Genomic DNA, 60,948 nt, shown 5'->3' with positions numbered 1-60,948 from the left:
GTCGCCTAGTCTTCTGTGTGCCCAGGAGGGAGTTTCTCATCCGGTATCAGCCATGGATTGAGGTTCTGGATTTTAACCTGCCACTTTTGGACTCTTGCTTGCTAATGTTCCTGTGAGTGTCTCTGTAGATCTTAGGAAGCTGTTTCTTGATTTAAGGCTTTGGCTTGCTAGCTGATATCCGAACAGAGGATGGGTTGGAGATGTCAATGCCTTGGTCCTTTCACTGCTGGCTGCTTCTTCCTGGCGGATGTCAGGTGGTGCAATACTGACTAAACAGTATAATTTCTCCAGCGGTGTGGGGCATAGACATCCTGTGATAATGCGGCATGTCTCATTAAGAGCCACATCCACTGTTTTAACATGGTGAGACGTATTCCACACTGGGCATGTGTATCCAGCAGCAAAGTAGAAAAGGTTGGTATGTACCCAGCAGGGGATGATGGAACTATGGGAGCCACATTCCTTAGGACAACGGAGGGCCTGGGCTGCTGTCATACCCTTGAGGCAGAAAAGGCAGCAGATTTGCTGAAGCTATATCCAGCCTGCATGAGAGACAGTCTGGGAAGATCCATATGTGATGCTTTGATTGGAAAAAAAAAAGAATCAAATTGGCACAAGGAAACAAAAACAAAACTGGAGTTATGGATAAGAGTCAACAATCAGTCTACTTGGTTTCTATACATACAATCGATTTCAGAACATTGATTTCACATGGTCTGGACTAAGATTTACGTATGAGGATGTTAGGTGAATGGATTTTAACTTGGATCTGTTTTTAAATTTTGCATTATGTGTTTATTACATTATGTTATTGTTTTTATATGAACTGTTGTTTTAATGTATTGTGTCAGGCATTGAATTCTTGCCTATTATTGTAAGCCACCTTGAGTCCCCTCGGGTGAGAAAGGCGGGGTAGAAATGCTGTAAATAAATAAATAAAGCACAAGGGCATTTATCTTCACTGTATCTGGTTTTGATCTCCAGGTTGTGCCAGTCAGCTTTCGTATATTATTTCTAGCTTCCACTTTTTGCTTGATGTTCAAGCAGTGCTTCTTGTCAGTCAGGGCACGGTCCAGAATAACTCTCAGGTATTTTGGTGTGCTGCAATGCTCCAGTGGGATTCCCTCCCAGGTAATCCTCAGAGCCCAAGATGCTTGTCTGAATAAGAAGATATAGGATACAGATAATAGATTTTTAATTATGAAGGAAACAGCAATAAGAGGGTAGGAAGTGTTAGGCAGAACGATCTCTCTTTTTGTAACTTTTCTCTCTCTTTGTTTTAATTCAGTCTATGCCTGCTTTTCAATTTTAGTTTAGATGAGGGGGAAAAAACACTCATATGAACTTTTTTTGTATTTGATAATTATAATAAAATAGGATGTTAAAAAGGAAAGACTGATTGCAATCATCCTCTATTATTCCTGCAAGTCTCAAGGACAGTAAGAAGCTCACTCATATCTATAACCATCAAGTTTCTGCTGATTAATAATTTCTGAGGAAACCCAACTAAATAGGTATATTAGAGCTCCAATTTTGCCAGATCATGGGTTGGGAGTTCAGCTTCCTAATCTAGTGTGGAATAGAGAAAGTTTATGGTTGTTTCAAGCATCTGTAATGCCTGGTGAAGCAAGTGTGTTCGTGGTTACTCCAAAAAGCCCAGGGCAAAAACCAATCGATGAAAAATCCAAAGAAATAGATTTCAGGAAGAATTTCCTAACAGCTTTCCAGGAGAACTGTATGGCTCTCACAACCTTGGAGGATGCTTGCCATAGATGTGGGCGAAACGTCAGGAGAGAATGCTTCTGGAACATGGTCATACAGCTCGGAAAACTCGCAGCAAACCAGTGTGGCTCTTCTTTACTGAAGCAGAATTTGGCAGCCACATCTCACAAATAACAGGTTGCATGCAGTTGTTTCCCTTTTTATGATAATTAAGATGTTCTTGTGATTTCAGGTTAGCAAGCGACAGATTCACTCCAATGTGTACCTTTTTGTTACCTTTTGTAGTTACAAGGTGTGGCTTCATTAAATGTGGAGAAGGGTGAGGATGCTTGGAATGATAAACTAATTAACTTTTAAAGGTATATTTTCCAAATTGTGCGCTGGAGGCATTTCGTCAAGGATGGAGTGCCATCCTTCAGGAATTCGGAGGATGCATTTCAAAGGGCTTGTCTACACTGATGGAAAAGAAAATCAGTTTGGTCCCACGTTTTCCTGTTTCGCATTGACCTGTTAACACATCACAAACATTGTGGTGAGATCCGTATAATGAGCTACACGTTTCCTTTGTGAATTCACCTTGCGGAATAGGAGCCCCTGGTGGCGCAGTGGGTTAAACCATTGTGCCGGCAGGACTGCTGATTTGCAGATTGGGTTGCTGACCTGAAGGTTGCCAGTTCGAATCCAACTTGGGGAGAGCGCAGATGAGCTCCCTCTATCCGCTCCAGCTTCATGCGGGGACATGAGAGTAGCCTCCTACAAGGATGGTAAAAACATCAAAAAAATATCCGGGCGTTCTCTGGACAACGTCCTTGCAGACAGCCAATTCTCTCACACCAGAAGCGACTTGCAGTTCCTCAAGTCGCTCCTGACATGAAAAAAACCTTGCTGAATTGTTGGAGTTACACTTGAAAAATGTACCTTTTCCAACTTATAAACAAATTCATCTCAAGAACAAATCTATAGAGCTTATCATGTCCGTAACTTGGGTGTTGTTGTTACTGTTGGGATTGCCCCATAAGAAACTTAAAAGAAATTGGGTCCCATCTCCAAGATATCTCACTATGTATATACCAGAGCTTTCCAAACTGTGTGTCTGGACATGTGAGTGTGTCAGCTGCAATGTGTAGGTGTGTTGCACGAATGCAATGAGAAACTTCTATGTGAAATAATCAATAAATCATATATTCTAAAAAAATACAGTGCACATGAAAGGTTTCCATGAGACGTATTGTGTCCCCATACAATTCGTTATTACAAATTATGTATGTGTCTGTATTTCTCATGAGGGGTTGGCTCAACTTCTGGTTTGCTAGTTAAACTGAATTACTGTGTCATAGAATCATAGAATAATAGAGTTGGAAGAGACCTCATGGGCCATTATTCTATTATTATTCTATGATCGCAAAACAATGTGTGTCTAAAAATGGTGTATCACCAGCATGCAATGTTTGGAAAGCTCTGGCATATGCAAATACTCCAAAATCATAGTAAATACAGGAAGTGCCCAAGTTACAAACAAGATAGGTTCTACGTATATATAGTTTTAGATAGCACAGGGAAGGTTTAACACCCCTGCATGATTTATTTTGCTACCTGTGTCTCTGTTCAAAAAAATTCACTTCACTTTCTGTCCCTGTAAGAATTGGATGTTGAAAAATGTACCTTGTTGTGGAAACAAGGACTGGTGATGAGACTTCAGTGGAGCCACCCTTTTCCCATGATAATAACTCTTCCAGGAGTGAATTTCCCTTTCGAGGGGGATATTTCTTTCTGTTGGCTCAACCCCATTCTCAATTGTGAGTCGTATGTAAGTCAGATGTTTGTAACTTGGGGACTGGCTGTATTTTGAAATCCCAAACACTTCTGATCCTAAGCCTTTCTGAGAAGGGGGACTCCCTGTTTTATAATAATAATAATAATAATAATAATAATAATAATGAATAGACATTGACAAAATCACGATCTGCCAACTGCAAAAGGCCACCCTACTGGGATCTGTACACATCATCCGAAACTACATCACACAGTCCTAGACACTTGGGAAGTGTTCGACTTGTGATTTTGTGATATGAAATCCAGCATATCTACCTTGTTTGCTGTGTCATAATACAATAATAATGTTATTTCCTACTCGCCTCTCCTTATGGTTTGAGGTGGGTTACAGAAAAATTAAAACACATAAACATTGCAAAAACACTACGGATACACATATTAAAACATATTCCTATAAAAACCTATTAAAATACACAAAACAGAGATTAAACAAAGGACATACATTTAAAATTCATGCTTAAAGACTGTCTTTACTATAACCCCTTCCTTTGAAAGTGACAAGATTTATGTATTTATTTCATTGCCATGTGAAATCCAGATCATCTGCTTTGAACTGGATTATATGGCAGGGTAGATTTATATAATCCGGTTTGAAGGAGATAATGTGTATTATCTGATTTGGTAATCTGGACTATATGGCAGTGTAGACTCATATAATCCATTTTAAAGCAGATAATATGAACTATCCGATGTGATAATCTGGATTATATGGCAGTGTAAAATCATATAATCGAGCTCAAAGCAGAGAATGTGGATGATCTGATTTTATAATCTGGATTACATGGTAGTGTAGACTCACATAATCCAGCCCAAAACAGATAATATGGACTATCTGATTTGGTAATCTGGATTATATGCAGACTCATATAATTGAGCTCAAAACAGATAATATGGACTGTCTGATTTGATTATCCAACTCAAAGCAGACAATATCGACTATCTACTTTAATAATCTGGATTATATGGGAGTGTAGACTTACATAACGCAGCTAAAAGCAAATAATATTGACTATCCAATTTAATAGTCTGGGTTCTATGGCAGTATAGACTCATATAATCCAGCTAGAAGGAAATAATGTGGATTGTCTGATTAAGAATTTGGATTATATGGCAGTGTAGACTCATATAATCCATTTTAAAGCAGATAATATGGGCTATATGATTTGATAATCTGGGTTATATGATAGTGTAGATCCAGCGTGAGAAGTGATAGGGCCAGCTGGGGCAAATGTGGGCTCTCCAGGTGTTTTGGACTTCAACTTCCACAATTCCTTAGTTAAAAGTTAAAAACCATAACACCTCTTGACATTATTTTTTCTGATTAAATATTTTGCATCCAAAACGGACTCAAAACATCAGTTACGACCTGTATCACCATGCAGTAGGTTTAATCAGTTATTATCGTTGTCATTATTTGTTACCCTGTTGTTTGCTGCTGCCATAGATAGGAAAATGAAAAATACAGGGTAACAAAATACAAAAATCTTCATACATCGGAAAAATTAATATATAAAATCTATACATCACAATTAATATTTTGTAAATAAAAGTACATATACAGTAGAGTCTCACTTATCCAACGTTCTGGATTATCCAACGCATTTTTGTAGTCAATATTTTCAATGCATTGTTATATTTTGGTGCTAAATTCGTAAATACAGTAATTACTACATAGCATTAATGTGTAATGAACTACTTTTTCTGTCAAATTTGTTGTATAACATGATGTTTTGGTGCTTAATTTGTAAAATCATAACTTATTTCGATGTTTAATAGGCTTTTTCTTAATCTCTCCTTATTATCTAACATATTCACTTATCCAACATTCTGCTGGCCCGTTTATGTTGGATAAGTGAGATTCTACTATAACTACAAGTTTCCTATTTTCCTTATATATGGTGTCTTTTGAAATGCCATGTAATAGTAGTAGTAGTAGTAGTAGTAATGATGATGCATAATGATGATATTCCTTAGGAATTGTGGGAGTTGCAGTCCAAAACACCTGGAGGGAGGGCCCAAGTTTGCCCATGCCCGTGATAGGGACTGCTTCCTCCTCTTCCACTCTGCTCTCATCTTTGTTCCTACTGTCACATCTACACTGTGCGGAATTAACGGTTTGGCAGCGCTTTAGCTGCAGAGGGAATCTCCTCACCCCTCCCGCGCGCCTTCTGGCCCAGTAGCGGAGACCCCGCCCCTTCCCGGCCTAAGTCACGCCTTCCATGACCAAAGCCACTCCCACAGGGGGCGTTCCGGGACGGCCATTGGGCCCCGCCGTCGCGAGCCAAGGCGGCTGAGACGCCACTTGTTGGCCCAGGAGCTTCGCGTGCCAGTCTGCGCAGTTGCCCCAGTCGGAGCAGTCTGTCTTTTGGCCTGTGTTTGTCAATCTTTCTGCTTTGGCCATGGCCGAGGCCCCGTCTCCTCCTCCTCCGCTTCTCGCCGTGGAGACGGACCCGGACTTCCAGCCTCTGCCCCGCGCGCGCTCCTGCACTTGGCCGCTGCCCCGCCCGGAGCTCGCGCCCTCCAGCCCCGCGCAGACCCCGGGCAGGGCCGCCTCGCCCTCGCGCTGCTGTGGCGGCGGCGGCGGAGGAGGAGCGGGGGACCTGCTGAGCCTCCTGGAAGGCGCCAGCAGCAGCGGCGAGGGCGGCTGCCTCTGCGGGGACTTCCCTTGCCTCCTGCACCAGCCACAGGCGGCGCCCTCTCCGGCCGGGCCGCCCTTGGCCTCCTCCTCCTCGCCGTCCGCCTCGTCGTCGTCGGGGCCGCGCAAGAGCAGCTCCTCGCGGCGCAACGCCTGGGGGAACCTCTCCTACGCCGACCTCATCACCCGCGCCATCGAGAGCGCGCCCGAGAAGCGCCTCACCCTCGCGCAGATCTACGAGTGGATGGTCAAGAACGTGCCCTACTTCAAGGACAAGGGCGACAGCAACAGCTCCGCCGGATGGAAGGTGAAGCCGCAACAGCAGCATACTATGAATTAACGACCCCCTCAGCTCTGCTTTTACTCCACATCCTTGTCTAGACGAGGCATGGGCAAACTTGGGCCCTCCCTCCAGGTGTTTTGGACTCCAACTCCCACCATTCCTAACAGCCGGTAGGCTTTTAGGAATGGTGGGAGTTGGAGTCCAAAACACCTGGAGGGAGGGCCCAAGTTTGCCCATGCCTGGCCTAGGGCAAATTTTGGGCCCTTTCCACACAGCTGAATAAAATCCCACATTGAACTTGAATATCTCGCAGTGTGGACTCCGATAGCCCAGTTCAAAGCAGATGGGATTCTTTGCCTTGATAATCTGGGATATAGGGCTGTGTGGAAGGGCCCTAATTCAATGGGGGATATAGCAGACGCTTTTTTAAATGTGGCATCCTCAGCCTATAATAAAGTGTCGTGATTTTAATCTTAGGCCTATCTTCTTATATACAGTAGAGTCTCACTTATCCAAGCTAAATGGGCCAGCAGAAGCTTGGATAAGCGAATATCTTGGATAATGAGGGATTAAGGAAAAGCCTATTAAACATCAAATTAGGTTATGATTTTTACAAATTAAGCACAAAACATCATGTTATACAACAAATTTGAGAGAAAAAGTAGTTCAATACGCAGTAATGTTATGTTGTAATTACTGTATTTACGAATTTAGCACCAAAATATCATGATATATTGAAAACATTGACTACAAAAATGGCTTGGATAATCCAGAAGCTTGGATAAGTGAGACTCTACTGTATGTGGTTTAACTACAGTAGAGTCTCGCTTATCCAACGCTCTGTATTATCCAGCACAGTCGGCCTAGTGTTTCTGTAGTAAATGTTTTCGATATATTTCGATGTTTTGGTGTTAAATTTGTAAATACAGTAATTACCACATAATGTTACCGTGCATCGAACTGCATTTTCTGTCGATTTGTTGTAAAATATGATGCTTTGGTGCTTTATTTGTAAAATCATAATGTAATTTGACATTTAATATGATTTCCCATAATCCCTCCTTATTATCCAACATTTCCGCTTATCCAATGTTATGCCGGCCCTTTTCTATTGGATAAGCGAGATTCTACTGTATGTTGAACCCGTCTCAAACTGTGAGGAGAGTCTGATAAATAATAATAATAATAATTGGGCTGCTGTGATTTTCCGGGCTGTCCGGCCATGTTCTAGAAGCATTCTTTCCTGACGTTTCGCCTGCATCTATGGCAGGCATCCTCAGAGGTAGTGAGGTCTGCTGGAAACTCGGCAAGTAGGATTTATATATCTGTGGAATGTTCAGGGTGGGAGAAAGCAGCCAAACCTTGAAGCTACAAGGCTATTCAATGCTAATCAGGGTGGCCAATTGAAACATTCACACCTTCCTCTAACAGACAAGAGTTCTTTTTCCCACCTTGGACATTCCATAGATATATAAACCCCACTTGACTAGTTTCCAACAGACCTCACAGAATGCCTACCATAGATGTGGGCAAAATGTCAGGAGAGAATATTTCTGGAATATGACCATACAGCCGGGAAAACCAACAGCAACCCGGTGATTCTGGCCATGAAAGCCTTCGACAGCACATTATTGTTATTTTGCATGCAAAATATTGAATAAGTTAATTTATGCAAAATAATGTTACATGCAAAAATAATAACAATAATACGAAATCCAGCATATATATCTTGTTTGCTGTTTTATACTAGGTCTTTGTGTCAGTAATAATAATAATATTTATGTATTTATACCCCGCTTTATCTCTGCTGCAGGAGATTCAGGACCCTTCCAGACAGGCCCTGTATCCCAGGACCTGATCCCAGGTTTTCTGCTTTAAACTGGATTCTATGTGTCTGCACTGCCAAACAATCTGGGATAAACAGAAAACCTGGGATCAGATCCTGGGAGATAGGGTCTGTCTGGAAAGGCCCTCGAAGCAGCTTATCATAAAAGCATCAACATACAATTTAAAATAGACAAAGATGCAAACATTAAAACAGGATTAAATATAAACATCCTAGTTAAAAACCATTAAAACATATTCTAAGTTGAAAACCATAGCACCCCTTGACATTATTTTTTCTGATTAAATATTTTGCATGCAAAATGGACTCATAACAACAGTTACGACCTGTATCACCATGCAGTAGGTTTAATCAGTTATTATCGTTGTCATTATTTGTTACCCTGTTGTTTGCTGCTGCCATAGATAGGAAGATGAAAAATACAGGGTTAAAAAAAACAAAAATCTTCATACATCGGAAAAATTAATATATAAAATCTATACATCGCTATTAATATTTTGTAAATAAAAGTACATATAACTACAGTTTCCTATTTTCCCTATATATGGTGTCTTTTGAAGTGCCATGTAATAATAGTAGTAGTAGTAGTAGTAGTAGTAGTAATAGTAATGATGATGCATAATGATGATATTGCACTCAGCAACAGCAATCGTGACACTTTATGCTTACAGGCTGAGCATCCCTTATCCGAAATGACAAAATCCTCTTAAATTGTCCACCTTCGCTTTCAGGTGATTCACAGACTTGGTTTCATGCACAACATTGTTACAGATATTGTATATATTATTACCATTGGAGAATGTGTGTCAGGTGTATGTGAGACATAAGGAACTTTGTGCTTCGATTTTGGCTACCATCTCCAAGATATCTCAGTGCGTGTGTGCAGGTATTCCAAAATCCCCCTCCAAAATTGGAAATACAGAACCCTTCTGGTCCTGAGCACAGATAAGGAATAGCCAACCATGATGGTGATGATGACAATAATTGATTTCCTCATCCCTTTGGTTTTTATAAATCAGGAGTCTCTCCTCCAGCTGGCTTATGGCCTGCCTGCCTTGTGCTATGTTTTGTGATCCATCTGTCTTGTTCCTCTATTTGTGATCTACCTACCTTTTCTCTCTCACTTTCCTTTTCTGTGCCACTGGTCTCCTCTTACTACGGGGTATGCCTTTGGAGGAGGAGAAAGCAATGCCTTTCTGTATTGTCTTCCTGCTCAACCACTTTTCAGCACCGGACATTGGAATGGGAAAGAGGCCACTGAGCACTTTTGAGATCAGAGTGGGGGACAGGTCCTGAGATGGAACTTGTGTGTGTGTGTGTGTGTGTGTGCGCCTTCCTGTCTTTGTCAAAAGTTGCTAGAGCTGGAAGTGTAACTCGGTAGACAGCTGGCTTGCGAGTACAGCTGTGTCATTTCCTCTGGCAGATTTGAGAGGCCCCTTGAAAGCGGAGGCAAATCTGGCCTGCATAGTGGAGACATGATGGTGGGGAATCTCTCAGCAGTCCAAGAGAAAGATGTCTTGAGTGATAAATAAAATACATTGTAGTGCCAGGTGTACACAAGAATATATCCAAGATTGCTGTCTTGCTTTAGTACCATTTGGTGCCTCTACCCCAAAATCTGACATTTTCTGGCTAAAGCTTCTCAAACACTCAGCAAGCTTGGAGAGATTGTACAACTTAAAGGTGTTTTTTTTAATCCTCCAAATTTCTCAAAAATCGTAAACTTTCTTTTCGAATGGAAATAATTGCTATAACTGTTTATTTTTACAATATATCTTTGTGCAGATATTTCTTGGTACGTCATAGAACATGTTTGATATTTAGGTCTTCCTCTCAAAGTTAAAAAGCACACCCGTTTGATAAGTGAATGCAGGTAGTTATTTTTTCCATGGCTCTTATCAGTAAAAAGAAGTCATGCGACGTGATTAATATATTATGCAAAGTAATTATAGATGAGCCATAGATCTCCAGTGATACGGTTGAATTGAGTGTAAATAAATCAGAAACAGATACTCCAATTGCTAGAGATAACTAGCTGGGCAACCTGGGGTCAAAGTCAAAAAAAGAAGAAGGTGGCAGAGATGGCAACAGGATTTGGCAAGAGACTGTTTTTGAGGAGGAAATGGAGTGTTGCCTTTTACTTTCCCCACTCCTGTCTGAAAGCAAAAAGTGTGGCTAATTAACAAACTGTCTAGGTATTGAATTATTTGTGTGAGTTAATGTTGGGATACTTTAACTGTGTATTAGCTAAATAAACAAGGGAAATTTTGATTTCCAGAAACTAAGCTTCTGACATATCATAATTGTGTGTTTATTACTATTCCTTGAGTCATTGATTGAACTCATGTCCAGCAATTAGACCACGTCAAATTTTGCCTTTGGGCACAAGGAAACAAGTAAGACCAATGTAGCCAGTGCAAGGTCACTTTGAAAAAGTCTGTATCTATCAAGGATGACACATCTGTGACCCTCCAGATTTTAGGCATCTTTGGACCTTGGTTAGGTTAGCTGTGGCTGATGCTAATTTCTTGGAGGGCTTCGGGTAGCCCATTCCTTTTGTGCATATTGCACCAATAAATACTGCATAAATTCTGTAACTGTTCAGTACATAGTTTAATTGTTTATGTGTTTAGCTCTGAATGAATGTATGAAACTTGTTTATTTGTACAAGCCCAGTATCCCTATGTAAGTAATCTAGTTGCGTAGTGTACAGTAGACTACAACCATAATCTGCAATACTGTTACCAAACAGAAAATATTCAAGCTTTTGATAGATGCATCTGAGTTTAATGTAGAGAAAATTTGCTCTTTACTGAGATGGAGAAAAACGGGTTTTTACTCTGATAAATCTGCACAGGTGGATACAGCTGATGTGGAGAAAGTATGCAAGGTGTGAGTGGCTGCTGGCTATATAGGTAATGGTTCATGTGCTAGCGGGCGCTATTGAATTAGGCACAAATAATTATAATTGTTACGTACTTGCTGTTGTGTGCCTTGAGGTTGTTCCGGACTTATGATAATCTTAAGGTCAGCCAAACATAGGGATTTTGTTTTGATATTTGCTGGAGCGGGGTTCCAGGTGCCTTTCTTTGAGTTGCTCAAGGTCATCCAGTGGGGATTGAAAATCTGGTTGAGTGAGGGTTCAAACTCTGGTCTCTAGAGTCATAATCCAATGTTCAAATCACTACACAACACTGGATCTCTTACATATTTGACTCTTGCTAAATTGAAGCTGGAGTCATTCTATAAAATGTGTGGTTAATGGTTTCCATTCTTCATGTGTGATCTTTAGATAATTATTGCAATATTCTTTTTGGAATAAAGGTAGATGATAAATAACTGGCATGCTTTCTTGTAACATAGCTGCAACTGTGAGGGCTATAGAATACGCTCTTGAAGACCATTATCTGAAGTTCTTAAGAGGCAGTGAAGATCACAAGGAGACAAGGCCTATGCAGAAATAATTTCAGGTCTCTACTTTATCCACTTTTGTTACAAGTACCGTAGTTGGAACTTTCTGTCATTTGCATAGTAGGGAGTTTGAGTGAAGTAGTAGATACTCATGATCTCTGCTGGATGCAAATATGTAAAAGTAGTGGCTTGTGTGTGCAGATGTTCATAGTATCCCATGCAGAGCTGATTTCTTCATTACATGGAATATTGTAATAATAAGTAAAAAGAATTATAATGATATAATTACTCAGATTATATCCTCCACCCCCCCCCCTTTTTTTTTTTTTTAAATTCCTATTATGCAGCTTTCCCAAGCTCACTTTCATGGTGTAGTTCTTTATACTTTTAGGTCAGAAATAATGTCATTGTGAAATGAATTAGTTTATTTGTGTTGTGGCACCTTATGAATGGCAGATAAGCCATTGTGGCATAAGCTTTTCTGGGCCAAACCCCATTTTACTAACTGTCTCTGTTAAACTGGAATCTGGTCTGGCAAATCTTAGGCCGCAGTATGTTTCTTGGCCTTTAAGGTGTCACAAGGCTTAGTCTGTTGCAGCCAAATCAACAAACAGGACCTCTGCTCTGCAATTTGTCCCAACGAGAACTGCTTGTACTGCCTTCTCATAAAGTGTGGTGTTCATTGGGGGAATATTGAAATGCTATGGAAAGTACAGTGTTTGGTGTGTTTAGGAGAAATGAAAAAGAACTGTGACATCTGCGTGTGGGTTGGAAGCAATTGGTTGTCGCTCTGCTGACGGAAGACTTTAGTCTGGTGGAGGCTTCCATTAAACAGCGAGGAGGGAAGTGATTTCCAGCAAATTCCCTTTCACCCTGCCCTTCCCAAATTTGCTCTTTTGGAACAGTGTGGGAGGAGACTTAAAGGGCTGCAAAAGGAAGGGAAATTATTGCTATATCATTCCCTACTTTGTTCTGCTTGCTGAAGCTTTGGGTGAGCCAAAGAGCTATCTGTAAGCAGAGGGACATCGACTAGGTACAATCCTGTGTCTTTAAAATTCTGTACTACCTTGTTACTTTATTCTAATACAGCATTTTGGTAATTTAATTTATTAGAATAAATTATTCAGAAATTGTTCCTGTGAATTCAGGAAAGACATGGAAAAACATGTTTTACCTTTGGAACTTTTGCATACAACTGTTTTTATATTTTGAACTGTGCTCCAGTTTTTCTAAGACCTCTAATTTTAATTTTTCTGATTTGTTCAGACTATACTCTTGTAGCATTTTTCTCCATCCACTGAGCCTTCACTGACTTGGACAAACTTTTTTTGGCAATGGTAGGACAACATGAAGCACCCCAGGAGGACAGGGATTGGGCCTGGTTCTATGTTTTGGCTGAATAGCCATGATACAGGAAATACAAATGCTAGTGCAGATTTTAAAATCGCTGTATATTTTAGAATTTATTGAAAACTAGTCTTTTTTCATAATGACATATATATGAGTTCTGGTTAATAAATTCTAATCATGTAGTTTTGTATTGGAAAAATAAGTGAAGGCGATAACTGGTTTACAAAACAGTGGCATTAATACATGAGTGCGAGTTATATATTGCAAATTGATTGATTGATCTATTGTTTCTTATTTTTATTTACCTCCCACTGTTTTCTCAAATGTGGTCTAAGGCAGCCCACCCAATAATTAGAAAAAGATGCATCCATGAAATTAAAAAAATTAAAACAATATAGAATTATTTAAAAATCATTATTTATCTTCCCTTTTGTTTATGGAAGGGGGGTTTACAGCAAAAACACAGCCCTCTTAATATTTGATTGATCCTGTTATAATTCCAAAACGAAACACTTCTGCAAAATGTAGAGAACTTCAGAGGAAGATAAAGAAGTTGTCAGTCGTGCCTGAAGGTGGTAGAATTCAGTGACAGAGCCATGTTAGTCTCGATCAATATACAAAGGCATCCTGCAGCACCTTTGAGACCAAGAGAAAAAAATTGCCAGAGTAAACATTCATAGATTAAAGTTGTATCTTCACTCTCCACTCACTTGCTTAAATAAAGCTTTGTAGTGATCTCAAAGTGCCAGTTGGATTGGGCTGGATCTACCTAGATCTACTTCTATATCTCCAGCGGACCTACCATTGCGTCACCACCAACAAGCAACTCTCTTGCTGGTAATGTCGTATCTGGTGTTGTCCATCAGGGTGTCCAGCCATGTGACGTCACCAGCAAGCCTCTGCAAGGGAGCTGCTTGTGGGCAGTGATGCTGTGGTGGCCGTGGCCTCAGCATGGCCGTGGCCTGGCTGGTTGTGTGGACAGCCAGTGGGCTCTGGGGACAGTCCCAGGCCATGTTGTGGCAGCTCTGGAGTGCTTTAACCCAGATTAATTGGGCAAATGTTGACATTAGACATAGCCTAAATCTACTAGACTTTATTTACAAAAGCTCATGCTCATTTAGTCTCAAAATTGCTACAGGATCCCACTCAAAGCTTTAAAGGCACCCTGAATCAGTGGTTCTCAACCTGTGGGTCCCCAGATATTTTGGCCTTCAACACGCAGAAATCCTAACAGCTGGTAAACTGGCTGGGATTTCTGGGAGTTATAGGCCAAAACACCTGGGGATTCACAGGTTGAGAACCATTTCCCTGAATCATTGAGGATTGTTTATGAGTTCCAAATGACTTTAATGCAGAGCATGAACCGAGACATGAATCCTTCCCTTGCCCTATGTTCTCTGTATCTGCCAGTGACATAAGAAAGTACTTCATTGACAGTCCTTTGTCTAGAGAAAGAATTTCCTGGTTACATTTGACACAATGGCTATCTCTTCCTAGAGTGAAAAAAATGATAGCTGCCCTTAAGAAACACGTAGAAGCCCAAGACTTTTGACATTCTAATCTTTACATTTTGATCATGTTTAGGAAAATACAATTTCCTTAAATAGCCTAGGAAATATTTCAGTGCTAGCCATGGAGAAAAACCATATACAATTTGGCAGCAATATGCAATGTCCAGGGGGTGGTAAATGGCTCAATGGAGCATGCTTCTACAGGTGGAACTGCTAGATTACACTGATCCAAACATGTTGCAGCCCCCTTGTGTCATGACACTTATTCTTCAGATGGCACAGAGATTGATAGTCACTTACAATTAGTCTCTAATGATTGCAGCTTTTTTTTTAGTGTTCTTAATCTGTACTGGTGAAAAATATTGCAATACCAGACAGAACACACATTGTCTAGATGTGACTAGAAAGAGTGATCATGTTACAGAATATGCATGTCAAGTGGGCTCATTTTGCTAATACCTACCGTGTTTCCCTGAAAATAAGACAGTGTCTTATATTAATTTTTGCTCCCAAAGATGCTCTAGGTCTTATTTTCAGGGGACGTTTTCATGGAAAACATGAAGAAGAATTCACATTTATTGTTGAACAAAAAAATGAACATTTATTATATACTGTACAGTAGTTGTCATCACAAACCAGCATAACCAGACAAACTATGAATCCTATCAAGAATTTCTTGTTACTACCAATATTTCCATGTACAACACTTTCTGGTACATACATTTACTGATCCTGCATGCTCTGGTGTTCTGTTCAGCGGGCATGCTTCCAAACAAAAACTTTGCTAGGTCTTACTTTCGGGGGAGGCCTTATATTTAGCAATTCAGCAAAATCTCTACTAGGTCTTATTTTCTGGGGATGTCTTATTTTAGGGGAAACAGGGTATATAGCACCTAAGTTTTTTTTCCCCAGATGCAAAAGTATAGAGACTTATTGAGAAATCAGTGTGCTCAGCCTGAGAAAGGGTCCTTACCTAACTTGGATCTCAAGGACAGTTATTTTTCCTATTGTTAAAGGAGTTTTAACATTATTGCCTACATTTTATGACACCAGTGTCATATGACCAAAGAGAAGAATGACATTTGCTTTAATTTATGTTCCTCTAGATCAGCTTTACAAAGCACGAAAACAAAATGTAGGCCCTTGACGCTAACATTGTTATTTTTCCCTGTATTGTTTTAAACACTTTTGCCAGTTGGACTTCAGAAACTTGCATGATACATTTTTTCCATTTTTGGTTGCTCATTAAAGGTATCAGTCTTAGCCAGGAGATGCAGAAGTTAAATTGCCATGCTCATTGCCCCTTAAACTTAAAGCCAGAGCTGAATTAATGCAGATGTGTTGATTGTGCTCCATTAATTTTTATTGGAGAGGTGATTTGCTTTTGGCACTTTAGCAATCTCTGACAGAGATTGATGGTGATGCCCAAATCATATCAGAAGGCAGAAGTTAAATGTTATTCCTGTCTTTATAGCTAGAAAAATCTGGAGCAGGATAGTGATGACAACAAGTAATTTCTAGTGATGAAGTGCAAACAAAATCAGGGACCCCTGGTCAGCACAGTTACTTTGGGGATGGGATGTTGCAGCATTGGGGCTCACACAGTAGAGCCAAGGGGGTAAAGCTAGGTATCCAAGAGTTTTAGGCCCCAATGAGCAGAAGCTTGGTCAAACTGAAGTTTAATAGTTCCTTGAAAATATTAATGGTGGATTGTTCATTTCAAATAAGAAAATGTGATATTAAATTCAGATGTATTTAAGAAGCTGCTCTTTATCTGGAAGCCATGCCTGTGAGTGTTAATTAGTGTGAGGACATGAATGTACTTTTGACACTTATTCACTGCTACACAGCTTGAAGAGCTGTAGTACTAATAGATTGTAGTATCTTTCATTGTATGTCATAATGGATAGAACTGGAAGTCAGCAAAGGGAACAAAAAGGCTCTCAGTGGAGATCTTTCGGTAAAAGAAAGTTCAGGTGGCCTGTCATGGAAATTATTTTATTTCTTACTCTCAAACTCTTTATACTAGTGTTCATTTGTGTGTTTTTTCTCTTTAGTTGCACAAACTGCTTACCAGTTAAGACTTTTTTTCTTTTGAAAATGTAGGAAACTTACTGAAAGGGACTTTCTGCTCTGTGGTCCTCCATGTTCCTGCATCTCCAGTCATTCACTGTTGTGCATTCACAAGTGTTGTAGCAGTCCCTGTAATGGCTTCAGCCTTTGCAACACAGTGTCTCTCATCAGGGTTTGGGGCTGGAAGAAAAAGAAGTTTTGGCAGATATGAACTGGAAAATGGGGAGCCAGGCATTTCTTAACTATAGTTGATTAAAATACGAGGTACAGTGAGTTGCTTTTTGGAAATCTAGAAAAAGTATTGATGTACTGGATTTGAAACAGCAGACTTAGGGTGCGGTGCATCTACACTGTAGAATTAATGCCGTTTAACACCACTTTAGCCATCATGGCTCAATGCTATGGGATCTGTAGTTTTGCAAGCTCTTTAGCCTTCTCTTCAAAAGAGTAGTGGTGCCTTCACTAAATGACAACTCGCATGCATTGAGCCTTGGCAGTTGAAGTGGTGTCAAATTGCATTAATTCTACCTTGTAGATGCACTCATAGTGTCCACTTTAAAGGCACTCAGGTTCTAACAAAGTGTTACATGAGATTAGGGAAAGAAATCAAGTTGCTTCCAATTTGCTTTGTAAATTAATAGATATTACAAGATGCCATAGGTGTGACTCATCCAAGTGAAGCTAATGTAAATCAAGCCCTATTTCCAGGATATCCTTTAAAAGAAAGGGGATTCTTAACAATAGTCAGTGAAATTTCTCAGACAAATAACAAAACAGTTGTTATGTATCAGACCTTTTCTATCAAGATGTCATCTTTCATGAAGCAGCTACAAGCAGTCATGGTTGACCAATTCCATTGAGGTGTTTTTAGAATAATAGTTTTGCATACGCTGATATTAACCCCCAGGCAGGAAGGAGCCAGGCTTTGAAGCTGAAAGGCCATTCAGTGCTAACAAGATGATTAATTGCAGCATTCACACTTGCCTCAAACAGACAAGAGTTCTTTTTTCCACCCTGGACATTCCACAGATACATAAACCCCACTTACCTAGTTTCTAACAGACCTCACAACCTCTGAGGATGCCTGCCAGAAATGTGGGTGAAACATCAGGAGAGAATGCTTCTGGAACATGGTCATACAACCTGGAAACCTCACAGCAACCCAACATTAACACTGTCACCTCTAAATAAGATGCTATGTCTGCTATTTGGCTTTGTGTTTTGTGTTTCTTCCTGTTAGGCTGCATTGGGGAAGGAAAGGAGAGGATTACTAATGAATGGCCTCTGATTTGACTGTTGAATGGCTTTTCTAAATTGCAGGTGTCAATTTTTCTTCCTGTTTGAGTGAATAGATTTCCTCTCATTTTTTAAGAGGATGTAATAACAGTGCCATTCTACAATAAAAATGAAGGGAAAATGGTAATGTAGAGACTTGAAGGCAGAGATGATAAAGACAATTTCTCTTCCCCTCTCTCCTGACTCATTGGGACAGTTCTGAGTAAAATCAGGAGCTCTTGGGCTAACCCTGATTAACTGGAAGATGTAATACAGGTTAATGTGCATATGAAAAGTCTAAAAAAGGATTTTTGTTGAATGGAACCTCATTATGAATAGATATTACAGAAGGATGGGACATAGAGAAAAGAATTGGTTAACCATACAGCACAGAGATTCTTGACCTTTAATCCACGAACCCTTAATGTCCATGGATGAACTTCAGAGAGATCTATGAACTCTGATAACAATAGGTTACAATACAATTTAAAACAAAAAAGCTGAAACGGTATGTGGCACAAATGTTGAAAAAGAATTCAACAACCATTCCAACAATCAGTACTTAAAAATACTTAAAGCAAATATTAATTAACAACAACCCCACTGCATTAGCTTCTACCCCAACCAGTTAACGTCTGTAGTCTGTTTGGAGTAAGACAAGCTTTGCCTACCCACAAAAAGAAACCAGTGAGAACTTCTCCCATTTTGGAGTTTTATACGCCAAGAGCTATGAAAGATGAGCCTGGAAAAGTGATGGGATGAAGAGAAAACTCTTTTCTGAAGATAGTAAAACTCAGGCATGTTCTTATGGGCAAATGTGAGCACAGGGTTATAGGCAGGTGAGCACATGGAGTCCTGGAACACATCCACATTGACCACTTAATGCAGTTTGATGTGTGATGTTTAGATGATGCATGTGGCAAACACAGACAGCAGTGTGCATTAAGGGCTTTAAAGTGGGGCAAGCAAAGAAATACTATGAAATACATCCCTTAATGTACATCAGCACACCTAAGCGAAAACGTCATCACATGGTAAAACTGGTTAAGGGGCAAATGCTTCAGCGATCCACACATGCACGTTGCAGCAAGGGAAAGTGTAGTATCCATGACTTTCTCCATGGCCATGAAGCCATGGATATTGCAGTTCCTGGAAGCAGTTTGAGGCTAGTCTCTGCAGTGAGTATAGGCACTATCCAGTTCTCAAACCAATTCCAGAACTATACATGTAATCATCCAAACATGAAATTGCTTCCTTCTCTGCTGGTTTCACACTGACCTAGTATTTAAATACACTAGTCATTGTATTTTGTTATTTATTACTGTATTAATCCCCCGCTTTTTCTCTCCCACAGGAGACTCAAAGTGGCTAATGCTAAAAATAGTAACAATGAGTAAATTGAAACCTAAAGCATAAAAACCATAAAATAGAATTAAATATATGATTATTAAAAATACATAGTTAAAGCCAATACAACCATTAAAAATCTATTAAAATACATAAAAAATTGTCGATGTACCCCTGAAATCAGGAAGCCTAGCATGGTTAAATTGGAGCCTCCTTTCGTAGTTGAGGACTGACAAAGAAATTAAAACCAGGATCACATAAATATAACAAGAGATGGTAACTGTCAAGTCACGATTCTAGCAGACCAGTCCATTGTGAAAAAGCTAGCACAGACATTCAGCAAGGTAAGCAAGGAAGATGGAAGTCAGGTAGGAAAAAAGTCAGTAAAACATAGGTAGAAGGCAACAGACACACGCAGAGGAACAGAGAATCTGGCTGTTACTCACTGAAGTTCCAGCTGCAGTCGGTCAGAGAGGGCAAATAGATTGCCTGTGGAATGAGGCCTGGAAGGACACAACGTGCTTCTTTGCCCTCTGCTCTGCAAGCTCAGGTGCCTTATCAGATGGTGCATCTGTTTACAAACCACAAGTTTCAGAGTTTGAGTGAAGTGACAACAAGAGACAAGGGAGAGATTTTTTAAAATAAAATACAGTCAAATCTTTTCAGGATGTTTATTTTAAAGATTTCTTTCAAAATATAATGTTTTTTTTCTAAGTAGCATATAAATATAACAGAATACAGTGGACAATATTACAATATAATTTGAATTAAAAAATCAGTGTTAAAATTGGAAAGACAATGAGAAGAGAGAGTGACAATTCATTCCAGGCAGCTTATAATAGCTATAAAGAAAACACAAGAACAGCACATAAACCTAAGATGTCCTCTCATTTAAAAGCAGTCTGAAATTAAAAAAAAAAAAAAACTTGGAACGGTCTTACTAAAAGGAAACAGGAAAGGGAAGACAATTGTATGTCCCAGAGGAACTGTTCCATAAGTATAGTGATCATGAGCATTTCTCACCTGTTCACAGAAATATCTTCCCTTCCAGGTGGGACTATGTGCAGGACCCCATATGTAATTTGGCCCCAAACTATTACGTGGGTTGTTGTTCATTTTCCAGGCTGTATGATCATGTTCCAGAAGCATTCTTTCCTGATGTATATCTCACAATCTCTGAAGATGCCTGCCATAGATGTGGGTGAAACGTCAGGAGAGAATGCTTCTGGAACATGCCATACAGCCTGGAAACTGCACAACACCCCAGTGATTCTGGCCATGAAAGCCTTCGACAAAACTTGAGTTGGGAATAGAAGTGACTATATTAGCCAGTGTGGAACCGATTCAATACAGTCTGGAGTCTTAAGTTTGTTTTAGTATCTGGAACACTGGGTAGTGGGATTGGTTCAGAATTTAATAATAATAATAATAATAATAATTATTATTATTATTATTATTATTATTTTATTATTATATCCCACAACCATCTCCCCGAAGGAACTCGGGGCAGTTTACATATGGGACAAAATGCCTACAAGACATAAATACAATACATCAATTAAAGCAAAACATGATTAAAATAAGAACATAATAAAATATAAACTATTCAGATAAAAACACAATTAAAATAAAACATCTATATATATAAAAATGTACTGTCCACTTGTAGGACCAAATTAACAACAAAACCACTGGAGCAAATAACACAAAATTTGATAACAAAATGCCTCACTACCCAGTGACTGACCACCACAAAGAAAAAAACATACACACACAGAAAGAAAAGGATTTAAACCCCCCCCCCAAAATAAAAAAACAATATACAGCTCATGCGCAAGACATACTGCCCCAAGCCCCGAACTCCTCCAGTGCGCGGGGAAAAAAACCCACTGAGGACAACTGGAGAATGGAGGCTAACCGGCTCTGCAGATGCCCTCCCCCAAACTTGGAGCCACACTGTCCCCGTAAGCAACCCCCACCCAACCTGGAGCCACACAGGCTAGAAGACCTCCCCCCACCCTGGAGAGCAGCTGACAGGAAGGGGGAGTGGAGCCCCAACGGATCCACTCAACCAGGGGCCATGCGGCTCGAAATGGCCTCCAACCCCCCACCCAGACCAGGGCCCAAATGGGGGGGGGGGAAGCAGAGGATGCCCCGCGAAGGAACCCCATGCGGGCTCGCCTCGCGGCCTCCACCACCCCAAGGCTAAGAAAAACCTCTTCCCCCTGTGCCTGCCGCCTCAGGGTGACGGTAACAGAGAAAGAAACCTCCTACGAGGGAGGGCGTGCAGACCAGTGACCCTACTGAGTCCGCCCCCCCCCCCCACTTACAGAACGGTGATCGATGACCCACACAGGACTAAAATCTACACAGAAGTGGGTTTAAATGCGTTTCCTTTCCTATCATTTCACATATTTATACATGGCTCTCATGTATGCTTTCAACCTTCTCTTCTGCAGGTAAACAGACCCAGCTCTTTGAGATACTCCTCATAGGGATTATTCATCCTTTTAGTTGCCCTCTTCCTCTGGGTACCTTTAATCTCAGAGTTGTTGTTGTTATTATTATTATTATTATTATTATTAGGTTGCTGTGAACCATGAAAATGAACAAAAACTGGCTCCCCAGCATTGAAAAATTCCCAAATCAGGATAGTAAATAAAGAACAACACTCTGAAAATAGGGGAATTCCAGACAGGAAACAACCAGAGCCAGCTAACACCTCCCAACAAAGGATTCCCCCAGGGAGGAAGCAGCCAGGCTTTGAAGCTGCAAGGCCATTAAATGCTAATCAAGGTGGCTATTTGGAGCATTCATACTTGCCTCCAACTGACAAGAATTCTTTCTCCCACCCTGGACATAATTCCACAGGTATATAAACCCTGCCACAGCAACGCGTGCCCGGGCACGGCTACTATCAATATAAAACAGCAACATTGGGACTCAATCAAAACCATGCTCAGTAAAGCCAATAACCAGTAGTACAATGGGCGTGACACGGCTATAAAAGGGCTGGGCGTGGGATAGTGCAAGCAGCGTACCATAGGGCTGGGATATTGGATGAAGTGCAGAGAACAAAATATTATCATGGAACCTAGGGACTGGCCACTTGTAACAAGGGACTAGGCGTTCTCAAATGCTGACACATCCAGGTTTTCAAATCCCTACGAAAGGACAGTGTGGGGGCTTGCCTAATCTACATTGGAAGGGTGTTCCAAAATTGGGGGGCCACCACTGAGAAGGCCCTCTCCTTTGTCCTCACCAACTATAGGGACAATTTGAACTGGTCCAGCTTTTCACACCAATCCTAAAGTGTGAGGCTGCTCTGGAGTTTTGCAGACGTTCTGGACTATTTCCCAACTCCTGCTCATGCAGGATAAAATTGTGTTAACCCCATATTAGGGGCTGAAAGTTTCTAAATGTTGACTGGATGCTCAAGACCAACTTCTGGCTTGATGTAGACAGCTTGTGTATTATACATCAACTGAGTGTCTGAACTGCCTTTGAAGATAGACCTATGTAGAAGCAGAGTAGTCTAGTTTGGATATAATTAGGGCATGCGTAACTGTGACAAGATCTATTGTAACCGGACAGGATAGTGGCTGGTAATGATGAAACGACACTTCTAGCCAGCTGTGTTTCCACAAAGTGTGAGTCCAGGAAGGAACCCGCAAGCTTAGGAAGGTAGCCTTTGGAGAGAGTTTAATCCAATCCAGAACTGGTTGGATGCCTCTTTGTAGAACAACCTGTTTTCCTACGCACTGTGCTGCTGTGTTGTTTGGAATACGTTTTAATTTATTTGCTGTCACCTTTTCAAAAAAGCCTACAGAGGCCTGTTGCAAGATTTCTACAGCTTCATCCATGAGATGAATGTTTGTAAAATGAAGGTAGTGGTACTCATACAAACAGACACACATTAAAAACAGGTCAGAACTATATACACAGATAATTTTACTTCCTGTTCACATGGATTATTATTATTATTATAGTGTTGCTGCTATTTACCTGAAGTGGAGCAGTGAAATGGTTAGTATATTTCTCCTGAGAAACTGATGCAGGTTTTTGGCATCATTATGACTTGTTTTTATTGTTATTTGATCTGTTTTATCGCCTTGTTTTATTGTTGTTGATTAGACTTGGCCCATGTAAGCCACCCTGAGTCCCATCGGGGAGATGGGGCGGGGTATAAAAATAAAATTATATTATTATTATTATTATTATTATTATTATTATTATTATTATTATTATTATTATTATCATCATGACCAAAAAGGCCCTCTTTCTGATGCCCTTTCTTCCAACATACCAAATAAGGCATGCCAGGGGAACCTGGAGAAACTCTTGAGATGATGAATAAAATTGTCATCTAGATAAATGTGTCTCTTGAGATATTGGTGCCTGTGCATTTGAAACTTTATATGCTCAGGCAGAGTAGCAGCAAGTGTAGACTTGCCTCAGGTTATCATCCCTGATAAGTACATGGGTTTTTATTCTTCCAAGTTTTCCCAAATATTTTTTAGTCTTTGAAAATCAACTTACACATACTTAAAAAAAAAAAAAAACAGTTCCTCATTTACTGATTGGTTATTCCATCTGCTATATTTGCTACTCAGAGGCTGTCATACTTTGGGCGTATTGTCGGAGGATATGTGAGTCACTGCAAAAGAGAACAATACTTGGTAAAGTAGAAAGCAACACGAAAAGGGAGGCCACTGTACAGTGGATTGATTTAGCCAACAAAAATACTCTGATTGGCAAGGCCCAAGCAGGACAGGTGATGACTGGGAGTCTTCTAGGTTTCACATGCATAAGTTATCCATAAGTTGATGGAAAACAAGAACAAGACTACTTTTGCTATTTTATTTCTTTTATTTGATGATTTGTGTCATTTAACCTTTTTTAGTTGCTATGAAATAATTCCTGACAAAGTTTATAGAATATAAATGGAATAAAATGTTCAAAATCTGTGCTTTCATTCTTATTCTCATGTTTTTTTCTACTCAAATTGGTTATTTCATGATTTTCATTATTAATGTTTGCGCTTGTCCTACAAACTATATTTCTGTCCAGTATAAAATTCTGGTGTTTAGGACAAATGAAAACTATTATTTGTTCATTTGGATGCAAGTAAAAGGTACACCAAAGAAAAGAATGCATGTGACTACAATGTCCTTTCTTACAGTGCCAAAACCTGATTGAACAATATGGATGAATCAACCCATCTGAAAATGTATCTGTCCTTAATGCCATCCCTGTCTTTCTTCCCACCATAAGGTTTCTTCTTGCTATCAATTAAACCAAGGAAATAACACATTTTGTGGGATTGTCTTGGTATGATTTACCTGGAGCCTCCTTTGTGGAGAGAAATGTGTGGTATAAATAAACATTAATAATGATAAAAATAATATTCATATACATTTTAAAGTTGTTTTTACAGGATAGAAAGTGGATTGGTTTTTTGGAGGCAGGGAGGTGGAGTAATCCTTTAAAAAAAGTAATGTAATTATATTATGGAATTCTAACACCTAACAATTTCATGTATATTCATGTCCCCAGTATATTTGGTAACATATGAAAATGATGATTTACTCCCCTTTTTAACCAGCTAAAGCTTGTAGTTTTCTCTGTCTCATTCATCTCTATGCTGGGAAAATTTGTATAGCTGGTGCATAGTTCGCCCACTCTTTTACTTTAAAGGGGGAGTTCTTTCGAAATGTTTTGTCCCCTGCATCAGTAGCAGTATCCCTCGCATGGTTACTTTGGTGGTTGTTCTTTTTTTCAGTTGTGGCTGACTCATTATCTCCTTCCCACTTTGTTCCTACAGCTCAGAAGTAATTGTGGTTGAAAAAATTGAGTTCAGACAACTGCAGCTGCCAAGAGCGAGAATATTATAAGGATAGAAGCTCATTAAGGGTCAAGGGTCTCAATGGGGCAAGAGAGGGAAAAAAATGCTGGGTTCCTACACATGCTCATCATAAAAGAGTTCCTTCAAAAGAGTCTGCGAATATCAGTGCTGAATTAATTTCCATTCATCTTTGTGGTTGCTTCCACACTAGCTCTTTTCTCTGGAGCTACTACTTTGTTCATCCGCTCTTTGCAGATAGCTCAGGTGATACTGGTACAAGTCATTGTATTTAATGTATTCTGCATTTTTTTCCTCCTCACTTTTCCTTAAAATCAATGTGTTGCGCACCAGAACAGACATTCTAGAGTCCTTGAACAATCACTATTTTCTAATTAAGTTGTGGTCTGTAGGTTCTACCAGTTTTATTGCTTCCTGATTAGTCCATGTGCTTTTGTCTTCGATTCATATATATGCAGGCTGATGGGGTAGTGAGCTGTGAATTACTAGATTCCTTGTGTTAGTTTCTTTCTTTCTTTCTATCAGAGTATAGTAGACTCTCAGGCTCCTTCCACACAGTTGAATAAAATCCTACATTTTCTGCTTTGAACTTGAATATATGGCAGTGTGGACTCAGATAATCCAGTTCAAAGCAGATGTTGTGGGATTTTCTGCCTTGATAGTCTGGTTATATGGCTGTGTGGAAGAGTGCCCTTAGTTAACCAGAACTCAAGTAATCAGAACTCTTAAGCAATGGGCAAGCAAACTGAAGAAATGCTTCTTTAAATAAAAAGCTGTTTTTGTACAACAGTTAAATTAAGTAAAGTTTGTTTTTGTTTTAATTTGTTTTTAATTATTGTATTTCAATATTAATACAGAGTTTATGGAATAGTATAGTATAATGCGTAGTATTAATTAGTCTTATTTTAATAGTAACTTTTAAGCAAGCAGAAACAACATTTATCTGGCATCTACTATTTCCCATGGGCGCCAGTTAATTGGGAGTCTACAGTAGTATTACTTCACTATAAAAGAAAACATGCAAATATGTAATCATCCTCACAAGGAAAAGAAGCTTGCTGATTGAAGGACTATTAATTTCTAATCAGTTATCACAGTGGAATGAAGTAAACCTGACAAATCCTGCATGGAAGAAACGTTGATTAAATATTGCAGGGTAACTTCGTTGAATGTAAGTTATTTATAAAAACAGCGAAATGATATTTGTCATGGGAAAGACCACTGATTGGTTTGATCAGTGGTTCCCAACTGTTGGGCCTCCAGGTGCTTTGGACTTCCCACAGTTCCTAACACAGTGGTTCTCAACCTGGGGTCCCCAAATGTTTTTGGCCTACAACTCCCAGAAATCCCAGCCAGTTTACCAGCTGTTAGATTTCTGGGAGTTGAAGGCCAAAAAAATCTGGGGACCCCCAGGTTGAGAACCACTGTCCTAACAGCTGGTAAACTGGCTGGGATTTGTGGGAGTTAAGTCCAAAATACCTGGAGACCCAAAGATTGGGAACCACTGGATTAGGTATACAGTGTCATGCATTGCATGAAACTCCTGCCTTACAAGGCAGTTCCATTCATTCATCAATCAATTTCAGGCCTGGACAAACTTCAGCCCTCCAAGTGTTTTGGACTCCAACTCCCACAATTCCTAACAGTCTACCGGTTGTTAGGAATTGTGGGAGTTGGAAGTCCAGAACACCTGGAGGGCTGAAGTTTGCCTATGCCTGATCTATCCGTCTATGATGCAAACACAGATGTGCACACACATAGAAAATTATCTAACAATAGGCATTGAAAATCCAAAAGCCTGGTAGTGGGCAGAAAAGCAACAATGAAGCTGTTGGTGAGAATGACTCAGAGTCTTTAATGTCTCTATACTTACGCACTGAGCATGGGAAATGAACAAGATTAACTTGGAGCCCTTCCACACTGCCATATAACCCAGAATATCAAATCAGATATCAGCTTTGAACTTGGTTATCTGAATCTATACTGACATATAACCCAGTTCAAAGCAGATAATGTGGGATTTTATACTCCTGTGTGGAAGGAACCTTAGACTGTTACTATAAGAAGGCAAACGTAGTACCCCCAAGCCAGATTGAAGGTTTTGATGATAAATTCCTAGAACTAATGACCAAGCATTCAAAGGAGAGAGACAGCAGCGCTGGCTGATCCTGATATTGGTTATCAAATACTGCTAAGAATGGAAAGTCCAACAAATTATTCACTTACCTGGCAGTCAAGATAATCGTTTAGAAAATGGAGGAGCAACAAGGAAATCAGTTATTTTCTATTGATCCTAAGCAGCAGAGTTGAACTGGTCAACGGTGTAGAAGTTATGGAATCCTTTGATATGAGTAATCATGTACTCTTGGGATTTGTTATTTAGAGGAAACTAGCTTTGCCCGGCCATGCATTGCTGTTGCTTATGGGAATCATTTGTTGGCCAGGTGAAATAGCAGTGAATAGCCTTGCAGCCTCAAAGCCTGGCCATTTTCTGGAGTAGCTGGAGTAGCACCCTCAATCAAAGAGCCGCTTTGAAGCCTGGCTACTTCCTTAGTAAGAGAATCCTTGTTTGGCCAGCTTGAACTGCACTGAATAGTCTTGCAGCTTAAAAGCCTGGCCGCTTTCTACATAGGTTATCCTTTCTAGACCTGGTTGTATGGGACAGAGTAGCCTCGTGGCTTCAGAGCTTGGGGCTTTTCTGTCTAGGAGAAATCTTGGTTGGCCAGGTTGAATAGCACTGAATAACCTTGCTGCTTGCAAGCCTGGCCGCTTTCTACCTTGCGGAATCCTTGGTTGGCCAGGTTGAATAGCAATTAGTAGTCTCAGTGTGGCAGGTATGAATGCTGCAATTAGCCACCTTGATTAGCATTTAATGGCCTTGCAGCTTCAAAGCCTGTTTGCTTCCTGCCTGGGAGAATCTTTTGTTGGGAAGCGTTAGTTGGCCCCAATTGTTTCCTTTCTGGAATTCCCAATTTCCCTGCTTTCAGAGTGTTGCTCTTTATTTACTGTCCTGGTTTTAGAGATTATATTGTTCTGTATTATTATACCACAGTAAATATTTCATATTACAGTAGAGTCTCACTTATCCAACATTCACTTATCCAATGTTCTGGATTATCCAATGCAGTCAGCCTTTTAGTAGTCAATGTTTTTGTAGTCAATGGTTTCAATACATTGTGATGTTTTGGTGCTAAATTCGTAAATACAGTAATTACTACTTAGCATTACCGTGCATTGAACTATTTTTTCTGTCAAATTTGTTGTATAACATGATGTTTTGGTGCTTAGTTTGTAAAATCATAACATAATTTGACATTCAATAGACTTTTCCTGAATCCCTTCTTATTATCCAACATATTCGCTTATCCAACGTTCTGCCTGGGTGTTTATGTTGGATAAGTGAGACTCTACTGTGTATTTATAATCTTATATTATCTGCTTAGAACTGGATTATATGAGGGTCCTTCTACACAGCTGTATAAATTGCACACTGAAGTGGATTATATGGCAGTGTGGACTCAAGATAATCCAGTTCAAAGCAGATAATATAAGATTATAAATGGGTAATATAGCTGTGTGGAAGGGCCTTGAGTCTACACTGCCATATAATCCAGTTCAAATCAGATAATCTGTATTTTATAGGCAGTGTGGAAGAGGCCTGATTGAAGTGGCCCTGGGCGCCATTAAATGGCTGTGTGGGTTGCTTGGAGACAAAGTGGGCGGGGCTTAGCCTTCTAACTGGCAACAATGGGAAAGAAACAGTTATTCCTCTCCTCTAATGAGGACTTTATTTTTCTTGGTTTTTTATGTCTAAACACAGCGGGGATGACCATGTCTTTTGTGGCCTAATTTGGTGTGTTTTGGTTGTGTACTTTTGTTGTTTAATTTAAGGGAAAAACTATCAGAACATTTTTATATATACAGTAGAGGCTCACTTATTCAACCTAAACGGGCCGGCATAATGTTGGATAAGCGAATATGTTGGATAATAAGGAGAGATTAAGAAAAAACCTATTAAACATCAAAATAGATTACGATTTTACAAATTAAGCACCAAAACATCATGTTATACAACAAATTTGACAGAAAAAGTAGTTCATTACACATTAATGCTATGTAGTAATTACTGTATTTACGAATTTAGCACCAAAATATCACAATGCATTGAAAACATTGACTACAAAAATGCGTTGGATAATCCAGAACGTTGGATAAGTGAGGCTCTACTGTATAGATGGGAAGCCAAATATAATCATGCATGTTTTCCGGACTTCAAAAAGGCTGATTTAAATAAGCTTAGGGAAATTATAGGTGAGATCCCAGGGTCAGAAATGCTTAAATGGAAATGAATTAATGATGCATGGGAGTTTTCTAAAAAGTGGGATAATGAAAGCACAGTTTCAGTGAAGAAGAAAAGTAGGAAGTGTGTAAAGAAACCAGGTGGATGTACAAACAGTTTTCAGATGAGCTGAGATTTAGAGGACTTACCCAGGACTTACAGGGAGAGCGTCAGGAAAGTTGAAGCTCAGAATGAGCTCAGGCTTTGTCAAGAGTTTGCAAATAATAAGGGGGACAGGCGTTATTATGCAGGTTTGGCTAAGAACAAGGAAATGGTAGGGCTACTGCCTAGAGATTATGATGAAAGAACTTCTTGACTTGAGCTGTTTCAAGGTGGACTAGACTGCCTCAGAGGATGATAGACTCTTCTTCTTTGGAGATTTTTTTTTTAACATACATTGGATGTTCACTTCTCAGAAGTGCTTTAGTTGTGTTTATCTGCATTGCAGGGAGTTATTGCAAGGATTTATTTATTTCATGTCAAAAGCACTGCATAACAAACAAGCTTAAAAGCGATAAAATAAAGGAATCACAAACAGCTAAATAGTTTTAGACCAAAAGTGAGCAACAGCAATTGCATTGTCCGTAGCTTTGAACAACTCCTCCTCTGTGCATGAGGCAGAGCATTGTGGGCAAGCATACATATGAGGAGTTGTTTGTTCTCCTCCACAGTCACATAAGGTGGAGGATTTCTCTAGGTAGTGCCATCTTGCCAGGTTGTCCTTTGATCTGCCCAGTCCACTTCTGAGTCTATTTAGGGACTTCCAAGTTGCCCATTCTTGGTTTGCCCCTGGAGGCAGACCCTCATGGGGGGGGCATCCAGTTGGGATTGCCTGGTTTAGCTGCCCAGAGGGACACCCTTGCTGTTGCTGGGGGAACATCAAGAGGAGTGGTGGTCCTCATGAAACTCCTCCTTGACTTGAACATCAAGAGGAGTGGTGGTCCTCATGAAACTCCTCCCTCTACTGGGAGGAGGCTGATAGTCATGCAGTGGGTGGCTTTCACAATGTTCAACCTTATTTCTCTCATTTTTAGCAGCAACTTCCTGTCGCACATCAGGGGGGGCAATGCCAGCTAGCTTATAGTTTATCAACAGGTGTAGGTTTAAGGCATCCTGTGATTATTTTACATGCAGGGATGACCCTTGCAGTATCTTCCAACCCTATTGTTCTAAGTAATTGACTTGAATATATCCTATTTCTGGGTAAATAAGTATAAGATTGTAGCCTTAGTCCAAGGTCATGTGTAAACTTGGTGAAGTGTGAAGTCCAGGTTGCTGAGAAAAGAGTACAGAGGTAGCCGGCCTAGCAGAAATACAAGAGAGTTTTGTAGCTGAACCACTCAGTCAAAATTTAGCAATTGTGGGGTTTTTTATCATGTCAGAAGCGACTTGGGAACATACTGCAAGTCGCTTCTGATGTGAGAGAATTGGCCATCTGCACTAATGTTGCCCGGGGATGCCCGGATGTGTTACCATCCTGCTGGGAGATTTCTCTCATGTCCTCGCAAGCTAGAGCTGACAGATGGGAGCTCACCCCATCTCATGAATTCAAACCAGCAACCTTCAGGTTAGCAACCCAACCTTCAGGTCAACAGTTCTGCTGGCACAAGGGTTTAACCCATTGCGCTACTGCTGCTCTTTAGCAATTGTGGTGCTTCCCAGAAACCTTTAGCATAGGAAGACCTCCTTAAAGTGTTTTTTTAAATAAAAAAGATCCATTGGCATAAACCCCCAATAGTACTCTAGCCTTAATTATGATTTGTAGAAAAAGTACTACCTCAGCTGCACTAAGGTAAGAGCATCCTGCATCTGAGATTTTTCTTAGACTTAAGTGGCAGTAGTTTATGGCAACGGGTTCGTTCAGCTTTGGCAAATTATATTTTTGGCAAAATTCCTCCTACTTTTTAAGTCAGTATGTACTATTTTCTCTCTTCAGCTACTTCTTCCTTCTAAGTTTACTGTATGTATTTTGAAAGTATGCCTTTTCTTTTTCCAGTGTCAATTGTAGTAAGGGGCTTTGTTTGAATTTGAGTAGCAAAGAAAGCCGAAGCAGTTATTTTTACACTTTCCTGTAAAAACAGCATCTGTGAGTGCACCACAATGGGTTGTGATGTATTTCCTCTACCAGGATGGAAAATAAGCCATTTATTATTTCAGCTCTGACATACTGAAAACCTTCTGACCCTCAGGCCCTTTAAATCAACATAATAAGGGGACACTAGAGCAGCAATGTGGGTGCCAAGCCCAGGGTTACCTTCTCATTATAGTTAGCTACAAACAGGATGCTTCTCATTTCTAAAAGACCATGTTTGAGCATCATATAGGCCATGCTCTTGTATCCAGTATCTAGAGGTAAAGCAGAGTAAGCTGTGATGGCCCACAATAAAATAAAATAAAAAAATAACCAACCCATGGTCAGATTGATCTTTTTAGGTGTGACCAAATACCTCAAATTCGTAAATAAGCTTTTAAGCAGATCTCTTAATTAGGAAATGATGTTATGAAATGTAAGTGTAGTGAGAAGAAGATGCTGATGTGCAGACAGCACATTGTCTATTGTAGAAAAGGTTCCTGCTATAGTTTACTGAGATCAAAAAGCAGAAAGGAATCTGACAAAAGTTTGTGTGTGAGCAAAATGATGGAGAAGCACCTTAGGGTGGGAATAAAAAGTCTACAATAGTAGCTTGACAGGTGTAAGCAGGTCATGGGTTGAATCATAATTATCCTTGATTTGCAGTATAATTATAACTTATGATTTGCATAAAGCCTTTATAACCTTTAAAGTATTACTATGGTCATCTCCTTAACATGAGAATTTTATGGATTTGATTATTCATGTATTTAATTTAAGATGTTATATCTAGGAATATCTAGGTCAGTGATTCCCAACCTTTTTTTTGACCAGGGACCACTTGACCAGTGACCACTCTCCAACATTAGTACCAAAAGGGTTACAAATCAATTTTTGGTCAACTTTAGATTTGGTTTGGTTATTTGAGGTGCTGATTCAGAAAACTGCATTGGATAGACCACATCACCTCTAGTTTCTGATACAGACTATATGCCATCCAGTAGTCACCCTCTGCTTACCCACAGAAAACCATATTTAATAATCTAGAGGTGATGTGGTCTATCCAATGCAATTTTATTGCTATAGGCATTAGCTATAAATGACTGCAAGCTTTGCTTTTTAACTAATCAGATTTCTCAATCTTAGTTTGAGGAAATGGAACAGGATGCCTAATTAATTCAGCAGGAGGTAGTCCTGATGGCCCTTGCAGTATCCCTTGGAAAATTCTGCAAGTATTGCATGACTGTCCCCAGTGTTCTGGCCAAATTTTAGTTCAGTAATTATTGAGTGCCTTCTAAAATTAACTTAAAGTTCTAGCCAAAGAAAGCCCAGCCTTGTTTTCTTAATCATAGTGTATTAATACAGATCTTTTTAACATCCATTGCTAGCTTCCACTCTGGAGGCTTCAGGTGCTTAAGCAGCAAACTCCAGACAGGTTTTCAGCAAAAAACATCTTTGCTTAGAATGTATATGTGCACACATACAGCATGACTCCACATAATACACAGTTTTATTTTTTCTGCTGCAGCATGATAAAATTGTGAGAGCATTACTTTTACAAATAAATTCAGGATTCAGAAAACATGATACAGTAAAATGTCTGCTATTAAAATAATCATAACACCGGCAGTCACCGAGTTACAAACATCTGATTTACAAATGAGTTACAGTTACAAACAGGGGTGAGGTAACAGGAAGTGAGAGAAATCTACCCCTCAGAAGGGAAATTCAGTACTGGAAGAGTTATCATGGGGGACTCTCCACTGAAGCTTTCTCACCAATCCTTGTTTCCAGAACAAGCCAAATTTTTCAACATCCAATTGTCACAGGGTCAGAAAGTGAGGTGAAATCTTTGGAGCAGGGGCACAGACAGCAAAACAAACACCACAGGGGTGTTTAACCCCACTTGAAAAATGTTCCTCTTCCAACTTACATACACATTCAACTTAAGAACAAACCTACAGAATCTATCTTGTTTGTAACTTGGGGACTTTTTGTACACATTTACAGTGACTATACCTTTACCCAGAAAAATTGAGACTCTGGAATCAGTGATCATATACACAGCCTTTAATTCTCTGAGAACTGCACAGCTTCAGTGTCTTCCTAAATCACCTTATCATTCGTCAGTTCTCCGAGATAAGCTGTATACAATAGGGATCATTGGTATGCATTGGAGGAACCTCATAATTTGCAGAAGTGCAAAAATGATTTTTAAAATGCAAAGGGGATTCTAAAAATAGCTTTATGAAGATTGGGTATGTTTCGTGACTAGAGAATGCTGACTGATGCTGCATGCATGTGAAAGAAAAAATGGAACATGGGCATTTCGTGCTGTAGTGGTTTGTTGCAGATTCTATTTGTAATGTTTTCTGGATAGACCTCAAATCTTTCTCTTAAAAACCTAAACCTTTCAACTTTATCTATCTCAGCATTTTAAATTTGGAAGACATGACATAGATTTTATATTGCGACTCATTAAAAGTTCATAATCTGATCCATTTTTCGCCATCCTGCTTGTGATACATTTCACGATGGATCTGTGGAGGGAGAATAAATTGGATGGCTTGGTTTCTTATTGATTTATTATGAGTCTGTGATTATTGTTGATCAACCATGTAGATTGCAAAAGCCCTTTCCCTTTGTTTTGGCAAACATGGTGCTTAAAAACTCATCCCATACTGCATTGTTGACAAAAGGCTCAGGGTATTGAGTCAGTAGGCTGACTTTCTACTTGTATATTAAATGAAGCCATGTGATTGATTTCGTTATGCAGAGCAGCACATTCAAATGCACTGTGTCTCTTAATAACTTCATGGATATTTGTGGGCATATCAAGTCTTGGACAGGTTCTTGGACAGGTTCCATGATTAGGTGATCCAGTCTTTCTCTTCCTACAATCTTCCATGTTGCCTGGCATGATTTTCTTATTAGTCTGTCAGATCTTCATATTGTAACTATAGTTACACATATACCACAAGTTATTCTTCATTGTGTTATAGTTGGAATATGACTTTGTCTTTGATTGTTACAGTAAACTTTGTCATTTATAACTAGTCACTTCAAAGTACTGGCTGGACCTCACCTTGGTCCACTGATGCCCAGCTAATGAACTGGCCCACCCAAAATAGGGGCTGACTATTGTTTGACAGTATTTGACTGAATGAACAAAACCAGATCTTGCACTACTTTTTTCCTATTTATACTTCTTGCTGTTTAACTCTCAGGTCTGTTTCACACTTTGCAATTACAATTCCACTTAATTGCCATAGGATCCTATGACTTCATTTACAGTTCTTAGCCAGAGCTCTGTAGCGTATCACTAAACTATAATGCAAACTTCAGAAATTCATTGGATGCAGTGATGGCAGATAAAATTGGAATCATAGTGCTTATAACCGTGTAGTGTGAAAGGGCCCTCAAGTCAGCATCAGAAAAAAAAAATATTTGCAGTTGTTCGACATCTATTGTTCTAGATCTTTCTGGTCTCCCATGAAATCAGCCATTAGTGGCTTGAAAAGACGTATTTTTAAAATCCCTAAAAACGAACTTTGATTTTGCCATTTTATTATGGAATGCTCTTTTCCTATGCCATCGTATATAATGGGACTGGAGCATCCAAGGATTTTGATATCAATAAAAGTCCTGAAATCAACCCCAATGGATACCGAAGGCCCATTGTAATCAATAGCAAAATATAATGTTGAAAATAAAGTAGATCCCAAAGTACCTGATGTAACTTGAAAATCTGTTATTTTCTTTCATGTAAGAATAGTACGTATGGTTGACTGAGTGAGATGAACGTTTTTCTTTTTTAACATGTAACAGGAAGCAGATGGATGCTCATTGATGGCCCAGTTTAAAGGGTGAATGCACATGAGACACCTGCTTTCCTAATTTTAAATCTATTTTGTGTAGTCGTTGGTACATTTGTCACAGATTTCGTTGTCGACTGAATGTTACTTGAGGTGTCTTAGTGGGAGTAAGAAGTGGTGGTTTGCTGTGGAAGATTATCAGGTGCTTTCTACTGCTGGAGGCCTCAGATAAAAGAACTCAAATAGTTCTTCTTGGTGCTTGAAATAATGGGAGGCAGGCTTCTCTTGAAACATAGAGAACTTTCCTGTGTAGACTTGTTATCTGCTTTGTTGGCTATTATAATCTCAGTTGCATCACCTCCTTAAGCACAGGTGGTAGTCAGAAAAGCTCAGCTCATACTTGGAAAGGAGATGGGATAAGGTGATAAATTTGTCATGCGTTTATCTCTTATGCAGGTTGGTTTACTGTGTTGCAGACCAGTGGAAGGAACTATTTATTTAACTGATGATGGTTTGGCGATTTGGCGATGATGGTTTGCTTATCCTATATACCCATGTATAACTCTAGAAATTTTATTAAAAATAAGCCCAATAATCCTGGATCATCTTATCTATGGGTCAGTGTGGTTACTGTACCTTGACTCATATTTTTAAAAGGGACCATCTCCTTGTCTGAGTAGAGTTAGAGCTTAGTCCATCTCATGAATATACTTACTTACTTAGGCAATCCCTCGTAGTTCGAGGATGATGGTCCTCCGTCTTCGCTATCTTGAGATGGATCCGTAGATGCCTGAAGAGACCTATTCTTGATCTGCATGTTCTCCTGCAGTGAGGACATCGGTTTCCAGGTGGAAGGCGGTCTCGGTCAGGGTTGGCTTGACAGGCCTTCCTCCCTTAAGCTCTCCATTTGTGCCTCTTCGAACTCCGCAGCACTGCTGGTCACAGCTAACCTCCAATTAGAGCGCTCAAGGGCCAGGGCTTCCCAGATTTCAGTGTCTATGCCACAGTTTTTAAGGTTGGCTTTAAGCCCATCTTTAAATCTCTTTTCCTGCCCACCAGCATTCCGTTTCCTGTTCTTGAGTTCGGAGTAGAGTAGCTGCTTTGGGAGACGGTGATCGGGCATTCGGACAACGTGGCCAGTCCAGCGAAGTTGATGGCGTAGGAGCATCACTTCAATGCTGGTGGTCTTTGCTTCCTCAAGCTGACATTTGTCCGCCTGTCTTCCCAAGAGATTTGCAGGATTTTTCTGAGGCAACGCTGATGGAAACACTCCAGGAGTTGGGTGTGATATCTGTAGACCGTCCACGTTTCGCAGGCGTAGAGCAGGGTTGGGAAGACAATGGCTTTATAAACAAGCGCCTTGGTATCTCTACGGATGTCCCGGTCATCAAGCACTCTCTACTTTATACGGAAAAATGCTGCACTCGCAGAGCTCAGGCGGTGTTGTATTTCAGTGTTGATGTCGACTTTTGTGGAGAGGTGGCTGCCAAGGTAGCGGAAATGGTCAACATTTTCTAATGTTACACCATTAAGCTGTATTCTCCTGGCATTGCAGAGGGATTAGCTGGTGCCTATTGGAAGAGCACTTTGGTTTTCTCGATGTTCAGTGAGAGACCGAGCTTCTCGTTTGCTTCTGCGAAGGTGTTTAGAGTGGCTTGTAGGTCTTCTTCTGAATGTGCACAGACTACGTTGTTATTGGCATATTGGAGTTCTATAACAGATGTTGTAGTGACCTTGGTTTTGGCTTTCAGTCTGCTGAGGTTAAATAGCTTGGCATCTGTCCGATAGGTGGAAATATATACTGTACATCAATATATACTGTAATCTATTGTTTACTGGACGCTGCAGTAGTTTCATCTTCTTGTGTATCTTTACATCACTCATCTGTGGATAAAAGCACCTTTTGGCTCACTAGGATTCCTTTCACACTATATAATTATAGTGCAATGATTCTTCTTCATTTGCCCTGGCTCCATCCTATGGAATCAGAGGATTTGTTGTTGATAGAAGGGCACCTGACCACATTTCCAGTCTCAGGAGTCCATGGGTTGCAACCGTGGCAGTTTAAATGGAATTATAATGCCACAATTACAAAGTGGGGAAGGACCCCAGATGCCTTGTGTCTGTCCTATGTGTGTAGTGAAATATCCCAAAATCTCAGACTTGATTTAAGAAGACATCTGTTGACAGAGGTTTTAGAACCTCTTTTCCTAACTGAAAAAAACTCAGTACAGTTAAATTCTATATATATTAAAATGTTCTGACCGTTTCTGCCTTAAAGTAAACAGTGAAACTAAACACCCAAAACCCACGAAACTTGGCCACAAAAGACATGGCCATCCCCACTGTGTTTAGACATCAAAACCAAAAAGAAATTCAAACTGAAAGTCACTCAAACCCCCCCAAAAACTAAAACTGCACTGTGCGCATGTGCGGAGTAGCCTCCACCCTTGGAAGACATACGTGCATGAAAGGCAGCTGTGCGCGAGCATCCCAACCACCAGGGCCGGTGGATGGTGTAACGCGAGGGAGGAGGACAATAGGCCTAAACAACCACATCCGGCAAGTGAACGAGGCAGAGGAAAAAAGGGTGAAGGAAAGCTTTCCCCTTTTCAAGCTTTTAAAAACTTGTTTTCTTGGAATTCAGTCAGGGACTTTGCAAAAATGACATAGCGCGAACGCAGGCAGGAGAAGGGAGAGAAAGCGAACAACAACTCCCACAATCCCATACCAGCTATTTGGGACTATGGCAGTGGTAGTCCAAATGGGGGCCCATTTCGTCAGAAAACTGCTTGATTGTGCTTAAAGAAACGGTCTCGCAGCCTTTCCATGGGCGTCTGGTAAGCAAAAAGAGGCGTTTATGAAGTAATGGTGGCGTGGCTTTTCCCCAACTGGCTCTCCCGTCCTCCCTCCCCCCTCCCCCCTCCCCCCAGCGTTCGCGCTAAGGCCTTTTCGCAAAGTCCCTGACTGCATTTTAAGAAAATACATTTTTAAAAGCTGGAAAAGGAGAAAGCAATGCAGGCAGGAGAAGGGACGGAGGGCAAAACAGCCAGGAGGGAAAAAGCCACGCTGCCATTACTTCAGAAACGCCTCAGTTTGCTTACCAGACGCCAACGGAAGGGCTGCGAGGCCTTTTCTTTAAGCACAATCAAGCAGTTCTCTGACAGAATGGGCCCCCATTTGCACATCAACGTCCACAATCCCAAACCGGCTATTTGGGAATATGGGAGTTGCAGTACAAAACACCAGGACAGTAGAAGACTGCTCCAGCCCCTACCATCTTAAAAACAACAAGGACAATAAATACTAAACAGGCAAACTACTTCCAACATTCTTAAAAGAGGGAAATTCAAAACCAGAGACACACAGGGCCAGCTAACACCTTCAAACACAAAAAACACCCACCCAAGAACCAGCCAGCCTATCATGCTAAAAGCCCATTAAATACTAATCAAGGTGACACATTGCAGCATGCATGTCTGGTTCCTACCAAGGGAAATCCTATGAAAAACAACAACACCTCGCTGCAAATATTGCAACAATCTACAACCAGGACAGTGAAAACAAACCAATACTATGAACACAGGGAAAACAGGGCCAGCTTATACCATCCAACAAACGACGGCAAATGAAATAAAAAAAGGACCCAGTATTTTAAAAAAAACAACCCTGGACATTAAATAAACAACAACACTTTGCACACAGGGAAATTCTACAGAGGAAACAATCAGGAAAAAAATAACAAAACAATAACATGTATACCATCAGGACAACAAATAAAAGGGGAACCATATGAAAACAAGGGAATTCAAGACAGGAAACAATCAGGGCCAGCTAACACCTCCAAACAAAGGATTCCCCCAGGGAGGAAGCAGCCGGGCTTTCAGGCTGCAAGGAGACTAATAACAGCATGCATACCTGCCACACCGAGACAATTCAGTGTATTCCAGCTCACCAAACTAGGATACCCTTACGAAGTAAACAGCCAGGCTTTGCGGCTGCAGGGCTATTCACTGCTATTCCACCTGGCGAACAAACGAATCCAAAAAGGCACAGTAACCCGTGGCCGGGCACAGCTAGTGTAAAATAAAACAATATCTAGTTTCTGTGGCTTGCATTTCTGATTGATCATCTCCTTTAAGTATAATGCCAAGTTGCTGCTGTTGTTGTGTTTTTTTAAAGTTTATGTTTTTAAATACATTACAACTTATTAAGTTGTATGCTTCTGACACGATAAATAAATAAATCTCCTTTAAGAGGCTCAAACAAATGGAGGCATGAACATGAGCACACTATTGTGGGTGAAAGGTAATGCTGTTGCCATCATCTGCTTGGAATATACTGGGGCTGGAGCACAATTCCCTGCCATCACTTTTTACTTCTTTGGGACAAAGCTGATCAGCATTCCAGGGGTGGAGAAATTTCCTTTTACTTTCTTCTCTCATCTTTAAGGAATGTGATAGTCTTTGTCTGGGTTACTTCTGCAGACTCCTCTACTCATTCTGTTGCTGATAATTTAAAGTCTGCAGGGTTTCCTCCTTTTTCTTGTGACATACTGTCTAGTCCAAGAGGACCAAAGAGGAGTGGGTATAGCCATGACCAAGAAGGATTTGAGGGATATCTAGTCATGTTGGCTACAGTAAAGACAGCAGGACAGAACCACCTTCCTTTTCAAGCCATTGTTCTAATGATGAACGAATTGGGAGTTGTTATAGCAATTCATTCCTTTTTACAGTATAAGATCCTAATGTTTACAGAATGGCTGAAATAACACTCACTAGTTAAACCCCGAATTTGGATTTCAATTCATGTCTTCACATTTATCTTGGGTTTCAAATCACTGGATAATTTGTTTATCTTTTGGAAACTATTTGTTTCATAATTTTAATTTATGTATTAGGTATATTTCTGTCCTGCCTTCTCCCGAGTAAACTCAAGGAGTTGTAAATGGCTCTCTATCATCGCCTCATTTTATCTCCACAAACCCACTGTAAAGGAAGCCAACCTGAGAGAGACCAGGTTGACCCAAAGTTACCCAATGAATTCGTTGCGAGCCCTTCCACACAGTCATATAACCCAGTGTATCAAGGCCGATAATCCACAATATCTGCATTGAACAGGGTTATCTGAGTCCACACTGCCCTATAATTCAGTTCAATGTGGATTTTATACAGCTGTGTGGAAAGGGCCTCAGTTAACTAGTGGGCCTTCCAGACAGGCCCTATATCCTAGGATCTGATCCCAGGTTTTCTGCTTTAAACTGAATTATATGAATCTGCATTGCCAGATAATCTGGGATAAACAGAAAACCTGGGATCAAATCCTGGGATATAGGGCCTGTCTTGAAGGGCCCTAAGTCCGCACTTTCATAATCCAGATCAATGTGGATTTTATGCAGATGTGTGGAAGGGGCCTGAGTTGATCCCAATCCAACAATGTACATAGTTAACATAAAATCTTTTTCATGCTATGAGACAATGACTATTCCTATCTCCTATAACTCTCCTATAACAGCTGTCTTTAATTTTTTTTAACTATTTTTATTGCAAATTTTATAAGTCCAATAAAACTTACACAAATTAAAAAGGAAAAGGAAATACAAAACAGAAAGAAGAAGTTACAGGTGCATGCAGCTATTCATAGCTTCTCTATCTATAAATATAACAGTTCACTTCTTCCATGAACCTTTTCTCATTATTTATCAATGACAAATCACTGATTATTTTTTCCACACAAACAATTTGTAATGGGTTTGTAAAATAATATTTCAAAAAAGTCATGGAATCATAGAATAGTAGAGTACAGTAATTTGAATATTATGCCTGTTTAGCTTAAAGAGTTGTCGAAGAGGTTAACATAGGTAGGGATGGAAATTGGATTTGATAAATTTGTCAGATATGGTTGGATTTATTTGATTGGATAAAGATTTGTCAGGATAGCTTCCAGGAGTGGCCACAGGGGAGGATCCAGACCAAGAACAATCCGAAGACCCTAAGACCTCAACGGCAGAGCAGGCAAAGGATAACATGGTACATGTTACAACGGCTGTGAAGGCGGAAGAAGGCTGCAACAGACTGAGAAGCCACTCTCGTTGTGTAATCACACCACGGCTGGAACCTCACTTTGTGAAGACTGTGTGTTGACCGGCTGTGCACTGACCTCCACACATTTAAAAAAATCACGCAGAGGCGTCTTCCAAGAAAGATGGAAGACTATTGTCCTCGAACTACGAGGGATCGCCTAAGCCTAAAAAAAAAAGTAACACACACATATGGCTGGAGTTGCAATTGAAAAATATACCTGTTCCAACTTACATACAAATTTAACTTACATAAACATTCAAAAAGAACAAACCTACAGAACCTATCTTGTTTGTAATGTGGGGGCTGCCTATATATACCTCACAACCTCTGAGGATGCCTGCCATAGATGTGGGCGAAACGTCAGGAGAGAATACTTCTGGAACATGGCCACACAGCCCGAAAGACGTACAACAACCCTGTGATCCCGGCCCTGAAAACCTTCGACAACACGCTTAATAGTCTGTTAACCAAAAGGTGAAACGCGGTTCAGTTTAGGTTCCCCTTCAGTTGATGCCAGAGTTCACCTTGCTTTTCTTGGAAAACAGGTAAAGATCCTTCCTTTTCCATCCAATGCCCATGAAGATAAGTTACAACAGAAAATTATTTTCTCTTGTCTCCATTTTGACAGCTGTCAGAATGGCTTCAGAAACTAGAGCTAAGACAAATCAACAAAAGGCAAGAGTGTTTCTGTAGACCAACCCACTACAATGAGAAGGTCTTAGAAGAAATAAAGCAAATGAGAAAAAATGAATCAAATAAGAGCTAACTTGAAAAGAGACTTGAAAAGTGAATTAAAACAAGATGTAAAGGAAAAGCTTAAAGATGTAAAAGTTTGTTGGCCAAGCTAACTTTAGAGATGAAACAGATCATTGAAAAATTACAATTTTTGGAAGATAAAACAAAGACATTAGAAGTGGTCACTGAGAATTAATTATAGAATCAATACCAAGATGTGGGTGCAGCTTTACTGGAGTTTAAAGAAAGGAACACATATCAGATTGAGAGTAATTGGAAAGGGGCAAAAGACTAAAAGGAAAAACAGTTTGAGACAGGTAAGAAGTCGTTACAACTTCTGTCAGGAAAGTAATGGTGGATTACATTAAAAGGAACCAAAAAAGTAACAAATAGCTATAGGCAATGCAGCAAAATAGTATATCCTTTTTGAGACCACTAAAAATAATAAAATGACATATTCTTTGGGCAAAGAACACTATAATATGTCAAATAACATTTTTAAAATACTTTTCAAGTTTCAAAATCAACCCACCTGAATATTAGGCAACACTCTTCACATGAAAATCAATCTTTCTATTCAAATATTAGATTAGGAACATTTCCATCAAATGCATTCTCAAGAAGAATGTATTTTAGTAACGGGGTCACAAACTTCCTCAGTAATACTTGCTTAAACTAATGATCAATCTCCAAACCCTAGCAAATAGTCACCAAATGTGAAGAATGAGAATAAGAGACCTCGAAGATCCCTAGTCATGTTTCATTTTGGATTGATCTCAAAGTAGAAGAATTTGTAAAATACCAAGTAAAAGCCCCTGTTCTCCCTGAGAGATCCTCCTCCAGAGTCACTCCCAATACTACCACTGCTACCCACTAGCTGTTTGGCAGATTTAGTCTACCTCCTCAGCAAAGTCATTTCCCACATGGGAGACCTAACCGGCAGCGGTGTCACCAGCAGCATACTCTCTTGCCTTTCAGCAGCACAAATTCTCACCAGCAGAGAAGATCAGTGACACAAGTTTGAATTGTAATGGAGAACAATTAACCCATTAGCAAAAAGGAAAGTGTTAACTGTGTGCCTTCAAACCATTTTTAATCATGGCAACCCTAAACAGAACTGATCATGGCATTTTCATTGCAAATGAGACTTGCCAACCATCACTCAATGGGTTTCCACAGCCAATCAGGGGATCAAACCTGTCTCCAGTCAAAGATCAATGCACAAAGCACTGCACCAGGCTGGCTCGCTAAAGAAAACTGTTGTAGCAATTTCCGGATGGAAAACATGGCAGACTAACATATTTTGTCTCACACTCCAAAGCAGCAAAAGCTAAGCAGCAGAATAGCTGGCTAATTAGCCGCTAATTAGCTGACAGAAGTCTAAGAGAACCTGAGATGGCCCACAATGTGAAGATATGCAGTGAGACTGAGAAAGATATGTTTGGATGGGAGAGATTGAATCTGTTGTGGAAGGAGAGACATTCCAGGATGGAAAAGAATGTTCTGTTTAAGGTGAGGTCTGCATCCAGAATTGATGTACCATTTAATCAATGACATGGGAAACTTCCCAGATGTGTAAAGCAATGCGGGGACACAAAAAATAAATATAAATATATTTTTTGAATTCAATCTTCAATTTAAATGTGAACTGAAGATTACATTAAAAAGTAAGGACTCAAAAGAGACATGCACAAGAAGTGGAAAAGTTAATCTAATTGCTAGGGTTTGATTGTTGTCACTACCTCTTTTTGCCACATTTTGTTATTGACACCTACAGAAAGGTTCTTTTAAAAATAATAAAAGATGCCTTTTTCTGTTCTTTCCAGATATATAGGCAGCCCTCACATTACGAACAAGATAGGTTCTGTAGGTTTGTTCTTTTTGAATGTTTATGTAAGTTAAATTTGTATGAAAGTTGGAACAGGTATATTTTTCAATTGCAACTCCAGCCATATGTGTGTGTTACTTTTTTTTTTTTTTAGGCTTAGGCGATCCCTCGTAGTTTGAGGACGATTGTCTTCCATCTTTCTTGGAAGACGCCTGTGCGTGATTTTTTTAAATGTGTGGAGGTCGGTGCACAGCCGGTCAACACACAGTCTTCACAGAGTGAGGTTCCAGCAGTGGTGTGATTACCTGTTCAGAATATTTCACCTCACTTTCTGTCCCTGTGAGAACTAGATTTTGAAAAATTTGGTGTGCTATGGAAACAAGGATTGGTGAGAAAACTTCAGTGGAGACACCTTTTCCCCAGGATAACTCTTTCAGGAATGATTTCCCTTCTGATGGCTAGATTTCTCTGTTGTCTCACCCCTGTTCGTAACTATGAGTCATTTGTAAGTCAGATGTTTGTAACTCAGAAACTGCCTGTATTGCACTAAAATCCTACAATTTGCTTGATAGTTTAGGATGGTGGCATTTGTAGAACGATACATCAGATTGGGTAAAGCAATCTAAGCATGGGATTTAACACCAAATTGAGTCGGTTTTGTATTCCTTCCCAACCCTACAGCTGGTTTGCTATTGGGGAAAAGAGAAGATGAATTCAGAAATAACTTCTTGTTGTTATATTTATAAGTATCCTGCCATTCTTCTAGTCATGGCTCAGGGTACCCTACAACACTTAAAAGATAATAATACATTTATACTAAATACAAAACTTGAAAATTTAATTTAACCTACCATAAAATAAACCAGTTAAACATAGCTAGTTACATGTAACTTTATTATTTCCTCCTCTTTTGACAGTGATTTTTGTGAGGCAATGTATCAATTCCTTAAACATCATTGCAGCAGTGGGGTACCTATTATGCTACCGATCTATCGAATTCAAGTAGTTATTTCCAAACTTGGTAATGGAGTTCAATCTACCTTTTCCCACCACAGTAGAAAAACATTGATATTGCTAATTTCCTTTTGCCTTTTCAACAAAGCCTGGAAAGAAGATATGACTAGGTGGACAATAACGTGAAGGAACAAAAACAAACATTTCAAAACAGAAAACAATGTTGCCTGCCAAATAATTTTTACAAATTATAAACAAGTAAAGGGTTAGAAAAGTGAAGGAGTAGAATTGTCCTTTGAAATACTAAAAAAACAGCAATGGGCCAAACAAAAGAACTGATAACACCATGTAACACAATTTGGTATATTTTCTATTCCTGGTTTGAAAGTGTTATTTCAGTTTAATTGTGCGGTACATTGAAAGTAGTTGTTATATTCCAGAAACTTCATTTTTGTGGCTGCCGCAAACTACGTTGAGTTGGTTGGATATTCATTGTAAAACTATAGCGAAATCTGCTGCAGTTTTTGCAGTTTCATAAACTTTTCCCATGTTTTTATGATAGAACTAATTAGGAAATGACATTTATAACCCAAGAACAAAAAACGTATAACGTAGTGTAACAGTTGATTCTCTGTATCCGTGGGATTCTGCATCAACCATCCATGGCTTGAAAATATTCAAAAATCAAAAGCAAACCTTGATTTGGTCTTTTTATATAAAGGGTACCATTTTATTATGTCATTGTATATAATGGGACTTGAGCATCCATGGATTTTGGTATCTTGGAGGTGGGGGTGTTCGAGAAATAAATCTGAGCAGATACTAAGGGTCTACTGTACTGTCCTCTTCTTAGGTAAGGTAAAGGTTTTCCCCTGACGTTAAGTCCAGTCACGTCTGACTCTGGGGGTTGGTGCTCATCTCCATTTCTAAGCCGAAGAGCCGGTGTTGTCCGTAGACACCTCCAAGGTCATGTGGCCGGCATGACTGCATGGAGCGTCCTCTTCTTATAGCTTCTCAAATAAAACCCTTTACTCAATTAGTGCCACATCTCCTAATTCTGTGTTACATTTTTGTGTATGTTATACAGTCTGTGTGCCTGTTAAATTTAGTTGCTGCCCGTTCCATTTTTATAATTTCAGCTAGTTTTTAGTGGTACTGCAGGAAGCCTGTAAAAGCTGCTCTGAGCATCTTAGCAGCTCAGTGGGTGACAAAGGTAATCGGCGTGTGTCTTTCTTGTTACAACAGCATGTTTCCTCCTTGGTGCTTGTAATACAATACTGGAATTTTTGAGAAAACTCATCCTGCAAGGGGAAGGAGGGGAAGGTGGGAGGGAGAGTGTGAATGGATGCCTGACCAATTCCACTTCCAGTGTCATTTCCAGTTTGTCATGCCAATTTTCAGTTGGCTCCATTGAAAACAATGGGACTTCTTGGCCCACGGCCCATCGCAAAGAACCATTGCATTCCTGTTTTATGCATCTGGGATTTCAGGAAATACTAAATAGGAACAAAGCCTGAGCCAAGGGAGTTTAAGATGTTTTCTTTGTTGACCTTAAAAGGAATAGGGCTTTTTAAACGTGATCTTTTCAAAGTGTTTACATGGCCTGGGATGACAATTAAATGGCAGCTTTCATAGCTCTGTGTAACTACTGCTCCCTTGATCTTTAATATCTGCAGCCCAGTCTGGGTATACATGGTAGGAAAATGTAGACTAGACCCATATATTCAGCTTATAAAGTCATGAAAGGGTTAATTGTATATAGGATGTTTGTTATCATGGAGTCCGCGACATGCGAGTGTGGAGAAGAGCAAACCACAGGCCACTTACTACAATGCGTTCTGAACCCTGCCACATGCACAATGGAGGACCTTGCAGCGACACCAGAGGCACTCTGGTCAGATTCTGGTCAAAAGACATTTAGTATAATGCCAAGTTTTTAACGTTGTTTGTGTTTCTAAATACATTACAACTGTACCCTTGGTTTCACTTCTGATACGATAAATAAAAATAAAATAAATCATGCCTAATTCACTAGTTTCTCATTATTTTTCTGGATATGTTTGGAGGTATTGTGTTTGATCTGTAATGTAGGAACATAAGAAACTAATATGGAATCAGACTAGTGGTTCATATTGCCTAGTGTCAGTTCTCTTTCGCTATGATTTTCCAAGGTTTCAAGCAGATTTGTTTGCCTTTCTTTCAACATGAGACCCAGTTCTTTTCTTTCCCAATGTAGGGTGCATCCACTTTGTAGAATTAATGCAGGTTGACTCCACTTTAACTGTAATGCCATCAATTGAATTTTTGCCTATAATTGTAAGCCGCCTTGAGTCCCCTCGGGTGAGAAAGGCGGGATAGAAATGATGTAAATAAATAAATAAATTTGAAAAGGACAGCTCTCCCTAAAATTTTGGAAAGAAATGAAAGAGAAAGCACAAGATGACAATTAGCACAATGGGAAAGCTCCATAGAAGTTTTCTTTGATAGAGGATGCAAGACAGCATGCTTAATACACAGAAATACTCCTTATCCTAGAAAAATACTGTAAAAAGAGCAATTAATTAAATGGGTTATATAACAGAAAGCAAAGACAAAAGGACTGAATAAATAAGAGAAAAGGTTAGTTGGGCAGGAAGTGACTCTAACAGGGCGCAAAAGAAACTGCCCCATGATGGCAAGACAGTATGGGTCAAAGGCTGTGGTAAATCAGCTGATGCCTGTGGAGATGGAAATCCATCCACCAAAAATGAAATTAACAATTTAGATCACTTTCTGATCAAAGAAGGAGGCTAAGTATTTTACAGAGAGATCTTAAACTAAAGGATCTTCATCACAGACAGCCATTGGGCTCAATAAAGTGTTAAATGTGGCACATAACTGGTGGTTTGAGCTTGAATTCTCTCCTGCAAATAGATTCACCCCTCAGAGTCTTGTTTTCACCAAGCTGAACATGTCCATCTCTTCTTCCAGGGTTACATCATGTACAGTTCAGTGCCAAGATCAATTTGCTTGAATCCCATGAGAACTATTCACCATGTTTCACTGTAACCAAGTATTCTGTACATAAAAAAATGATTTTTTTAGAACATTAAGTCAAAGCATCAGGAACAGTGGAGACATTGAGAATGCTTAGCTTTGACTCAATTGGTCAGCCTATAGGTTGCATACGGTCTCCTTAGCTTTTCCCTAAAGACCTCTCCAATTTTGGAATTTTCTGCCCTCAAGTTATCACCTGTCTCTACTAGAAGCCACCAAGAGTGGCAAATTGTGTTTTTAAGCCTAAACCCCTGCAAAGTGAAATCTGGTTGCAAATTTTGCTTGAAAATAGCAGGAAAATTATGGAGTCCAGAGTGGAGGAAAACAGTCCAATTACATGCCCTTGATTTAGGTATATCATAATTGAAAGTTATGTAACTAAATATGGGGGGTGGGATCTTCTTCAACTTTTCAATGATTGCAACAGATAGTTGTTAGCTTTATTTTTCAAAGGCTTTGTACATACCATGAATTGAGCAAATAATATAGAAGAACTTTATTGTCATTGTACATCGTACAATGAAATTAAATGTCATCCCCAACCATATTATATATGTACAAATTACAAAACAAAGCACCCATCCTTCCACATTCTAATTGCTGTTGCACAACCGCTAATGTCACAGTTTGAAACCACAGAGGTTCACATATTTTGATATGACTGAAATAAAACTGAAATTCAAATATGAAGGAAGCCATTAGCAGCAGCATAGGTAATGGCCTTTTGTCTTTTAATTAGGTTTCATGTTTGCAGATTAATTATGTGAATAGAATTACCTGATTGGCAGGTAGTTTGCATACAAAGCTTTGAACCTGGATATGTGGATGCTAGGAGTTCTTTGGGCAGCTGGAAAATAATTGGCTAAGATGTGTTTTTGGGTTGGAACCGTTTTGTTGCTGGTCCTGCTTTGAAACAAAACATCTAATTTTTAGAATGAACATTAAAATAATGACCAATTCTCAGTATTGTTGAATGCACTTTCCAGTTATATAGTTGCTTCCAGTGACAGCCTTTCAATCTTGCAACTGCCCTTGCTTGCCCAGTTGCCAAGTTCCAGCGCTTGAAGCTGTACTATTATCAGGTCATGTCTACATTTGGCAAAGCTTTGTAGACACAACATCATTAACTGTTCTCCATATTTTTGCAATATTTACTCCCTTTCCACACTTTTTTCCAAGATAGTAAATCATCATTTCTTTAATCTCCTCCCGACTGCATGAAAAACAGGAATTTATGTAACAGGCACTTGCTGCAAACCTTTTCCTGTTTGGAACTTTTGTTGTTGTTGGCAGAATTAGGGGATGGCTTCGCTACTCCAAGAGTGACCTTGAATGTCCTTAGTGAGAGAATACTAGATTGTAACTTTCTGATGACTAAGGACGTCTGTAGCTTCTGTAAAATACTAAACACTTCCATGTGTGGATGGATTGAAAGTTCTGGATGAGCGCGTGTGGGCAGGAGATAACGATTGTTTTCATCCTAAACACTAAACCGTATAGCTGCACTAAGGTTTGGCTATATGATGTATACAAAACAATATTTTGAAACAGGGCTATTTGCTTTTTTTTAATCACCATATTTTACAGAGCAGCTTTCTTGTGCTTACACATTTGCTCATAAAGCAGGAGTCAGTTCTCTGCCTCACACAAGAAGGAGAACACGGAGAAAGCAATATCTGATCCCTCTCCTCTTCCTGATTTTACTGTAACCTGATGTCCTAAGCAATTTTCTCAAATTATTTCCAATATCAGGACTGAGACATGTAGGAAGAAGCAGTGGTGTGTGTGTGTGTGTGTCAACGGAATTACCTTTTGCCCCATGGGCTCAGCTTTATGTGAGAAGTAGAAACCCAGCCCTTTCCTTGCTTATTAAAACAGTGCTTAAGATGGGCATCCTCATCTAATTCAGCTCTTAAACTGAATATTTGGTGGTTGCAACATAATAGATTATTGGACTTCATAGCAGAAAGTACCATCTGCATAGGTGGTAGAAAGGAGTAGGCAGGGTTCTAAGTGACCAAATGATACCTTTATTTGGAACAGTGGATCGCCAGGCTCTCAGGTTATATAGAACTTTGCTTATGCTTATTTTTTAAAGTAAGTGCAAAAGATATTACCAAATGAGGGTTTTGTATCAAGGCCTTGTTTATAGCCTGTTGCTATTTTAAGATGGGTATGAAGAACTGCTGATGACTTCATTATTTCAGTATCCCAGAATTGAGCTGAAACAATGGAAGAGTTCCTTTAGTAGATTTAGATGTTAGTGATTGGATGTGTGCGATTTATTGGCACTCTCAGGTTGCTTGTAAGATACAAGTAAAGGAAATTATTTTCTTTATATGACTTGCAAAGCTGGGTTTATAGAGATCTCCAATCACTCAATGGATTTATGTGAGGAGGCATATCCAGGATTTTCCTCCTGTGAGTCTGCAACCAACTTGACTTGTTATCCAGTATGCTATCTAAGAGTAGCTTTGCTCATCCACCCTGGCTTTTAACATTTCATCTAGCTGCCACATGTGGCTTGGAGTTTCATTAAGAGTGAATGGACTGCCAGAAGACCTTCCCTGTCTCCTTCCTTCTCCAGCCCACTGAGTTTTTGTCTTGGATGCATGAGAGATGCTTTGCCTCCTCCATCCTACGAATAGAAGCTAAACATGCTGCAGGAGAGAACTTGTTCCTTCTTCCAGCAGCCACTGTTTTTGTGCTGATCAGGGAAGAGAAGCTTTGGACTTTATCACACGATAGGTTTGTTTCCATTTTATGTTTGAACTTTCCATTTCACATAACCTTGTGGCTGTCCTGTTGTTGCACTGCATTTCCATCATTATTAGATCATATCTTTCAATTGATAGGAGAAACCTGTCAATAGTTCAATTATTGCTTTTCAAATGCACACTTCTCACGTGATTGGTTAATTCCACTATAGTTTCAATTTTCCAACAGTCATGCGGTATGAAGAGTTGAGTTTATTCTCTCCCACCCCAAAATGTGGAATCATGTTGTTTTACTCTATTCCCTGTTTTAAAAAAGGTTTGCATTAATTTTGTTGTCATTGGGGGAGGGTTACTAGTATGCCACAATCATACAATTATAGCAGTGCCCTCAATTTGTGGGAAGTGTTTAAACTGTGCAGTTGCTCAGTTGTGGCATATAAAGAAGAAGAAGAAATTAAACGTGTGTGCTGTGTAGGGCAGGCATGAACAGGAAGGTGAGGGTGTGCAGATGACTGATTGTGAAAATATACATCACCCAAGCGGCGCCATTAGTGCTATTGGAGAGAGTGTATGAAAGTGATTATAGCCATACCTGTATATTTCTGTTTCTTTAAACAACATGATAGTTGCATGACAACAGGCTAGTGTGATAAAGTGCTTTCTGTGTGCACTGCTATTATGAGGACATGTTTGTGACAGTCAAAGGTTATTGAAAAATTCAGGTGGTTGAGTTAGTAAATTGTAATATAGGATCATTTTCTCATAAACTGCTGTTCCTCTTAAGAAATCTACTTCACCTTTGAGAAGCTTGCTAGGGAGCAGTATCAACAGAGTCCACCAGCTTTCATTTAAATAAAGTTGTTCCTGTGGCTTAAAACCCATAGGTATTTAAGTTCTAGAGATCTTAAGAAGCATTCATGATGGTAATCCAGTCTGCTTTTTATACCTATTAATTGGTTTTTATACCTATTAATTTGGAACTGTCTGCAGTTGTCTTTTTTCATTTTGCTCAAAACATTAACACCTTGAGTTTTATATGGGGATAACTCAATAGTGGGGCAGCGGTGGCGCAGCAGGTTAAATTGCTAAGCTGCGGAACTTGCTGATCAGAAGGTCGGTAGTTCGAATCTGCAGAACGGGGTGCGCTTCTGTTGCTAGCCCCAGCTTCTGCCAACCTAGCAGTTGGGAAACATACAAATGTGAGTAGATCAATAACAGCACTCCATGCAGTCATGCCGGCCACATGACCTAGGAGATGTCTATGGATAATGCCAGCTCTTCGGCTTAGAAACAGAGATGAGCACCAACCCCCAGAGTCAGACTCGACTAGACTTAATGTCAAGGGGAAATGTTTACCTTTACTAACTCAAGATTGCATTGGAAAATAAGATACAGTAGAGTCTCACTTATCCAACATTCTGGATTATCCAACACATTTTTGTAGTCAATGTTTTCAATAAATCGTCATATTTTGGTGCTAAATTCGTAAATACAGTAATTACTACATAGCATTACTGCATATTGAACTACATTTTCTGTCAAATTTGTTGTATAACATGATGTTTTGGTGCTTAATTTGTAAAAGCATAACCTAATTTGATGTTTAATAGGCTTTTCCTTAAGCCCTCCTTATTATCCAACATATTCGCTTATCCAACATTCTGCCGGCCCGTTTATGTTGGATAAGTGAGACTCTACTGTACTCCCATTGTGCATTTAGCTGAATAATTTATCTACTAAAGATAAATGGCAGGATGTGAACTTGTAAGTATTTTTCTTACACCTTGTTTCTTTTTTTTTCTTAGAATTCTATCCGTCACAACCTCTCATTACACAGCAAATTTATTCGAGTTCAGAATGAAGGAACAGGGAAAAGCTCTTGGTGGATGCTGAACCCAGAAGGAGGCAAGAGTGGGAAGTCTCCCAGGAGAAGGGCTGCTTCCATGGACAACAGCAGCAAGTTTGCAAAAAGCAGGGGAAGGGCTGCGAAGAAAAAAGCAGCTCTTCAGGCAAATCAAGATGGAAATGGTGACAGTTCAGGCACCCCGTTTTCAAAATGGCCTGCAAGTCCAAACTCTCACAGCAATGATGATTTTGATAACTGGGGTACATTCAGGCCTAGAGCCAGTTCTAATGCAAGTACAATTAGTGGGAGGCTTTCTCCAATCCTGCCAGAACAAGATGACCTCGGAGAAGATGATGTACACTCCATGGTGTACCCTCCATCAACAACCAAAATGGCGTCAACTCTGCCCAGCCTTTCTGAAATGAGCAGCTCAGAAAACATGGAGAACCTCTTGGATAACCTCAATCTTTTATCCCCCAACACATCTTTGACTGGATCAACTCAGTCTCCACCAACTACCATGATGCAACAATCTCCCGGTTATTCATATGCTTCATCAAGCACGAGTATAAATTCACCAAATCCAGACTACAGGAAATACACATATGCCCAGCCCAGCATGAATTCTTTACCACAGATAGCTATGCAAACAATTCAAGACAGCAAATCAAGCTATGGGCCCATTAGTCAATATGGTCCCTGTCCTGTAGGACTTTTGAAGGAACTGCTGACTTCTGATTCACCTCCTCACAATGATATCTTGACATCTGTAGATACTCGTGTTTCCCAGCCAAGTAGCCAAGTCCTTGGACAAAATGTTTTAATGGCCACTAACTCCACAATTTCGCCGTATAGCAACCAGCAGCCCCATAACAAAATTATTGCCTCCACCAATGCTCATCCCCACCAAGGACTTGTCCAGTCAACCTCAGCAGTCAACAGCCACACCTTGTCGCTCACATTGAGCACTGTGTCACATGCTTCAAGTTTAAACCGAGTGCCCCCAGCAAAATCCTCAGCACAAGTGCCTATGAGCCACCCAATGCAGATGCACAGCCTCAACCCTTACACCACTGTGAACAGCTGCAACGGTTATGGGAGAGTAGGGATTGTCTCTTTCCATCAGGAGAGACTCCCTAGTGACTTGGATGATATGTTGATTGAACGATTGGACTGTGATATGGAGTCAATTATTCGTAATGAGCTCATGGTCGAGGAAACATTGGATTTTAACTTTGACAGTGTGTTGCCTAACCAGAGTTTGTCACATGGGGTCAAAACAACAACACACAGCTGGGTGTCGGGATAAGGGTGAAAGGTGAGTTTTCCATGTTTTATTGTCCATATGTTTTAATTAGTGGGGAAGCTGTGGTCCTCCAGATAGTGTTGCATTACTCTTCCCATCATTCTTCATGATTGGCCAGATGTGCTAGGACTGATGGGAAATGAAATCCAAATATGCCCAAAAGAAGGCCGCAGGAGAAGGCCGCAGGCCTTATCTGGCATCTTAGATGTTGCATGATAGAGCAAAATTCTGTAGATGGCATTTCTTCCACACTAATTGGGTTGCTGTGGGTTTTCCGGGCCATGTTCCAGAAGCTTTATCTCCTGACGTTTCGTGCATATCTGTGACATGCATCCCCAGAGGTTATGAAGTCTGTTGGAAACTAAGCAAGTGAGTTTTATATATTTGTGGAAAGTCCAGGGTAGAAGAAAGAACTCTTGTCTGTTTGAGGCAAGTGTGATGAACCAGCCTAGACATGGCATATTATTTGAGAACATAGAAATACTGGATCACTCCAACAACCACCATGTTAGACTACACAGAGAAGCCATTAAAATCCATAAGCATGTGGACAATTTAAACAGAAAGGACAAAACCATGAAAATGAACAAAATCTGGCTACCAGTATTAAAAAAATTAAAATAATGGGAATTCCAGACAGGAAACAGTCAGGGTCAGCTAACACCTCCCAACAAAGGATTCTCCCAGGCAGGAAGCAGCCAGGCTTTGAAGCTGCAAGGTCATTTAATGCTAATCAAGGTAGCCAACTGCAACATTCACACTTGCTTCAAACAGACAAGAGTCCTTTCTCCCACCCTGGACATTGCACAGATATATAAACCTCACTTGCCTAGTTTCCAACAGACCTCACAATCTCTGAGGATCCCTGCCATAGATGTGGGCGAAACATCAGGAGGAAATGCGTATGGAATATGGCTATACAGCCTGGAAAAATCACAGCAACCTAGTGATTCTGGCCATGAAAGAATTCGACAACACATTCCACTATAATGTTTGGACTACAGGAAGAAGCTGTCCATTGATAAAACATTGATATCCTTTCTTTAAAAAAAAATAAAGAAAAAAGAGCGCCTTTCATTGTTGATTTTCTTAGGCATTTACTTATCGCTATATGCATAACATTCTGTCTTACATTCACAATGTTTGAGTTTGCTTTGTGTCATTTTATAGTTTCTGTTTTCCTAGGATACACTTGAAAATACTTCAGACATCTCTGACCGCAAGAACTGAGCAAGGGAGTCCAAAGATGTCCTTCAGCTTTTTTTTGCCATTTCTTTTGTAATTTTTTCTTCTTCTTGTCGGACTTGGTGCCAGATGCTTTTCCTGCACAGGAAGTTTGCCAGTTACTTGCAGGTTGTTTTTGCTGTAAGGAATGTGCCGTTGGAAGTGTCTTTATTTGAAAGTGCCAAACTCACTACAATGCCATAGAAAAGCAGACCGTACTTGCACTTCATGTTTTGCATTGACTGTGTACAGTATAAATTGCAAAAGTAAAATGGATTCTTTAGGAATATGTCATATCAAAAAAATATTGAAACTTAAAATACTATGGCAGTCTTTTATACCTTCAGTTGCTTTTGATCCAGGCTTACTTTTGATCTACTCATCTCACACACAGCTGTGTACAGCTCTGTTAGTTGCCCTAAGTGTATTAAAACTACTGTACCTTATGTATAAGATCATGTCATTAAAATATGATCAAACCAAAGTTGTTGACAGTTCAGATTTCACATCTGAGAATAGGCTGAAACTTTGCCACCATTATTTTTGATCATGTGGTGGATTTACAGTGGGGTTGACTTCCAGATTAACTGATTAATTTTACTGATGTCCAATTTTGTAATAGCCATATACCTATTTTTTTACATCTCTACTTTGTTATAGAAGCTCCTTAATATTTGCCGAATCCCAGATAGCTAGTAAAATTTATAGTACTTTGTATACAATATTTAATAAGAATAAAGGGAGAGATTTATACTAGCACTCTGTAAGATTTGTAAAAAGGTGGTTTCTCCAAAATATTTTCTGGCACAAGAGTGATATGTAATTATATGTATGTACAGATAAATTCTTTTACTATATTAACATTGACTACCCCCAAATGTTAAGTCTTGTTAAAATGTTTTGTATGTACAGATCTTCATATTTATATCGTGGAAGTTTCATGACTTTTTTTTACCCTGGGACAATAATTTCACAGCTTAATATTATTGTTATTATTATTAATAATAATACATTTTAACTTCATCTATTCTTAACTGTAGGGTTTCCCATTCTTTATGTTAACAGCTTATTTTCATTGAAAAATCTTAAAGAGCTAGGACCAGGTTTAAGCTATATCATGGTGTAATAATATATTTTGTAGGAATGAACCTTGGCCACAAACAGGGCAGTCTTAATTATATGATTATTATAATTATATAGTTCTATAATATATATTAATAGTTGTAGTTGATGCTTAATGCCATATTCCTTCAATAAGTCATGTTGCTTGAGAGAAGCCCTAATTATTTACAGTCAGTCCATCACATTTGTAGGAGTTAGAGTTGCAGAACCCTCGGGAAAGTGAAAAACTGCAAATAAAAACATTGCTTTAAAAAAAAAACCTAGGGGAAAACCTCTCTAGGAATTTCTAGATCCTTCAGTGTGACTATATGGTCAGTTTCCATAGGAAGCTGTCTGGCGTAGAATCACACTGGCAGACCGAGAGAGCTGTTGTATCTAGGAATTTCTAGGTCCTCCAGCATGAGGAAGCAACTGACCATAGAACTGCACTGGAAGACCTAGAGATTCCTAGAGATAACGTTTTAATCAAATCCGTGAATAATCAGATCTGCAAACGTTAAGCCCGCAAATGTGGAAGACCAACTACATTCCTTTGGAAGAGGTTTATATGGTTTATATGAGCAAGCTCACGTGTAGATAAATAACTATGTGTACTTCTGAGATCGTGAGCTATATTACTGGTTGCTCATTGGCCTACTGAGTTCATTGGACATCACTCATCTTCTCAGTCCTCTCCCTCCTTGTTAGCTGAGCAACTGTATAATTTTCCCAGGATTATTGAATTTTCATGCTCCGATGTTTTGGAAGAACAGAAAGACATTTGTTTGTTACCTTGTGTCTCTTCCTTTTCTTCTTTGGGATGCTCTGGTAACAACTTCCTTCTAACCAGTTTGATATATCAGCTGTCCCAACTTCTAGGTGGGTTGCGAACAAGGAGGAGATCTAAAAGAGTTAGATGTGGCTATGGCAGCCTAAAAGTTTGACATCCCCATGCTCAGTTACAGTTTTATGACAGTATATTCTGAGGTGCAGTTTTATTTTAATTACCCCTAGCACATCAGTGATAGAAGAAGAACCCTCTAAACACATTAGACATTCAGAATCTAATTATTCTTCTGTGTAATCCTGGAAGGTTTCCTTAGGGGAAATATGTTTAAATGATCCCCTGTGTTTATAAATCGGAGACAGACTGTGTACAGATAGGATGCTGGTATCATCTGCCCAGATGTGTTATAACCCCTACCTCCTTTGACATCCCCCAACTTACGTTAACTTGGTCTAGTGCACTGCTTCTTAAGCTGTGTGTCCCAGACCCAAATGGGGTTCCCTTAGCTCAATGTTAGGAGCCGCGGTAGCACAATGGGTTAAACCCTTGTGCCGTTTGAACTGCTGACCTGAAGGTTGGGTTGCTCACCTGAAGGTTGCCGGTTCGACTCTGCAAGACGGGGTGAGCTCCCCTCTGTCAGCTCTAGCATGCGGGAACATGAGAGAAGCCTCACAGCTAACACATCCGGGCGTACCCTGGGCAACATTTCTGTAGATGGCCTATTCTCTCACACCAGAAGCGACTTGCAGTATGTTCTTAAGTCGCTTCTGAAACTATAAAAATGTTGGGGTTCTGAAAAAATTGGCAATGGCAAAAGTTTTCTGAACGCCACTTCATTTTTAGAAATTTACACACATTTGTTGTGCAGTGTTTACAGTGGACTCTGCAGAAAGTGCTTGAGCTGTTCTTCATAAAAAGGAAAATTAGCCTGTTTAGCAAGGCTTGCAAAGGCTATTTTTTATCCATAATTGTTTGATTTGTATATCTGTTGTATATACCCGTGTGCCTGGGGTCACATAAAAATTTCTCAGTCCAAAAGGGGTCCCGAGTGGAAAAGTAGCTCAGGTCTAGTGTTCACTGATACATTATAGGGCACCAAGAAGGCTTATTCTTGGAGGCACTAGGGAAACTGGAAATTTAATGAAAGATGGTATTATGAAACAAAAAATCTGTGGCAGATGATAAAACATGCTTTTGCACAGATCTTGATTTCTCTAGTTCCTTCATTTTGGAAAAAACATGTAAATTATGTCTTTGTGAAGTGTGTGGATTGTTTTAACCAAGCAGCCTGGTTTTGGAACTTTATTTTCCTCTCTCTGCCTTGTGAAAAGTATATTCCATAATAGAAATGTTCCTGTATAATGTATTGTTTCTACTGTATCTTGTATTAATGTTTGTATTAATAAGACCTCTGCTTTGATAAACTGACAAGTTGTGTATAGTGGGAAGCTAATGCTGTGCTTTTGCTGATAATTCAACAAAAGTTCCTTTTAAAAAGACACAAATCGATGACTAAAGTGGACCAGTTCTTTTAACAGTCTTACAATGCAATTCTTTTCACTTGCTTGGATGTAATTTCCATTGTATTCATTGGGGCTTATTCTTTAGTAAGTGTGTTTTAGGATTGCAAGTTTAAGTTTGCACTTGTTCAAATTGATGTTACAATTCTTTTTAAAAAAAAATTCACATGGATTTTTCAGGCTTGTTAATTTATAATTTTAAAATAATGTGATTTTTTAAAAAATGTAACTACTAAAAGTAATGTTGTTCGTCCAAGCAAAGAAATGCAGTTCTGCATTAGACTCCTTATTGGGGAGTAGCTCCTTAATTTTGTACCTACTCGCCATCGGATGAAGCAGCGCTACTGAGAGGAAAATTCTTCATTTGTGCGAATTGCAAGAACACAATGATGTTACTGCTGCACACTGCAGACGATCATTTGGACATTGATGGAAAAGTGCCTGATGTTTTTCCAAACATAAAAAATAATGTTTTGTATAAAGCCATAAATGTAAATACACTGCTTTAAAGGTGTTGTCTTTCATATGATTATTTGTATGCTGATAAAAGTTTTGTTTGTTTCTATTTGTAACCCTTCACATAATAATGCAGATGGCTTTACTGTGTTTCTAACTTGTCTTCACAGTGATCTTGTGCAGTAGGTTGGCTTGTTTTTGTATGGTGCCTTGGGCATTTTTATTGGAAAGATGTCCTAATATATTTTATAAATAAATAGATGAATATAATATGTCCCATTTTATGTATGATGAAGAGACACTAAGGATGAGAAAATTGCGAAAGGCTGTCCATGTCTGAGTCTAGATTTCAGGCCAGACGTCTTGGCTCTACCTCCAGTCTTGGGATGGTTTGTGTATTTTTCTCTCTAGTGCAGTGGTTCTCAACCTGTGGGTCCCCAGATGTTTTAGCCTTCGGCTCCCAGAAAACCTAACAGCTGGTAAACTGGCTGGGATTTCTGGGAGTTGTAGGCCAAAAACATCTGGGGACCCACAGGTTGAGAATCACATGCTCTAGTGGTTCTCAGCACTCAATCTGTACTTGTTACCTTAAGGAGTGGTTTTCAACCTGTGGGTCCCCAGGTGTTCTGGCCTACAGTTCCCAGAATTCCCAGCCAGTTTACCTGCTGTTAGGATTTCTGGGAGTTGAAGGACAAAACATCTGGGGACTCACAGGTTGAGAACCACTGCAAAGCAAGATGCCGATATCAGTAGAGCTCCAAATTGTATACCATTAACACATCTGTGCCACTCTTAAGTGAAATTAACCACAAATGTATTTGTATTTATCTTTCATTTTGGTGCCCTTATTCCAAAAAGCCTCACAGCTGATATGGAAGAATTATTCTTGCTTTGCATCTCAATCAAGAGATAAAAGTAGGATATGAATAAATATAATACTGATATAATAAAAATGAGGAATTAATTGAGACCAGTCAGATGTAAACACCAGTTCAAATGGACATTGGGATGTGTATGAATGCCCAAAAAACTTCACCCAAGTCCATTTCTATCTTTTGCCTTCTTTCTCCCCTGCAGAGGAAATTTCCTAGTTTCAAACCACTAATTAAATCATTTGAAGCATTAACTGTGGGTGCTGTAAACCTGGATCTGATAAAATAGTTGACTATCCTAGAATTCTGGATTCCCTCTGAAAGTGTTGTGGTAGAATACTGATGCCTGTTGAGATCCCCAGAATCCCATACTGACATCACTTCTGTCTTTGGCTGCGTTCAGCTTCAATCCAACTGAATGATATCTTTGTCTAAAGAGCAGCCCTCCTGTGCTGTTAAAATGTGTAAAACCAAAGCTGGCCCAATAAAAATTAAATGTCCAGTGAGAAGCTGTTGTGCTCAAAAATATTAGATGCATGCAACCTAAGGCACACAAAAATACAAAATAAAGACAAGCTAAAGCTATTGGCTTCCATTCAGAGATACCATCTATATATTTTTCAGGGGAGGCAGTATTTCATTGGTTTTAAAATAATTCAAGATCTCATTAAATGTGTGTTTGTGCACCCAGTTCTGAGGAATAACAGTTTTTGGTTACTGTTCTGTCTTTCTATGAATAAAAGCAGAGCAAGCCAAGTGTCCTAATACCAACTGGCTGTTGTCAACATGAACTATTGACTTAGAACAAGGGTGGGCAGATGCAGACCACTGATCACATGCCATCCTTGAGGGCTGTTTATGTGGGGCCCTAGGGATCATTTTCTTTCTCTTGGAAAGAGAAATTGCTCCCAAGTGGCCTCTGGGGATTGGGTGGGGGATCATCATGCTTTTTGTTTAACTCCTGGGACATTTTAAATCCAGCAGATGCCTTAAAAAACAGGAAATTACTTTTGTTTGCTTACTCTTGTTAAAAAACTCCTTCCATGGGGCTGGGTGGCCCAGAGGGCCAAATGCATGATGAAAAGGCTCCTCACATCCCAAGAGCGCAT

General features: G+C 39.7%; 1 protein-coding gene and 1 long non-coding RNA gene across 2 annotated transcripts; one reads left to right on the top strand and one right to left on the bottom strand.

The window, feature by feature from the left end:
- Positions 1 to 5,807: 5,807 nt before the first annotated feature.
- On the top strand, positions 5,808 to 59,237 carry foxo1 (forkhead box O1). The gene is made up of 3 exons (XM_003215292.4): positions 5,808 to 6,497; positions 52,533 to 53,891; positions 55,065 to 59,237. Exons 1-2 carry the CDS (start codon positions 5,955 to 5,957, stop codon positions 53,880 to 53,882), a joined length of 1,893 nt encoding a protein of 630 aa, XP_003215340.2. The 5' UTR covers positions 5,808 to 5,954; the 3' UTR covers positions 53,883 to 53,891; positions 55,065 to 59,237.
- LOC134292651 (uncharacterized) lies at positions 13,481 to 19,886 on the bottom strand. Its single transcript, XR_009999908.1, has 3 exons — positions 19,733 to 19,886; positions 16,707 to 16,844; positions 13,481 to 13,716 (listed from the first exon to the last, which is right to left on the bottom strand). It is a non-coding gene; the product is annotated as an uncharacterized LOC134292651 (long non-coding RNA).
- Positions 59,238 to 60,948: the final 1,711 nt, after the last annotated feature.

This window comes from Anolis carolinensis, chromosome 1 (genome assembly GCF_035594765.1).
Source record: "Anolis carolinensis isolate JA03-04 chromosome 1, rAnoCar3.1.pri, whole genome shotgun sequence".
Taxonomy (NCBI): domain Eukaryota; kingdom Metazoa; phylum Chordata; class Lepidosauria; order Squamata; family Dactyloidae; genus Anolis; species Anolis carolinensis.
This window is presented reverse-complemented; position numbering and strand designations above follow the sequence as displayed.

What these genes read in the sequence shown, in the direction of transcription:
- foxo1 (XM_003215292.4), top strand. Translation starts at nt 5,955, where the DNA reads ATGGCCGAGGCCCCGTCTCCTCCTCCTCCGCTTCTCGCCGTGGAGACG. An exon ending in ACAGCTCCGCCGGATGGAAG is followed by an intron (nt 6,498 to 52,532) that starts GTGAAGCCGCAA and finishes TTTTTTTCTTAG; the next exon opens with AATTCTATCCGTCACAACCT.